At 38.4% G+C, this 72,089-nt stretch overlaps 1 protein-coding gene across 2 annotated transcripts; it reads left to right on the top strand.

Moving 5' to 3' along the window:
- The first annotated feature begins 25,143 nt into the window (after positions 1-25,143).
- Positions 25,144-56,130, top strand: TOP2A (DNA topoisomerase II alpha). Of its 2 annotated transcripts, none has more exons than XM_072646364.1 (35): positions 25,144-25,199; positions 33,282-33,437; positions 33,703-33,793; positions 34,183-34,246; positions 35,244-35,389; positions 35,642-35,739; positions 36,020-36,232; positions 36,452-36,625; positions 36,811-36,912; positions 37,657-37,794; positions 37,922-38,060; positions 38,656-38,813; positions 39,168-39,293; positions 40,135-40,245; positions 40,333-40,438; positions 40,669-40,778; positions 41,067-41,159; positions 41,620-41,734; positions 41,817-41,938; positions 42,551-42,699; positions 44,329-44,560; positions 44,776-44,910; positions 45,027-45,227; positions 45,485-45,680; positions 47,330-47,421; positions 47,532-47,702; positions 48,238-48,321; positions 49,466-49,657; positions 51,057-51,147; positions 52,137-52,292; positions 52,578-52,707; positions 53,099-53,157; positions 53,375-53,521; positions 54,416-54,630; positions 54,974-56,130. In XM_072646364.1, the coding sequence occupies exons 1-35, from the start codon at positions 25,149-25,151 to the stop codon at positions 55,109-55,111; spliced, it is 4,701 nt and encodes a 1,566-aa protein (XP_072502465.1). In that variant the 5' UTR covers positions 25,144-25,148; the 3' UTR covers positions 55,112-56,130. The 2 variants fall into 2 exon arrangements, with proteins under 2 accessions (XP_072502465.1, XP_072502466.1); XM_072646365.1 differs by lacking the exon at positions 25,144-25,199 and adding an exon at positions 31,114-31,293.
- The last annotated feature ends 15,959 nt before the right edge of the window (positions 56,131-72,089 follow it).

Raw genomic sequence — 72,089 nt, 5'->3', positions numbered from 1 at the left:
AAAAAAAAAAAAAAAAAAATGAAGTCCAACATCTTGCCCTCACCTCCTATGGGTGAAAAAATGCCAAATCACATTGTCCAGAGCATAGCTTGCCCTATCAGAGTTGAAGGCTTAAAAGTCTTCCCTGGGACTTAATCAAGATATGTAATATTAGAAGCTCTCTGAAATAGTGAATTGAGAGATGATCCCTGAAAAACTAAAATAAGGCTGCTAGGGGAAACACACGCCCAGGCCTCAGAGAGCTCCTAATCTGATAAAGAAGATATAATAACAGTTCATGTTTATATGGTATTTTAGTTGGTTACAAGATAACTTATATATTGTTGTCTCCTTTGATAGAGTCATCTTGGAATTCCACAAAACCTCCTAAGTGAAGTAGTGAAACTCTCTATAATATCTACCATTTGCTTGAACACTTTTCATTATAAGTAGCTCACTACCTACAGAAACAACCTGGTCTATCTTTGGCTGTGAGCACACTTATAAAGTAGATTAAGCAATACTTACAAAGCAACCTGGGAAAGTGTGTGAGCAACCTAGATAGAACTTGAGTCATAAATGATGAGAGGATAAAAGGAAAGTTAGATCAGAATGGAATTGCCACCTGGGCCCCTAATATCAGTGTCAACTTCCTTCTCCCAGCCTTTCTCAATAACCTTACAGAAGCCATAGATTAAATATCTTCAGGGTGCATGACGAGACACCTCACATGTCCTGCTTATTGGCCAGCACCTTCAAGTCCCTGTCCTCCAGGAGGCCTTTCAGGATTTCTCTGGCCTTTGGGAACCTGGGTCTGCAATATCTACCACAAACACTAGCCTTCCAATGTGGACATCATTATAGTGCATCATAATCCCTGCAGATACTAACCAAAAGTATCCCACATGATGAAAGATGCCCACCCAGGTAGTGCAAGGGTTTGCACAAAGATTCCTGGAGAGTAGGTACTAAAGAAACCAAAGTCTTTCCCAGCTTCAGCTGGTAGAGAGTTGTGGTCTTGCTTAATGACTCCAGTACATGAACAACCAGGGACAAAAAGAAGCGGTCAAAAAGAGGACCCTGGACTCTTAGGAGATCTTCCCCTCCCAGACTGATATTTTGTGACATTAAATTAGGCCATCTTTTGTGTCAATTCTTACCTAGCCCTTAGTCATTAAATGGATGTTGCCTCAGACAAACTGAAGCCTGGAAAAGACCTTAATTTAGAAAGGCCAAGGTCATCCACTGGGTCCCAGGCCATTGCCAGTCATCTTGACTTTTGTCTTTCCGTTGGATTTCCTAGACTCTGGAGGACAGTCAGGATGACAACTTTGCACAGCTTTGTCTCACTTAAATCCAATTCACTCACAAGTCAAAGAAACACCATAGTGATGTCATTGGTCCTCCTCAAGAATAAAGGACCAGAAACAACCACAATAAACAATAAGATCTAAGTCAGAAGGAAACCCATGGGCCAGTGGGCAGAAGAAGAAGGAGACACTTTCTGAATTTCCAGAGGTTCTACTCTCTCATCCATAGTGTGATAGTCCAGGTTGACTAACCAGGACAAGTTACTGGGCTTTCCAGCAGTCTGGCTAACTACTGCCTAGTTGTTGGGTTGATGTAATTCTCAATACTGGGTCTCATTCAGTTCCAGCTCCTTTTTGAACTCTTTTCCTTATCTTGGATGATTTGCATAGATAGAGTTTTCTCATTCTCATTTGCAGAGGCCAGCAAGGGAGGGGAGGCCTGAAAAGAATTGGGGAAAGCCTTGATTAAAGTTCTAGTTAAAGATTACTCCTGATTGGAGAAGACTTGGCAAGATACAGTATGCCTACCTATAAGATTTACTAAGTTGGTACCTAAGAGTCTTGAAGAAGAGATACATGTGCTTCTAGAAATACTAGTTGGGAGAGACCCTTGAAGACATAAGCAGCAGGCATATGGCGAAGTAAATTCTTCAACATGTCCCTAATTTTGAGCTGGCCTTCCTAGAAACTTTGGAACTAAAGGCTACCCTCTCCTTGTAAGAGTAACCAGATTCCTTACTGTCCATCACCAGCTTAGTTCCTTCTCACTAAACACAGTTACACAAAAGACCATCACAAATAGTGAATAGTGACTAAATCCATTTATTTTGAAAAAAACTGCAAACAGATATCAGAAATGTTATGCAGATTAAAGTATCTCACCAAATAAATGAGTGAATGAACTCTTTAGATGTGATTGGAATGAATGTTCAAACTAGAGCCCAGTATCACCCAAGTAGTTCTCTCTCCAATGTCTCTAGGAAGACAAATTGGAAATCATATATTGAGAAACTGACTTCCCTTACATGTTTACTACTTGCCTTTCCTTGTTTCTCTCCCAAAGTATCTCTAGAACCACACCCCGCTGACCAGATATGCTTCTATAAGAAGACAAAGGAGTCATATCTATCTAAACTCGTGCTGTATTCTTGCTGAGTATCCTTTCCATGCTATGACAAAGTAAGCTTCCCTTTGTTAACTGTTAGATGGTCTCATTTTGTGTCTCATTTTGTTCCAGTCCTGAACTTGAACTACCAGACCAGCCTGAATCAGGCCTGAGCCATACCACCAAGTAATAACAATAATTGGCATGTTATGAGAACCAGATGAGGTAATTAACACAGGTAAAGTGCTTTGCAAACTTTAAAGTATTTTATAAGTGCTAACTATTATTAGCTATTCTAATTTTACAAATAAGAAAATTGAGATGCAGAGACTAAAGTGATGCTGAAGGTTTTTTTGTTTTGTTTTGTTGGGGTTTAGAGGGGCTGGGTTTTTTGGTTTGGGTTTTTGGTTTTGACTTGGTGATTTTTCATTTTTTGTTTATTGTTGGGTTTGGGGGTTGGGTTGTTTTTTTGTTTTGGGGTTGTGTTTTTGTTTGGTTTTTTGGGTTTTGTATTTTTGTATCTCCAGTGCTTGCAGAGTGCCTGGTACGTAGTTAAAGCTTAATAAATGTTGACTGACCGACTGACTAGTAAGTGTCAGAACTGTGAGAATAAAGTCCAGGTTTACTGACCACAAATAGATACAAACACCTATATACACAAATGGATATAAACACAGCTTTGATCTTCAGGCCCCTTAGACCAACTCCCTGATTCCAGTTCTCTCTGTAGGAGAGGGGAAAGTAGGGGAGAAGCTGAAAAGCCAGCTTAAGACACTGCACTCACCAGTAGAGTCACTTCCCAGTGCCCCTGGGGGCCGTTTGAGGGCAGTAGGCTGGAGAACAAGGAGACCTTCCCTGCAAGGAGGCAAGAAAGGTACAATACCTGCCCTTCAATACCTGCCCCCTCCACCAAATACACCCAGGGCCAACTTACCAGCAAACACCATCAGCTACTCCCCTTCTCCACCCAAGCAAAGGACCCAAAGTTACTGAGAGGACAATCTTGGCCCTCACCTACTGTCTGGCCCCAAAATGCAGAAGGGACATCATTTTTGAAACTTGCCCAAGACACACAAATTCCTTGCAGGTTCTGATTGATGGCTCTTTGTTGGATTGGAGAAAGAGCAACATCTACCTAGCTTTGTGATCTGGAATCAAGGCAAGTTGAGTACCAAATGGAGAGTTCTCCTTATCCTTCCATTCTCACACTTCAATCCTTTCTTACAGGTTAACCCACCAGGGAAGAAAAAGGAGACACAATCATTTTGACCCATGCACTCTGTAGGGAGGGCTGCACCACTATGAGAAACCCCAGGAGGCAGAGTCAGTGGAGGAAGCTGAGGAGAATGGTACTCATGGTCTGGAGAAAGAAAGAGCTTAGGCCCAGCATATTAAAAGAGAGTAAGGATGGTGACCTTGGAGACCAGATCAAAAACCCACTACTTTCTCTAGCTGAGCTGATTCTCTGTTGTTGAGGAGGACGACCTCTTTTCTCTCTAGAGAGAGAACTACTGCAGAAAGTACTGGCAGAGGTAGAGCAGAGGGTATGTGGAAACTGAGGCTAGGGATCTTTTCAGAGATAGAGAAATGATTGATATATTAGGGCCTGGGAGAGTCTAGGACTGAAGAACTGTTGCATCTGGTCCCCACCCTAGTCTCCCACCTAGTAGAAATTCTTGGTCTAAAGCAACCACTACTCTGTTGAGATTCAAGGAGAGTAGGGCTAGCTTTCTGAGTACGTGGACAAGCCGGCATCATTACAAGAATACTGGGAAGATCCACTCCCCTGCCTCCCCCCAAAAAATATTCCCTGTGCCTTCTTTGTGTTATCCGATATTCTATCATTAGTGACTCATTCCTTTGGCTTAAAATGTAAAATGTCTTTGCTTTTGCATTTATGTACCCAGGGTTTAGCTCAGTATCTGACACACAACTGGTACTTAATAAATGCACTTCCATTCATTCATTCAAAAGCAATCACACTTTAAATCTGACAATCATTTTCACCTCAAATATGAATTAATTTGGTACAATGCCAAGAACACTGACTCTAGAGTCAGAAGAACTGTGTTCAGTTCCTACTGCTGGTGCTTGCTGCCTTGTACAAGACACATATTTCTGGGCCTGTTTAATTTTTATCATTAACATTTTCCCTATCACTTTCTTCTAGGTAATCAACAAAACATTAAGTCAAACCCTGATTTGTATGGTGTTTGTTTAGACATTTTTGACTCTTCGAGACTCCATTTGGGGTTTTATTGACAGAGATCCTGGAGTGGTTTGTCATTTCCTTCTCCGACTCATTTTACAGATGAGGAAACTGGGGCAAACAGGGTGAAGTGACTTGTCCAGAGTCACACAGCTAGTAAGGGTCAGAGGTTAGATTTGAACTCAACAAGATGAGTCTTCCTCACTTCAAGCCTTACAATCTATTCCACTTTGCCACCTATCTGCCAGAAAAGATACTGCAATGGTTTGTCATCATTTTACTTCTCTAGGGAATTAAGGCAAACATGAAGTGAATTGCCCAAGATCACACAGCTAGTAAGTGTCTGAGGTCAGATTTGAACTCAGAAATGATTCCAGGCCCAGCATTCTATCCACTGCTCCCCAATTCATACCATTTGCCAATTTCCCTGGTATAAATGCTCACACTGAAAAGTTAATAATTGACAAGGGAGTATGAGCTGGCTTCAGCACAGCCTGAGCTTCGCACCAGTGAAATTATATATCCTTGTAGTATTAAAATAAATATAGATGTAAAGCAGGACTCAAAGAAATAGATTACTGTCTGGAATCTTAAAGTCAGAAAGAACCCTAGGGGTCATTTAGTTCCACCTCTTACCCAACATATTACAATATCTGGAGAAATATCAAGTCTCTGTTTTAATGCTTTCTAAGACAGGGAATTCACTAGCTAGCAAAAGAGTCTATTTCATTTTTCAGATAGCTCTGTCTTTTAAAAGATTTTATGTTTCATTAATGCCATTTATTTTTTCCATCATAATCGTATTCAAATATAACCCTCTATTCCACACTCCTTCCCAGCATTTTATTATGACACCAAAAAAAAGTTAATAAAATCAACACGTCTTATAGCGTATCCAACATTCCACACTCATAATCGTTCCCACAGGGACATCTAGGTGACGCAGTGGATAGAGTACCAGGCCCTGCCTCAGCTTCCTGAATTCAAATCTGGCCTTAAGCAGATACTAGCTGTGTGATCCTGGACAAGTCACTTTACCTTGTTTGCCTCAGTTTCCTCATCTGTAAAATGAGCTGGAAAAGGAAATGGCAAATCACTCCAGTATCTTTGCCAAGAAAATCCCAAATAGAGTCATAAATAATCAGACATGACCACACAACAACAAGAAAATCTCCACCTCCCTACAAAAGAAGGAAAGTATATTTTCTCATCTCTTTTCCAGGGCCAAGACTGTAGTTTCACAGGGTACATTTATTGGATGTTTTTCATGAAAATTGTTGTAGTCATCATATGTACTATTTTCCCAGTTACTTTGCTTCAGTCCATAGAAGTTCTTCATTTAATCTTCATTATTGTTATTTATGTTACATTCACATAACACAATGCATTTAGTAATTTGCCCATCTACAGTTATCCATTTTGTTTCCAGTTCTTTGTTGCCAGAAAAAAAAAGTGTTGCTATGAAAATTATGGAATATATATGTATGTATGTATGTGTATGTGTATATATATATATATATATATATATGTGTATAATTTGTCTTTTGGTCTTTGACCTTCTTGGAATATATACATTCCAACAGTAAGATCTCTAAGTCAAAGAGTTTGAATAAGTTAGTCAATTTCTTCTTTTTCTTCTCCTTCCCCTCTTTCTCCTCCTCCTCCCCCTTCTTCATAATTCCAAGTTGGATCAATTCAAAATTCCACCAACAATGCATTAGTGTACCTGTCTTCTTACAGCTCTTACCACACTATTTCAGCTTTTTGTCATTTTTTGTCAATTTGCAAGATGTAACATGAACCTTCAGAAACTCACCATGACCCCCATTTGGGGTTTTCTTGGCAAAGATACTGTAATGATTTGCCACCATTTCCTTCTCCAGCTCATTGTACAGATGAGGAAACTGAGGCAAACAGGGTTAAGTGACTTGGCAAGGGTCATACAGCCAGTAAGAGCCTGAGGCCAAATTTGAACTTAGGAAAATGAGACTCCAGGCCCTGAATTCTATCCCCTGCACCACCTAGCTGCCCTGTTTTGATTTACATTTCTCTTAGTAGTAGTGACTTGGATCAGTCTTTTAGATGATAGCTATTAGTTGGTAATGTTCCTTTTGGGTACTGTTTATATACTTTGAGTACTTAACTATTGGGGATATAGAATACTTTCCCACTCTGGTTTCCTCCCTAGACTTGAGGAAGAGGCTAAATGCTTTATCCAACTTACTCTGAAGCTTTATAAGTCTAGTCAAAAGCCCTTCCAAGATATTTACAATGCTTTAGGGCTTAAGAGTAAGACTTTTGAAGACCTTGTATTCTATTATAAGAGAACTGAGTCTTTGACTGTCCCTTTGGAAAATTTACCAAGTCAATTTCCTCTCTAGATCTCATATTCCCCTTTTATAAAATGAGGAGTAAAGAAGAATATAAGAAGCATGGGAAGACTTATATGAACTGATCGAGAATGACATAAGCAAAACCAGGAAAACAACAGAGACAACAACTACAATATAAACAGAAAGGACAAAAACCAAAAACCAAAACCTTGAATACTGTGTAATTATATAGACCAAACTCATCTATAGAGAGGATATGGGCAAACACATCTTCCTTCCTCTTTGAAGAGGTGGACAACCAAAGGTGTAAATCTACTGTCAGACTCAATTTGATGTGTAGATTGGTTTTGCTGAATTGCATTTTTCACTTTCTTTTCTATGCTTTGTTATAAGGGTTGACTTGCTGGATAGAGAAGTGAGGAGGTATATATTCAGAAATGTAAACGATATTTACAATAATAGATATCAAAATTTAAAATTTAAGAAATACAAGTGAGCATTGAGACTAGCTGATTTCTTAAGTTCCCTGCCAGCTCTAACATCCCAGAAAAAGTGTTTGCTCTTCCATCCCAGCAGAAGAGTGCCAGCTGGCTGCTTAAAATGTTATGAGCAGTGTTTGCTACTGACCATTATGAAAAATATTAGACCATAAGCTCCTTGAGAACAGGGGCTGTCTTTTGCCTCCTTTTGTATCTCCAGCACTCAGCACGGTGTTTGACTCTTAAATGTTTATTGATTGAATGAAATTCCACAATTGCCCTTTCCTCTTGAGTAGAAGTGACTCATTTTCTTCCCTTTTCATTGGACTGTATTGCTCCAAGCTCCCCTTCTCTTTCCTCTACGATCAGCCAGGTGCCTCAGATCACACCAGCAGAGGACCCACCTATGTGTCCTGGTAGGGAATGATGATGAAATATATGGGAATGAGAGTCATGTAAGGGATTACCAAAAGAAGAAACCCCAGGATCTTTCTAATTATAGTGGAAAGATTCTGACTCTGAACTCCACATGATGATCCCTCTGTGCTTCCAGATAATCAGGTTTAAAAAAAACACCTTTCCAAATGGAGCATGAGGCTTATGCAACTAATTAGGGCCTGAAAAGCTTTGGGATCAGAGACCTCAAACCGTTACTATCTCTTTTTTCTCTTCCCTGGCATTAAGTACACATAGGATTTGTCTAAGAGGAAGGTCCTTGATTGGGGTGAGGGTAGAAGAGATTGAGGAAATAAGTTTGCCAGGCTGATGAGGAAGGAAGGAAGAAATAAAGCTTGATTTGCTCCCCTCCTTTGGTCCTATCCTTTTTGCTATACCACTTTCTCTCCCAGGACTCTTAGAAAACCTTCTGGAAAGAAGAAAGGAAGAGGGGTAAGTGGTCTTACAATGGGCACAGAAGAGAGAGGAGAACATGGGGTGGGAAATGGGTACAAATGCATAGAGTTGGGAACAAGGCATATGTATGAGGACCAAGGAAGAGTTCATTGGCTGTTGGTCAAGGTCCAGTCAGAGAAGCTTCAGCCAGATCCAAAGGCCAAACCAACCAACCAACAGGTTCAAGTGGTCCTTCTTGCTTACTCCATAATTAGACAGAGGCATGTTCCAAAGGATCCGCATTCAATTCTCATGCCAAGGTAGCCAGAAGGATATTGGGTAAATAGAGAATGAAGAGCCCCTAGAACTTCCTGTTTGAAGTAAATACATCTCAGAACTTTGTATCCCAAGCTCCCTGCTATTGCTTAGCCAAGAGACAGTCCCATAGTCTTGCCTGAGTATCTATGATAGACAGAGCGCAGGAGTGAGTACCGAGTACAGTGGTCAATGAGAGGTAGAGAGAGGAAACCTGAGTACTTCCGTTTTGAATAAACCAAAGATATTCAAATTTAAGGTGGAAAAAGATTAATGAAAGATCACAGATTTAGAGCTGGAGGAATCTTAGATATTATCCAGTTTAACCCCCTCATTTTCCAGATGACAGAACTGAGGCTGAGAAAGGTTGAGGGTCTTGTATTTAGCAGAAATAGTAGTAGTAATAAGTAGTAGGAGAGAGATTCAGATTGGAGTCTTCTAATTCCAAATCGAGTTCACTTTACACTAGATCAAGCCAAGATGTTTTTTCACTTGCCATTAGGTTCCTTTAAGTAATTAAGTTCCCTTGGTGCATGTAGAATAGGATTCAATTTGCAAGAATTAAATTTACATACAATTCTTCAAGAATCACCCCTACTAGCCTAACTAACTCATCTGAGGAAGTTGGGGAAACAGTCTTTGTCCTCAGAAAACTCCTCATCTGGGAGAAGACAGGCCACAAAGGCAGGAAAATGAAGACTTCAAAAGCTACCTCCAAGGTAGCTCATGAATAGGGTACAAGCTGAGTCCATACATGTATGGGAGCACCTGGGTGATGAACCCAATGGGAGATAGTTCTTTTGTTCTCCTTCTATTCTCTATTCTGGCAGCCTGGGACTTTCCTCTTCCTCCTCCTCCACCTCTATCCAGTAGCCTTGAAACACTCCCCTCCCTGGGGATGTGAGCAGTGTACAAAAGGTCAATTAGTAGTGCTGCTGGCAGTCTGAAGAAGCAGAACTGTATGAAACATTTCGAACTTTCCTTTTCTCCTTCAACCAGAAGTTGGAATCCCTGGTGAAAAGGAATGACTACACCGTGCCCATCATTAACCTCAAGGCAAACAGAGCCTATTGCCAGACCAGAATCACAGAATTTCAGCCTTGGAAGGCACCTCAGAGGCCATCCAGATTAATTTATGCTCTTAGAAAGAGTCCTCCCTCAACAATTTGGAAATATGCCCAAAGGGCTATAAAACTGTGACCTAGCAATACCACTACTAGGTCTTTATTCCAAAGAAATATAAGAGAAGAGAGAAGAATCTATATGGATAAAAATATTTAGCAGCTTTTTTTGTGGTGGCAAAGAATTCAATTTTGAAGGGATGCCTATCAATTGGGGAATGGCTGGACAAGTTATGATATATGCTGTGATGGAATATGTTGAGCTATAAGAATTGACTAACAGGATGGTTTCAGAAAAACCAGGAAAGACTGATATGAACTGATGCAAAATGAAGTAAGCAGAACTAAAAGAACATCGTACAAAGTATCAGCAATATTTTAACAATATCAACTGTGAAAGACATTCTGATAAGTATAGTGATCCAAGACAATTCCAAAGGACTCATAAAAATGCTTACCTACCTCCAGAGAAAGAACTAATGAACTCAGAATGCAGATCACTTTCTGTTTCTTGCTTTTTTTTTTTGCAGAATGGTTAATATGGACATATGTTTTGCATGATTTCACATGAATAATTGATATCACATAGCTTACCTTTTCAATAGGTGAGGGAGAGGTGGGGTGGAAAGAATATTAAACTCAAAATTTTTTTTAAATGAATGTTAAAAATTTTACATGTAATTATGAAATATTAAATGAAAAAATATATTTTAAAAATAAAACACAACATTGGACAAAAGACAGACAAATGGATGGATAGATAGATAGATAGACAGGTAAATAGATAGATAGATAGATAGACAGATGAAAAAAAGAGTTCTCCCTACAACATATTCAAAGAAACATGGACTAGTGGGTAGGAAACTGAACTAGGAGTCAGGAAGACCTAGGTCTAAATCCTACCTTAGACACTTACTTTGTGACCCTGGGCAGGTCACTTTCATTTCTGTGTCTCTGTTTCCTTATCACTGGACTCTAAGATCTTTTCTAACCCTAAAGGCATGATCCTATGATATCAAAAAAGTGGTCATCGCGCCTTTGTTGGAAGAAACTCCTGTGAGGAGGAACCCAGTACCTCCTAAGGCAGCCCATTCTCCATTCAGATAGCTCCAACAGTTAAGAAGTTTCTTCTAGCACTAAGTCTGTTTTTCCCCTTTGCCTCTTCTGTGTTTTGGAGCCAAACAGAACAAGTCTGTTCCCTCTTCCACATGTCTTCCCCTTAAAAAAACTGAAAAAAGCTCTCCTGTCTCCCCAGTGTTCTCTTCTCCAGAGAAGCATCAATCCCTTCAACCAGTCCTCACTGGCCTGACCTTAAGGGCCTCCACTATCTTAGTTTCCCTCATCTGAATGCGCTCTAATCCAGGCCCATTCAATCATTTATTAAGCACCCACTATCGGGAAGTAACTGCACTAGCTAGGAATACAAAATCAAGACAATCCCTTGCCCTCAAGAAGTTTACTTACTACTTGGGAAGCGGCTTGGGCACAGTTTCCATCATATAAATACATACATTATATGTGTGTGTATGTATATATATATATGCACACGTGTATATATATATATGTGTATATGTGTGTATGTGTGTGGGTTTATATATAACTATACACACACTTATATACACATACAGCAGCTAGAGAGAGCAGTAAATGAGTGCCAGGCCTGGAATCAGGAAGATTCATCTTCTTGAATTAAAATCTGGCCTCAAACGCTTCCTAGCTATGTGACCCTGGGCAAGTCACTTAACTCTGTTTGCCTCAGTTCCTCATCTGTGAAATGAACTGAAAAAGAAAATGGCCAAGAAAACTCCAAGTGGGATCATGGAGAGTCAGACACAACTGAAACATGACTTAACAACAATGATAGACACATATACATATGTGATAATTTGAGGGGGAAGAGAGAGCTATATTGGGAAAGGCTTCTGGTAGGAGGTGGCACACACACTGAACCTTGAAGCAAGGTGGAGAATCTAAGAGGAAGAAATGAAAAGATAATGCATTGATTCCAAGTATGGAGGACAGTTGGTACACGTCACAGCAGGGGGTGATGGAACACCAACTAATCAGTGGGTGAAAGGACTTTGGCCAGGTTCTTCAAGGAGTCCCCTGTCCTGCTGGAACCATTCTCTGTTCTAGGGACCCAAACCTAAGATCCAAAATTTTCACCTTTGTCCTATCCACCAGTGCTCATTCCTTCACCACCATGGACCAAACACACTCACTCAGCGTGCATTGCCTGTTAGTAGGTACTATGGGAGTTGAAGGTGAGGATACAGGTGAAAAAGAGAAAAAATAGTCCTGCCCTCAGGATGCTTCTGGTCTAACAGAAAAGACACCATCCTGCTACTGTCAGTGCGTTAGAGAACCTTCCTGTCAAAAAGGTCCCAGTTTGTGGAGGAATGCAAAAAAATAGAGAAGTCATGGTTCCCACCCTTGGAGAGATCCAATTTATTGGGACTTGATTGAACCATGGGTTTCCCCAGGTTTCCAAACTGCCAATTACCTGTTCTCTCTTTGTGATCATTTCAATTCCTATGAAATCAATTGGAAAAAATAAATTAAGATAACAGTATAAACTTCATCCACAAAAACTGAGGGCTTAATGAAACAGCCAGGTGAAGATAATCATCCCTAATAATCATCCTACTGAGTATCTTCAATTTATCCTGTGTATAACCTATTTGTATAATTATTTACATATTGTCTCCTCCATTAGACTATGAATTACTTGAAAACAGGGACAGTCTTTTGACTCTCTTTGTATCCTCAGCATTTGCAATGCATGGTACCTAGCAGGCACTTAACAAATTCTCCTGACTATAACACTTATCCATTAGAAGCCATCTGGTAGCAGATTCTGGTACAATCCTGGGAGCAGGAGTCAACAATAGTAATAACAATAATTTCCATTAATACAACCCTTTATCAAAGCACTTTACAAACATTTGATCTTCACCACAATGCCATAGTGAGAAGGCACTATGGATCATAGGATTATAGATGTAGAAATATATAGTATTAGTAATATATATGTAATGGCAGTGAGGTGGTACAGAGAATAGAGCTCTGGGACTGGAGTCAGGAACACTCGTCTTTCTGAGTTCAAATCTGACCTCAGACACTTACTTACTTGTGTGACCCTGAGCAAGTCACTTAACCCTGTTTGCCTCAGTTTCCTTATCTGTAAAATGATCTGGAGAGGGAAATGGCAAACTCCTCTAGTGTCTTTGCCAAGAAAACAAATGGGGTAGCAAAGGGAAGGACACAACTGAACAGACAGACATTGTGTGTGTATGTATATATGTGTGATGACACAGAAGCTCAGAGAGGTATCAAGGTCACATGGATAGAAAGTGGTTCAACTGTGACTCAAATCTAGTCCTAACTCCTAGTCAGTGCCCAAGAGGTAGATTTTGAACTGTGTTAAAGGAAGAATTGGTAGAGAGGAGAGGGGAAGGTACCTAAACTTACATGAACGAGCTATGGGAAAGCATAAAGGTAAGAATGGCAATTACTTGTACCCCTTTGGTTGCAGAGGAGAGTCTGTATTAAAGGTTAAATAGAAATGATCATAAATGCCTGTGGGCAACCCACAGTCTCTTCGCTCCCTCAAAGGATCCCCAAGTCTCTTTATTTAACCTAACTATTAACCTCTTCTTACAGTTCTCCTTTCCCAGAGTCAGTTGCTGGCCAGTACCTAGAATTCCCTATTTGAGGGAAATGCCACTCAAGTCCACGTGTCCCAAGCTCTCATCTATTCCTTCATGACCAAACTATCCTGTAGGATCCTCTCTGGTAGGTGTCACGAAGGAGAGATGTGGAGGAGAACTGGGGAGCTGAAAAATGAAAGGAGATGAGAGGCTTATTAAAGAACCTCTCTCCTGGATTTGAGGTTTAGAAGACAAGATTTGCCAACCCTAAAAACTCATTCTCTAACTTCATCATCAGCTTCCCAGATCCTCCAAAATTATGATTCTTCAGAGATTGTGTTGTTTCATGACTCACAGGTATAATAGCATCACTCAGAAAAAACTAGTATTTGAAAGCACTGGGAATTTCTCCCCATTCAATTCTCTGTCCACCTATAGTTCCCATCTGAGATACTTAGATAGCTAGACTTTCTTAATGGGCTATACATCTAATTGCAAGTTGTCCAGGCAACATCTACTCTTCATTCATCCACTTGTCTTTTCCTGTGTAGACCAGTAGGTTAATCTTTTTTGAGTAGCTATGAACATTACTGAAGAACTCTTATTTAGATTTCAGACATAGAAGGTAATAAGTAGACTTATCTTTAAATTTTAAAATAATTTAGCATTTATTAGGAACCTGATGTAAGACATCATTTACATAGTAATACTGTTTACATGGCTGTAAAGCCTATAGATAAAACAAGAGTTTGTTTGTTGTCCAGTTGTGTCTAACTCTTTGTGACCCCATTTGGGGTTTTCTTGGTAAAGATACTAGACTGATTTGCCCATTCCCTTCTCCTGCTCATTCTACAGATGAAGAAACTGAGGCAAACAGGGTGAAGTGACTTGCGTAGGGTCACACAGCCAGTAAGTGTCTGAGGCAAGATTTGAACTCATGAGTCTTCCTGACTTCAGCCTAGCTCTCTATTCATTGTACCACCTAACTGCCCCTTAAAATAGGAATAAGCTATGTCAAAGTAACATGGTTACTGCCCATATTTCCTTTGAAAAGCCAATGTTGAAAAGCTCATATGACATTGAAATTTACAAGTCACATGGAGTTGTACTGTGGGTGTTCTCTTGGAGGGTTCTCAGCTGAGATTCCTGCCAGACCACTCCAAGAACCATTCTTCTCTCTGGGGATGCATCTGGCTTCAAAGTCTTTGAATTTCAAGACCAGAGACCACTGTGACTGGTGCAATCTGGGTAAATGTCTTTGTTTGGTTATTGGGAAGTTAAATTATCATGGTCCCAAAGACAGTGGCAAATCCCATCAAATCTTCATGTTTTATGTCCATTCATTGACACAATTTGTGCCATAGTAGGCAGTTAATAAATGCTAGTCTATTGAACAATTTTTAAGGTAACACTGATCAGAGAGCTAAATAAACTCTGGGCAATAGGTCCCAAACAATCAAAATTGAGGGTAACTGTCCAGGTCGAAGTTCCCCATTAGTGAAACTAAATATTTTACTGTTACAAGTGCAGTAGAAAGAAAATGTATGTGATAAATTTTGAGAATTAAAAATCTTTTTAGCTTTTCTACTCAATATTGACAGGCATTGTATGTGGTAGGCATACACTTTGTAAAGCTTCCAGAGCTATACCTATTCACACCTAACCTAACACATCTCCCCTCCCACTCACCAGTTTTCTGTAACTTAGAAACTGGTTAATTAATTGATTAGCCAAAAAGAGAATGCAATGTGTATTTTGGCCACCAGAGGGTGCTGCCCTCAGGGAATCAGCCCAGTGGCTCCATTTGTCAGTGTGATGATGCAAGTTTTCTCAACACTACATTTTCTTCTTATGCTCACAAAAAGGTATTTTTATTCTAGAAAAGAAACTACTCTCCCACATCATCAATCTGATAGAGGTCATCTGACCTTAAGGGCCATGTGGCTGATACAGGTTCTATGTAGTTCTAAGAATATGACCTGAGATGTTCTCAAAAATTACCAAAACAAGAAAATCTCCCATGTCTTCCAAGCTCCCATACCCCTATTAGGGCCTCCCCTTCTTATTCACAGTCAACTGTAAATTATTCACAGAAATTAGTCAATTTAATTTTTAATGTCCATATGATTTATTGAGGCATAATAAAATAGGAAACCTTTTGTTTTACTTTTAACATTTATACATTTTATTTTTTAACATTTATTAATTTTTTTCATGTATTTAAAACATTATTCTGAGAAAAGGTCCATAGGTTTCACCAGACTTTCAAAGGGGTCCATGACACACACAAAAATTCTTCTAATAAAGCAATTATAAATTAAGGTAAACTACCCTCTAATCCATCCACTTTCCATTTTCTACATGTCTAGGAAATGAGGAAAATGATAAGAGCATGGATTATGTATTTCAAAACTCACTGAGATTGTCTCAGCAAGATCTTGGAAAACCAGGCCAGGGTAAGGGAAGAGGGTTGGGGAGAGGGAGGAGAGGATGGTATGGTCCACTGCTTGGTCCCACTGGATCTGTGGGGATTTCACAGCAGTTGTCAATCTCATCAGTTTTTTCTAATCCAATCTAGATTCTAATCTCCTATTCTCATCTTCAGATACTCACTGTAGCCCCCACAGCTAGGATCAGTCCCAGCTTTTCCTCCATTCCTCTCCACTCTGGCTTTAGCCTCATTCTTCTATGTGTCTAACCTCTCTGTTACTAGTCACATGAAGGAAAATTTCTCATGAAATGTCAGACAGGGCATCTTTTTCAGGGCATAGCCTACAAACACAGTATGAAGGACAGAGATATGATCACATTTAAAAAACAAAACCTTTTATCTAAAATTTTACTTTTTATTCCAAAATAAAGTCAAAATGGATACATGATTTAGATATAAAGGATAACATAAATAAATTAAGGGAGTGTAGAAAAAATTACCTGTCCAATCTATGGATAAAGGAAGAGTTTATGACTCAACAAGAGATAGGATCACAGGAAGTAAAATGGATAATTTGAGTTACATAAAATTTAAAAGTTTTTGCACAACAAAACCAATGCAACCAAAATTATAAGAAAAGCAGGAAACTGGGAGGGGAGGGGGGAACTTAACAGCAAGTTTCTCTGATAAAGGTCTCATTCCTCAAATATATTAACCAAGTCAAATTTATAAAAACAAGAGCCATTCATCAAATGCCAAATGGTTAAAGGATATGAAAAGGCAGTTCTCAGAAGAAGAAATCAAAGTCATCAATAGTCATATGAAAAAACGTTTTAAATCACTAATAATTAGATAAATATAAATTAAAACAACTCTAAGGTACCAGATTGACTAACATAACAGAAAAAGAAAATGACAAATGCTGAAGGGCATTCGGAAAGATAGGTACATTAATTTACTGCTGGCAGAGCTGTGAACTGGTCCAACCATTTTGGAAATCAATTCAGAACTAGGTCCAAAGGGCTATAAAACTGGGCATATCCTTTGACCCAGCAACACCTCTATTAGGTCTGTATCCCAAAGAGATCAAAGGAAAAATAAAAGGACCCATATGTACAAAAATATTTATAGCAGCACTTTGTTGTGGCAAAGAATTAGAAGTTAAGGGGATACCCATAAAATGAGTAGTGGCTGAACAAATTACAGTATATGATTGTGACAGAACACTAGTATGCTCGAAGAAATGACAAAGGGGATGGTTTCAGAAAAACCTGGAAAGACTTACATGAGCTGATGCAAAGTAAAGTGGACAGAACTAGAAGAACATTGTACGCTGTCAGCAATATTTTAATGATAATCAACTGTGAAAGACATAGATGCTATGATCAATAAAATGATCCACAATTCCAAAGGACTCATGATAAAAAATGCTATCCATTCCCTGAAAGAGAACTGATGAATTCTGAGGGCTGATTGAAGCATATATTTTTTTACTTTCTATTTCTTGCTTTTTTTTTTTTTTGCAACATGTCTAATGTGGAAATGTGTTTTGCATGACTTTATAAGTATAATGGGGAGGGGCTGCAGGAAGGGAGAGAATTTGAAACTAAAAACAAATATTTTTAATAAATAACATGCAATAAAAAAACACATGTATGAAAGACACCTGGTTGGATAATGCCTTAAAGGCTATATATTGTTCTGAGGATGCATCAATTTTTTTTTCTTTTTGGTAATCAAGTAATAAATACAACAGGATCTTGCAAAAGAAAAAAACACAACGAAACTCCTTCTCAGTCTCATCCTAGTCTCAAACTCAAACCCAGCATATGTGGAGATGGGGGGGTGGGCAGAAAGGGAAGGGAAATTTTTGGGGGGAGATAGAGAAATCTCACATCAATAACTTCACCTCTCATTTATCACATACATCAAACATTTTACATGATCAAGAACATTAAAAAGTAAAAGAATCAGGTGTTACATTATGAATGAAGTAATACAAATCAATCCCATATATTACATAAAATATATAATATAGGTACTGATATACTTAGCTTTGTAATGTCCATCTGTAATAGAAAAACACTAGAGACCTTTCCAATAAGATCAGGGGTAAAGCAAAGCTAGTCATTGTCACCCCTATTATTTGATATAGTTCTAGAAATATTAACTTAGATCAATATCTCAGACCATAAACCATAATAAATTCTAAATGAATACATGACCCACATATAAAACGTCATATCACAAACAAACTATAGGAACAGAGAAGGACATACTTTTTACAACTGTGAATAAGGAAAGAGTTCTTAACCAAAGGAGAGAAAGAAAGGCAAAATTAAATGGATAATTTTGATTGTTTAAAATTAAAACATTTCTACACAAACAAAAGTAAAACAGAATTAGAAGAGAAAATTCACCGGGAAGAAAAGTTATTGAGAAAAATTTTAAATAAAAGTCTGATATCTAAGATATATAAGAAATTGATACAAATACATAAGAACAAGAACCATATACCAGTAAGATAAATGGTCAAAGGATATGAACAGATAGTTTTCCAAAGAAGAAATACCAAATATTAATATCTATATAAAATCACTAATTAGAACTGTGCAAATTAAGAACTCTGAGGTTCTACCTCATACCCACCAGATTGGAAAATATGATTTAAAAAGAGAGGAAGAGAAATTATGCTTGTTAGAAGGCCTGTAGAAGGACAGACACATTAATAAACTCTTGGTAGAACTGCAAACTGGTCCAACCATCTAGAAAGCAATTTGGAACTATACCCAAAAAGTCACAAAACTATGCAAACCCCTTGACTCATTGATACCACTACTAGGCATATACCCCAAAAAAGAAAGAAAGAATGAAAAAACCCACACAAGCAAAGATATTCATACCAGCACTCTTTATTGTAACAAAGAGCTAGAAACAAAGCAAGTGACAATCAGTTGAAAAATGGCTTATCAAATTATGGTACATAGATGCAATAGAATATTATTGTGCTGTAAGAAATTACAAAAGACGTTACTTCAGAAAAAATGGTAGATGGATGTAATGATGCAGAGCAAAGTGAGGAGAAACAGGAGAACTATGTATACAATGATTACAGCAGTATGAAAGAAAGATTTAATCATTCTAATCAGTGCAATGACCAATCATGACTCCAAAAGACTAAGAGAGAATTATAATAATATGATTAGCATTTAAATAGCATTTTAGTGTTTGAAATAAAACATTTTATGTATGTTATCTCATTTGGATCCTCACAACAACCCTGTGAGTTAGATGCTATTATTATCTCCATTTTACAGATAATGTAATTGAGGCTATGAGAGGTTAAGTGACTTGCTCAGTCATACAGCTTGTGTTTGAGACAAAATTTGAATTTAGTTCTTCCTGATTCTAGGTCTATCTCTGCACTGCCTCGTTTGTCTGATGACTAAAGCATGCTCTCACTTTTTGGTGCAAAGGTGATGAACTCTGGGTACAGAAAAAGACGTACAACACAAATTTGTTTTGCCGTACTATACTTTTCTTTTTTAATAAGAGAAGGCTTTCATTTAGAAAGGGAGAAATGGGTATGCAATAATAGTGAGGCAGAAAAAGGATGAAATAATGAAAAAAGGGTCAATGAAACACTTCTAAAATACATAGAAGAGAGCAGAAGGTAGTTCATAAGGGGACATAGACAAGCAGAGCAATATTGGTACAACTGCATTAAATTTAATTTATTTTTTTTTATTATTTTTTAATGTTTAACAATCACTGCCATACAATTGAGATTTTATCCCCCCCACACCTACCCCCCACTACCCTCCTCCCTCCCCACAACTGCATACAATTCTGTATAGATTCTACATATGCTTTCCTATTGAGGATATTTTCACTATCGTCATGCTATGTAGTCAGACTAAAATAAATGAAAGAAATCGTATAACAATTCAGAACATGATACACAAACACATACACATACACAAACATGATCTGCTACATTTTGTGAGTGACTTCCACATTTCTTTCTCTGAGTGTGGAAGGCATTTTGCCTTGAGAACCACCTTTGGGATTTTTTTTTTTTATAAGAAGTTTTTGCGTTATTACAAAATTCCAAGTCTACCAGAAAAAACTCTCGCACACTGTGGTCGTTGCTGTGCACAAAGTTCTCCTGGTTCTGCTTCTTTCACTCAGCATCAGGTCATATAAGTCCTTCCAGGCCTCTCTGAAGTCTTCTTGTTCATCATTTCTTATGGCACAATAGTACTCCATTACATTCATATACCATAATTTATTCAGCCATTCCCCAATTGATGGACATCCCCTTGACTTCCAGTTTTTGGCAACTACATAGAGTGCTGCTATAAATATTTTTGTACATGTGGGACCCTTTCCCATTTTTATGATCTCTTGGGGATATAGTCCTAGTAGCGATATTGCTGGGTCAAAGGGTATGCTTAATTTATATTTTTAAAACAAACTATGTAATAGATTCATATGCAATCTTCTTTTTCTGGCCTTCTTTGTATCTAGAAAGGTTCATGTTTATAGATGATTTTATAGTTCATAGTAAAAAAAAAATTTAAGAGCTGAAAAAACCCCTGGGATTATGGACTAAAAACCAGAAAGAGTTATGACCACCCTGCCCCCTTTCAGGGAAATGGCCACATAGTAGCTACAATTCAAGAGAGGACCAACAGATGACAGCAGGGCAGTAAATGTAGTACAACAGAGAAAATAGCCCAGCAGAGGACACCAGCAACTTACAGCATGACATGCAGCTTGATGGCGTCACCAGACCAGGTGGTATCCAATGACACTGGGAAAACAAGTGTCAACATTAGAAGAGGTATTCCAACTAGCACACAATCCTAAAGACTGTATGTCCCTCTCAAATGTGTTCCATCAGTCAGTCAACAAGTTTATTAAGTATTGAATGTGCCAGGCACTGTGCTGAACTCTGGGAACACAAATAAAAACAAAAATAAAAACAGTTCTTGCCTTCAGAGTTTACATTCTAATAGAGAAAGATAACACATAAAAGGAAACTAACAATTTGGAAGGGGGATAGCAGAGAAAGAAGTCTAGAGGATCAGGAGCAGAGAGACCAGGGAAGAGTGAAGGCAGACCTGGGACTTACCTGACAATGGAGATTCTGAGAGGAATTGACCAATTAGAGGAAAGGGTTATGGGGGCAGAGGGATCTTTCAGGGTTAAAAGGACTACAGGGACATGGTGGAGAACAAAGATCAGAGATTCAGGTGGTTCCTCAACTCTGAATGTTCCCAAAGCGTGTGGCCTCTCCCAGGTATGGAACCAGCGGTATGGAAATCTGTGGGAGAGTATAGCCTCTATAATACCCAACAAAGTGAACATATATATGGTGGATGTGGGAAAAGGAGAAGAGGAGAGTTTTCTTGTAATTCATTGTGCTCTGCTATTTGATTAAATGTCTTTTCTTTGGACTAAAGGGTCTTCTCATTCAAATAAAAGGAACATCAGTGGGAGAACACAAGGAGAACCTGGTACTCAAGAGAGTGGACAGGAATGGAAGCTGTTTTCTTGATGAATCCAAGTTTCTATTAGAGCAAAAAGATGGAATTCAAGTCACTTGACCAGATAAACTATATCCTTGAGTCCTGGAAGAACTGTCCAGTATGATTGCTGAGCCACTATCATCGATAGCTGAAAGGTCATAGGAAATGACAGAAGTTGGAAAAGGAATATGTTGTCTTGATTTTCAAAAGAGGGCAAGAGAACAGAGTCTATACCCTATACAGAATCTATAAGTCAAGGAGTTTGACTTTGATTCCTGGAGACATTCTAGAACCAATCATTTAAAAAATGGTTGAAAAACATCTAGAAAAGGAAAACAAATGGTGATAGTGAAGTGGATAGAGCACTGGGCCTGGAGTTGGGAAGGTCTCAAACATTTACAAGCTGTTACCCTGGGTAAGTCACTTGGCCACTGTCTGCCTCCACTTCTCAACTGTAAAATGAGGGTGATAATAGCAATATCACAGGGTTATTGTGAAGATCACATGGCATATGCATGAAGCTCTTAGCACAATGCCTTGCATATAGTAGAGCAGTTAATAAAGGCTTATTCCCTTTCCCTTATAAAGAGCCAACGTGGCTTCCTCTAGAACAGGTTATGCCAAACTAACCTCATTTCCTTTTTTGACAGGATTACTAAAACAAGAGGGCAGTTAGGTGGTGCAGTGGATAGAGCACCAGTGCAGGAGTCAGGAGGACCTGAGTTCAAATCTTACCTCAGACACTTGACACTCACTAGCTGTGTGACCTTGGGAAAGTCACTTAACCCCAACTGCCTCATCCTGGGCCATCTCCAGTCATTCTGATGAATGGTCACTGAATTCAGATGGCTCTGGAGGAGAAGTGAGGCTGGTGACCCGCACAGATCTCTCTCACTCAAAAACAACAAAGTCAAATACAAGTCGTATCATCATTTCTCTACACACACTAAAATAAGAGATGAGAGGAATGCTGTGAATATAGTTTACCTTGATTTTAGCAAAGCTTTTGATCAAGTGTCCTCATACTATCCATGTGGCTATAGTGAAGAAATATGGATTAATGACAATACAATCAGATCTGTCCAGAACTGGTCAGATGATCCAACTCAAAAAGTAATTGCCAATGGTTCCATATGGATATGGCAAAGGTACTCCTTTGTATCTGGGCTTGGTGTTGTGTCATTGAACATTTTTGATGGTGCAATTCATTAAATTGGAAGAAGGCACAAAGCCAAGAAATATAGTTAATACACTGGGTGGCAGAAACAGAATTCCAAAGAAAAAACTCCATAGTGATAAATGTAAAGTCTCACATTGTACCATAAATCAATTTCACAAGTGGAAAATGGGGGAGGTATGTTTATTAAGAAAGTCGTTCTTTAAAAAAAAAAAAAAGTTCTGGACAATGAGTTCAATATGAGGTTATAGCGAAATATGGAAGACTTCTAAAAAGTTAAACTAATCTCAGGTTTCATTGACAGGGACAGAGCTTCCAGGAAAATAGGAAAGTGATAGTCCCACTGCACTCTACTCTTGTCAGACTTCATCTTGTTCTTTGTGACCCCATTTGGGATTTTCTTGGCAAAGATACTGGAGTGGGTTGCTTTTCCAGCTCATTTTATAAAGCAAGAAACTGATGCAAACAGAATTAAATGACTTGCCAGGATCACACAGCTAGTAAGTGTCTGAGATCAGATTTGAACTCAGAAAGATGAGTCTTCCCGTCTCTGGACCCAGTGCTCTATTTGTTGCACCTTCTAGCTACCCTTTGTCAGACTTCATCTAGAATACTATGTTCAGTTCTGGACACTATAATTTAAGAAGGACCTTGATAGGTTAGAAAATATCCAATGGAGGGAAGTCAGGATGGTGAAGGGCCTTCAGTATTTGTCATATGAAGACCAGTTAATGGAATTAGGAACGTTTAGCCTGGAGAAGAGAAGACTCAGTGGGGCATGATAAAAGTCTTCAGGTATTTGAAGGAGTTGTCATATAGAGAATCTAGTCTAGTTCTGTTGGGCCCCAGAGAGCAAGCAATGGAAGCTGTAAAGATTTAGCCTGTGATATCAGGGAAAACTTTGAGCAATTAGCATTGTCCAAAAAGGGAGTGCACTGCTTCCGGAAATGAAGGGTTCCTCCTGCTTGGAGATCTTCAAGCAAGAAATGCGATGAACAATTAATTATCTGAGGTGTTATGGTGGGGGATTCCTTTTGTGTATATGTTGAACTATATAGAGACCGAGGTACCTTTCAACTCTCAAGCTCTGTGATCCTATAAATATTATCTCGTCTAACTTCCGAGTCATTGCTCTGTTCTGTCTTCATTTCCCTACCTATTTGCCTGCTTCTTCTCGGTCTCCTTTACTCCTACACACACGGATACAAGCACAAGCACAAGATTTTTCCTCAAGACCTCTTCTCTTCTCTATATTCATTCAATCAGTGATCTCATTGGTTCTCATAGCTTGAGGTATCACCTCTATGCAGATGATTCTTCAATCAGCTGTAATCTCCTCTCCTGAATTCCAGTCCTTCTTAGCTCACTGTCTGTTGGACATCCCAAACCCATTATTACCAAAATAAAATTCATTATATTCCCATTCCTCTTCCAAACATCCCCATTTCTTTTGTAGGCATCACCATCCTTCCTATGACCCAGATTTTCAAAGTCAAAGTCATCCTTGATTCTTCCCCTCACCCCCCCCATATCCAATCAGTTGCTAAGTCTTGTTGATTTTACTCCTATAACATGTCCAGAATTAGTACCTCTTCTCTCCACTTTATTCAAACTCTCATCACCTCTCCTACCCTCTAGCAATAGCTTCCTAATTGTTCTCCCATCTTCCAGTCTTTTTCCCTCTCCAGCTCATTCTCCACACAAGTACAAATTAGCATTTCTAAAGTGCAAGTCTGACCAGGTGACTGCCCAAACATCTTCAGTGATGTTCTATCATCTCTAAGAAAAATACAAACTCCTTAGATTGGCATTTATAGTCCCTCAAAATCTGACTGCCACCTACATTATTTTACATATTCCTTTTTCAAGTACTCAACATTTCAGCCAAACTGAATGTATTGATTAGCCCTGAGTCATGTTGTCTTGAAAAGTCTCCCCTCCAAAAAACCAAAGCACTGTAAGACTACTCTATCTTCTCTGGAAGAAGCATCAGCAGATGACAGTTCCAGCAGATGTCAGTAGTAGCTTCGAAGAGAAAATGAACATTAGTTTGGGAAGAAGAGGAAAGGAGAGGCATTCCAAAAGAGATGCAACCTTTCTTCTCCTAGGAATATGCTTTTTCCAGAGGATATTCCCTTTCCTGCTGGCATGGAAGGCTAGCAGGGAGGAGTCGTGCTGACATGCTGAGAATGGTTCTACCACTTAATTTTCCCTTATTTACTTTTTATTTTATCATAACTAAATACTGTACCATCTAATTTATTTTTTGTGCCTGGTCTGTGGGTTGGATGGTTGTCATATTTGCAAAAGTGTCACCCAAAATACCCCATACTGAATCTGGGATAGTAAAGGGGTCAAAAATGTTTGGGACCTGTGGTATTCAGTAAATACTTAAGGAATAAAAGTGAATGAATGAATGATGAAATTGACTAGCCCACTTACAGGAAATCTTATCCACATGACACCTTAGCATAATTAATGTCATTAATTACACAAAGGAAATGGAATTAACTAGTCCCAAACTGTTGTACCACACTTTCTTTAAACTGGAATAGAGTTATGATGTGATCTTTCCCTGCCCCCACCCCAACTACCACTTTATGACATCAGAGAAGATACAGCCTCATAAGTGACATGCCATAGTTCCTTTCTCACATTCATCTCAAAGGAAGAGATGGTTTATAACTGCGGTGATTGGAAGAAGAGAAATCCTAATAAGGCTAAGGCAAGTGAATATGTTAGTCACTTATTTTTTAAAGATTCTTTTTTGAGGGTCTGATTGTTAGGAAGTAGTAAATCAAGAAAGGTAGAAGGACAAGGAAGAGTAATAGCAGCTTTACTCACACCCTTGCCGCTCCTTTCTTCTTGTTCCAATCAGATCTTCAATCAGATCAAATGTCACTTAAGGACTCGTAGTGGTAGTCACATCTCCCCAACTAGGTTGTGAACTCTATAAGAACCGAGAATTCTGCCGTATCTCTGCAGGAACTTCTTAGGTGCTTAATTATTTATTTATTGAATCTGCTTTAATAGAAGGGAGAGGTAGCAGGTTTGATTTTTTTAAATTTGGCTTTAAAATAATTCTATCATGCCTTTCCCTCCCCAGCACATGATGAAGAGGGAACATTGGGAGACTAATTTCCTTCAGTTTTACTCAATCCTAAGCAAAAAATTAGCATGGGAGAGGAGGGATACCACCTGAAAGCAAGGATGGTCTAAAGTTGAGCTGCTGTTGAAAAACACTAGGGAAGTTCGGAGAGTTGTGTTTGAAATCAACCCATTTTCTCATCTGTAAGAATGGTCTTAAATATCCAAAACTTCTTAACAGCCCAGGTCTCTTGGCTTTCCAGGTTTCACTATATCACATTGCCTTTTTGATTGCACATTTGATTGTGCAACATGGGAGACACTGGCACAGGACCTCTCAGTATGGCATGCCCACATCAGAAAAGGTGCTGTGTTCTATGAGCAAAGCAGAATTGAAACATCACAAAGTAAATGCAGGATGCGCAAATTTGGAGTAACCACCTCAAATGTTCACAAAGACTATCTGTGCCCAATCTGTGGTAGAGCTCGTATTGGTCTGATCAGACACAGCCAAACATGTTGAAACTTGACTTTATCATGGTGATGTCATTTTGGTCCTCTTCGAAAACAAAGGACAACAACCAACCAACTAACCATATCACATTGCCTGATACAGGGAGGGATGATAATAAAGGGTGAGCAAAGTGCTCATGGATCTTATAAAACCACCAGAATGAGTGTAGTGCAATCCTCTGTCAAATATTTCCCCTGACAAAAAATAAGGGTGAATAAACAGAAAGGCATTTGTTAAGATGGCAAATAAAGAATTTATTAAGCACTTCTATGCCAGGAACTGTGTTAAGCACTGAGAATACAAAGGGAAAAAAACAGTCCCCACTCTTTGCCCTCTTGGGGGGAAAAATGCAAGCATCTATGTGCAGATAAGACATATAAGGGACAGTGAACAAAGGAAAAGTATTTGAATTAAAAGGGATTAGAAAAGGCTTCCTATAAAGATGGGCTTTTTGCTGGGACTTGAAGGAAGCCAGGAAAGTCAGAAGGCAGAGAGGAGAAAGAAAAACTTTCTGAATAAAGGGGACAGGCAGTGAAAATGTCCAGAGTTAGGAGATGGAGAGATTTTCATTCAAGGAACAACAAGAAGATGAGTATGGTCGGATCAGAGCATAAGGTGTAAGAAGATTGAAAAGATAAACGGAGATAAATTGGGTTATGAAGAGCTTTGAATCACACATTTTATATTTGATCCTGGAGGTGATAGGAGACTAGAGGGGGATTGTTGGAGGGTGACATGATCAGACTTGAAATCACTTTGACATATAATTGACAGCTGAGAGATTTGTGGCAGGGACATTGATCAGTCCAAATCTGAGGTGATAAGGACCTGTTTCCAAGGTAGTGACAGTGTCAGAGGACAGAAGGAGGCACATGCTAGAGATGTCACAAATATAAAACTGATGGGTCTTGGCAAAGATTAGATGAGGGGGGAGGGAATGAAATAGAGTATTGGAGTTGGGAGGACTTGAGTTCAAATTTGACCTCAGATACTAACTCTGTAACCCTGGGCAAGTCACCTAACCCCAACTACCTCAAAAAAAGATGGTGAGAAGTTAAGATACCTGGAAAGTTAAGAAGCCTGGAAAACTAGGAAGATGGTAGTATCCTCAACAGTTTCAGGGAAATTAGGAATAGGGAAGGATTTGAGTTAAGATAATGAGTTCACTTTTGGACATGTTGAGTTTAAGATGTCTACTGGATATATGAGAGCAATGCCTATCCTCAAGGATCTTACATTCTAACGGGAAAAAAAACACCACACAAAAGGGAACTGAAAATTTGGGGAGGGAGAAAGGTGAAGAGAGAAGGTACCAGGAAGGTACATGGCCAGAGGTGGAAAAGTTGAGTAAGGGGTAGAGCTCATTGAGACTTGAGTGGTAATTGGCCCTGGGAAATTCCTCAAATGGAGGTTCTAGGAAGATACTCACTGAGGAGAAGAGGAAGCCTCTATTAATCCCTTACTATGTGCCAAGCATTGTACCTAGGCTGGGGAAATAGGAAAAAATAGAAAACTTGAGACAATCCCTGCCTTCAATTACACTCTAATTGTAGGAAACAGCACCAAAGAAAGCTTTCCCACCCCCACCCCAATCCCTCAGTGAGTATATTTTTCTAAGCATTGCTTTCGTAGGTCTCTCAAGACCTGTGAGCTCAGCCTGGGCTTTTACAACAGAATCAGTCAAGCAACCATTATTTATTAAGTACCAGCACGAACCAGTGTACCGTGCTTATGCTGAGAAAATGAAGACAAAAAAACTGCCCTCAGGAAGTGCACATTCTGATGGGAAAAGAGAGCATATAAATAGATATATGCAAGATCTATACAGTTAGATGAAAGGCAATTTCCGAGGGGAAAAAGCAGCTAAAAGGACCTTGAAAGATCTTCTGCAGAAAGTGTCTTCAAAGAAACCAGAGAAAGTAAGAGAGTAGAGCTAAAAAGACAGAGATGGGAGATGGAGCATTTGTTTGAGGAATACAAGTGCACCAATGCCCGCTCTAGGTGGTACAGTGGATATGATGCCATCCTTGGAGTGGTTCAAGGCACTTCCTAGCAATGTGACCCTGGGCAAGTCACTTAACCCTGTTTGTCTTTGTTTCCTCATCTGTCAAATGAGCTGGAGAAGGAAATGGCAAACTACTTCAGTATCTTTGCCAAGAAAACCCCAAATGGGTTGAATGAAGAGTCAGACACAACTGAAACCACTCAACAACTACTACTATGTGCCAAACACTGTATTAAGCATTTTACAAATTTTATCCCATTTGATCCTCACAAGAATCCTGGGAAACAGGTGCTATTATTATCCCCATTTTATTCATTTATTTTTGCTTTGTTTTTCATTTTTTATAGGCAAACTCAAATTATTTAACTATAAAATTCTTTTTTAACGTTCTTTTTTTATATAAAATTTTGAGTTCCAAATTTTCTCCCTCCCTGATACAGTAAGCAATTTGTATTATTCTCGAGTTTCCCAGTTGAAAAAAGAGAAGCAGACAAAGGTTAAGTGACTCGTCTCCAAGGTCACACAGCTAGGAAGTACCTGAGGTTAAATCTTCATTCAGGTTTTCCTGAGTACAGATCCAGGGTTCTATCCAGAGATGTACTTAGCTACCTTCCTGAAGGAAGAACAAAGTGTAAAAAGACTAGAAAGATAGCAACGACCCATGTGGTGAAGAGCTTTAAATGGCAAACTTTCTATTGGATCTTAAACACAATAAGGTGCCATTGAAGTTTATTGACTAGAGAGATAATATGGTCAGATTTATGATTTTGAAAAATTACTTTTGGAATAGATATGAGAAGAGAATCTAGGTCTAGGAGAAAAACATGTCCATGAGGTCAATCAAGAAGGACAAGGAATAAGAAAAGGCTGTTTATTAGATGTGGCAATGAGGAGATCAAGATTGCTGGTTAATTTTGGAAGAAACCGTTCCATATGAATAATAATGATTGTAGATTGTAGAGGTTTTGGGAGAGAAGAGATGAGAAGACAGGAAGTGGAGGCACCCAAGTGTAGAGGGCTTTCTCAAGTTTAATGGTGAAGAAGGGAGATGTACAGTTCAATAGCAGAAGTGGTCAGATCATGTAAGGGTTTTAGAAAGTTTGGGGAGACAAGCTTGTTTTGTGGTCCTTTGAAAAGGAGGTAGTAAAGAGGGAGAATGGGAAGACAGGGCAAATTTCTTAGAAATAGCCAGGGATTAGATCCAAGGTGTATCTCCTCTCCTCCCCCACACCTTTCTAGCCCCCATTTTTGTGTAGTCTTTCCTCATTAGAATGTAAGCTGCTTCAGATGAGAGACTACCTTTGAACTTGCTTTTAGTATTTCAGTATCCAGCTCTTGGCCAGGTATTAAATAACAATTTTGCTGTTCAGTTGTATCCAGCTCTTCCATGACACCATTTAGAGTTTTCTTGGCAGAGATACTGGAGTGATTTGCCATTTCCTTCTCTAGATCATTTTACAGATGAGGAAACTGAGGCAAACAGGGTTAAGTGACTTGTCCAGGGTTACACAGCTAGTAAGTGTCTGAGGCCTGATTCGAACTCAGGAAGTGGAAACTTCCTGACTCCAGAGGCTCTGAGTTCTATCCACTGCCCCACCTACATACCCCTAATAAATAACAATAGCTAGCATTTATATAGCATTCTAAGGTTTGCAAAAGCACTTTACAAATTATTATCTCAACCTTGAACCTTGAACCTCTTGGGAGATAAATACTATTTTTATTCACATAAGTCTCTCTCCTCTCCTCCCTCCCTCCCTCCTCCTCTGTTTCTCTCTCCCTTTGTCTCTCTCCTCTCTCTCCCTCTTTCTCTCTCCTCTGTCCCTCTCTTCTCTCTCTCTCCTCTCTCTCCCTCTTTCTCTCTCCTCTGTCCCTCTCTTCTCTCTCTCTCCTCTCTCTCCCTCTTTCTCTCTCCTCTGACCCTCTCTCCTCTCTCCATCTGTCTCTGTCTCTCTCCTCTCTCTCTCTCTCCCTCTTTCTCTCTCCTCTGTCCCTCTCTTCTCTCTCTCTCCCTCTCTCTCTCTCTCCTCTCTCTCCCTCTTTCTCTCTCTCCTCTGACCCTCTCTCCTCTCTCCGTCTGTCTCTGTCTTTCTCCTCTCTCTCCCCCTCTCTCTCCCAAAACTGACAGAGGATCTCAGCCATATTTCATTTAGAGAGATGGATGGATTTATATACAGATCTATATAGCTAATATCTACAGATAACTTTCTGTACAAGCCCAAAGTTGGGTAATAATCCTATTGTCCCACAGCATGCCTTACTTAGAGATTCTACTTCAGATCTTTTATACCCACAACCTCCTTCTGCCACTCTAACAGAAAAATGGTCCGTTTTCAGTTTAAATAGCTAGAGGAACCAAGCTCTGGGGAGCCGCGCCTTCCGGCGGGACCCCTGCTGCGCCGCACGCATCTCCAGGGATTCTGCGCTATAGCCGCTTTAATGTAAAATTACCGGGCAGTCATTTTGATTTTCACTCTGTGGAATATAAAGCACTGCGGAAATGTCACTAAGAGGACAACCGAAACACACAGAGCTTAGAAGGAAGACCGAGTGCGGAGCTGTGTTTGAATTTAAACCCTGCTTCCGCTGTGTGACCTCGGCTACGTCGCTCGGCTTCTCGGTGCCTGTTTCCTTCTGGGTCAATGAGAAGGCTGGACCGGGCGGTCCCTTTCCAGTTCTAGATCCCATAGGATCCTGGGCCGCGCTGTTAGGCCGGGGATCTAGAGATGCCGGTACCCGACCCCAGACTTCCGCCCAAACCCTCCTCCATTTTTTTCCCGAGCTCCTTCTGCCTCATTTCAAACGCCCGCCCAAAGGCTTTCTCTCAGCCTCCCCCCGGGCAAACCGCTGCTCCCTTCTGATTGGTACAGCCCCCCGCCTGTCTTCTCGACCCCGACTCCCATTGGTCCTTTTTGAAAAGTCCCCGGGCGCCTTCTCCGTCTATTCCAATAGGACTTCTCGGTTGCTCGGTCGGTCATCTGAGACCTCCGCGGTGATTGGCCTCTCGTGGGTGACGAAAGCAGGGCAGTGATTGGTCAGTCTGGCTCGGGCGGGCGGGGAAAGTGTAGTTTTGAAAGGAGCCCGCGTAACGGACCGTCGTCTTCGGCGGGTTGTGCGGTCGCTTGGGCTCCAGCGCTCGGTGTCGAGTCTCCTCAGTAGCTTTGGCCGCCTCCCCCCACAGCCCCCGGCATGGAGGATCTGTCGCCGCTGCAGGTGAGCACGGGAGGCCGGTGGGCGGCGACCGGCTCCGGGCCGGGTTAGTTAGTAAGTCCCGGCTGGCTTCGTTAACCCCAGGTTCCTGACAGGGGCCCTGGGAATAGGACCCCCAACCTCCGCCCCCGGCTCAGGCCTGGTTGGGGGCCCTCGGGTCGCCCCGAATCTCTTAAACCCCCGCTTAAAAGGTGAAGCGTCGGTTAAAAGGGGGCCTGGGAGCAGGGGGCCTGCCCCTGCGGGGTTCAGGGGCGCCGTGACGGGGACGAGCGCGCGGCCAAGGGCAGAGGGCGGGGAGACGGGATCGGTCCGTCCGTCCACAAACCTTTATGAGGGGCCGAAGTCAGGCCCGCTCTGGGAGATCTCAGTCTAAGGGAGCTGTCCAGTGATGACCGAGGAGGCCCTGGGAAGGCTTCCTATAGAAGACGCCTTTGGGTTCGTGCTACAAGTACCAGGGAGGCCCCCGGCTCGCGGTCCCTCCTCCCTGGGACCCCCTCTGGAGCGGAACCAGAACTCAGATTCAAACACACTCCCCCGCAGAGATCCCTGGTGCTTGTGGACGGCCCAGGGTGGTTCCGTGACTGGCCCCAAGGCCCGACTAAGAAGGGCTGAGTTTTGTTTCTAACCCAATCTCTCCTTTCTTCCCCACAGCACAGCACTGGGCTTTTTCCGCCTACATCAGCCAGCCCACCACCACCCCAAACCGCTTTTTCTGGCTCTTTATCCACTTTTGACGTGAACTGAGTTTGATACCCTTTTTATTCAGTCTTTAATATGGTTCTAACTAAATCAAGGGATTTAGGGACCAGGAAACCTTGAGTCCTGGCCTTTAGTGGCATTACGTATATTTTTCTTAAAGCAAAAAGAGAGCTCAACAAATAATACTGAAACCCTGCCTTCTTGGCACTCATGTACTGGTGTCCAAAAATAAATAGAAAAAAAATTGTGTACATATATCTATATATCTCTTATAAGCCTGTATACCCATTTGGCAGGGTCAAAAACTACCTCCACCAAGGCAAAACGAATCTTTTCTATGTAGGTGAACCCTACGGTGAGGGCTTGAATACATGTAAGGGTTAAGTGACTTACCCAGTGTACAGTAACTTCTAACAAATGACAGATTGGGTTTGCAAGAAGGTCTTCCTGACTTAAAGCCCAACAAATAGTCCACACAATCAGATGTGTGCATGAATATATTTGATGCGTTTATGCTTTAAACTCTCCAATGAATCATAAACAGTAGTATAGTTATTGCAGACCACCTGTATAGCATATAGACTTTTTCTGTAGGATTCCCAGGAACATGATTTGATTCTTAGTTTGAATATATCTGAAACCACATGAGAGTTATCTGTGTTATAGCAGGACTTTGCACATATATAATGCCCATACTCATACAGGTTTTCCTTTTTATAAGGTGAATGTCATTGTTTTCAAAGGAAAATGGATATAGGGCATAAGTTCTTATTAATTTTAGATACAGTCTTTGCAATCTCCTTATACTCAGAGTATAAGGATGTACACAACCTGAGCCATCTTCCTGACTGCTTTTTAAAGAGGCCTATTTACTGAATGGGCATTACCTCACTTTGAGTACCTTAAAAGGCTAAGGTCTCCCATTGCATCCTGGGCCATCTCCAGTTATCCTGACAAATATCTGATCACTGGATCCAGATGGCTCAGGAGGAGAAAGTGAGGCTGGTGACCTTGCACAGCCCTCCCATACTCAAAACAAAGTCAAGTCCAAGTCATGTCATTAATCTGATGTCATGGTCCTCTTTGAAAATGGAGGAATGCAGTACTCCGGGTGCTTTAGAAACTGTTCTGAAGGTTTTTAACTTACAGGATTCAGTGATCAAAGTATACCAATATTACATTCAACTTTGTAAACTGTACCCTCAACTACTAAAATATTATTTTGGACTTTTCTATTTTCCTTTCAAGACCATTACTTAAAAGCTTTTCCCATTTTTTTTTTAAATTTCTAGCCTGTAAATGAAAATCTCCAAGTTAATAAAATAAAGAAAAATGAGGACACAAAGAAAAGATTGTCTGTTGAGAGAATCTATCAAAAGAAAACCCAGTTGGAGCATATTTTGCTCCGCCCTGATACCTATATTGGCTCTGTGGAGGTTGTGACCCAGGTAAATAAAATTGATCGAGTACAGTTAGATGTTTGTTTTTCTGAGCTTTTGTTCTTTCTGCTATTTTTTTCTTCATCTTACCTGTACTTGCTATAATTAGCCAGATCTCAGAACTTTAGTCATAAAATGCTTTCAATTAAAGTATATTTTGTTAATTTTCAACTTAGAAAACCTGTAAAAAAAAATCTGTGATGACCAGTTTATTCATAAGACACAATTTAGAGAATAATAAACTGACCTTTAAAATGTCTTTACCTTGTTCTAGCAAATGTGGGTTTATGATGAAGAAGTTGGACTTAACTATAGAGATGTAACTTTTGTTCCTGGATTATACAAAATTTTTGATGAAATTTTAGGTAAGTAAATGATATAACCCAAATCCATTCCAACTAAAATTTTATATAGTAAAAGATTTCTAAACTCCAATTGTTGCTCACAAATAGTCTGTACAATCAAAAGTACATAGTATTTGACCTTGCTTTAAGCTTTCTAATATATATTTTTAAAAAATACAAAAATTTCAGTTATTCTAATAATAGTTTGTCTTTTATTTATTATTTCTGTATAAACAGTGAGAATTAGTGGGAAAGGTTGCTTAGCTGGGGCTCAAATGGAGATTTCTGACTCCAGAGCTAGTCTTTGTTGCCTATAATCTATGCTTTCTCAATTGAGTCGAATATAAGTGTATCTTTTTGAAAATGGATTTAAGTGTCTTATAAAAAGTATGTTTCTTTTACTCTTTCAGTAAATGCCGCAGACAACAAGCAAAGGGACCCAAAAATGAACTGTATTAAGGTCACAATAGATCCGTAAGTCTCTTTTGGTTAGCACAAATCCCTAGTATATTGAGACTAGAGCTTTTTCTTTTTCCCATCCCGTTCATGACAATCTAGCAGGTGGTGTTAATAGTCTGGTTTCCCAAATTAATAAATGATCCTCTCCAAAGTGGGGCTTACCCCAAATCAGATACAAAGGGCACTAGCCTACTGAGTTGTGGCAAAATCTACTTTTTATGTTTTTCCAGTAAGGAAAGGAGCTATAATGACCAATTGTGAACTTTGAAAAATTATCCTACCTTATAGTCTTTCCACAAATTTATATGAAATTCTCTTTTGTTCCCTACAATATTTATAATATAAAGAACAGCATTTGGTATCTAATTGCAACTAAAATATATTTTCTATTCTCTTAAAATTTTGCTTAGAATAATGCAATAGGAGCAACAAAAATTTCCATGTGATAGTATTATTAGTGGAAAGTAGCAATAGATTTGTTATTCTATTTATATCTCAATAGCTGTCCTTGGGTAGTGGGATAGGGAAAGGATATAAGGGGAAACTACCAGGAAGGATGCGTGCATGTAGGTGACCCCTTTTTTAAAACTACAAAATATTTTTCCAGGTTTGTCTTTTTTTCTTTCCATTTGGCATAGATCATATCCCCTTTCCCTGTTTACCTTAAAGTATGACAGTGTTACATATTTATGTAATATTTATCACTGTCAGCACAGGTGTTGGAAAGAGTTGAGTTTTTTGGTGCATTTTCCTGCCTGCCTAGCATTGAGAATGAATGCTCATATTTCACTTTTCTAAATAATTTACTGGGTTTTGTAAGAATGCAATTATGATATCCAATTCTAGGAGGGATATGAGAATATTCATTTAAATTAATAAAAATTTCAATCCATTAATATAAAACATTTATAGGAAATAACTCCTATAAAATATTCAAACTTAAAATACAAATATAAATATATGTTCAGCCTTTTATAATTTTAAATAAAAATTTACATTTCTTTTTCCCCAGGGAAAATAATACCATTAGTATCTGGAATAACGGGAAAGGTATTCCTGTTGTAGAGCATAAGGTTGAGAAGGTCTATGTGCCAGCTCTTATCTTTGGACAGCTCTTGACTTCCAGCAACTATGATGATGATGAGAAGAAGGTCACAGGTAAGATGAAAACCACTAAACTATGGCTAAAAATTATACCTTTGAAACTGTTATTTATCAGTCTTTGGAGGATTGGTTTAAGGAGGGAAGGATTTTTAACTAGTTAAAAATGTAATTTTGATACTATACCAGTTACTGTGCAGTTAAAATAGATGTATACACCTGTACAGGCTGTGAAGTCATTTAGTTGAGGAATGAGTATTGAGGGGAGTTAAAGTGCAATTTATGCCTATACTTGTCTTTTTAAAACAGGTGGTCGAAATGGATATGGAGCCAAACTATGCAATATATTCAGTACCAAATTTACTGTGGAAACTGCCTGTAAAGAATATAAGAAACTGTTCAAGCAGGTATGTGTTAGGCCCTGATTTTTATGACATATACAGCTTCAGATTACATCATTGTTCTTATTTTTAATGTTATGTAATTCAGAAACATTTAAACAGTTCCTGGGATTGTGTGAAATTAGATTCCTTAAAATGCTTCCTTATGTTTAATACATGCTGAAGCTCATACATCACTTTGGCATCTTTTTATCCTGATTTATTTATAAGGTGATTCTAAGGTGTTTTGTTTTTTTTTTACTAGTTTTACTAACTTTGGTTTTTTTTTTCCTATTAACTTCCACAGACCTGGATGGATAACATGGGGAAAGCAGGTGAAATGATTCTCAAGCCCTTTAGTGGAGAAGACTATACATGTATTACCTTCCAACCTGATCTGTCTAAATTTAAAATGACAAATCTAGACAAGGATATTGTTGCTTTGATGTCTAGAAGAGCATATGATATTGCTGGTTCCACCAAAGATGTCAAAGTCTTTCTCAATGGAAGTAGGCTGCCTGTGAGTTTTCTTTGTTTTTAAATATCTCTTCTTTCACCACTATCTAAGCACCTAAGTTATGTCCTTTTAAGTGTTAGAGTTTTTTATATTGACTTTTCCCAGAAGATTTTTTCATCTGTCACCCTGTATCAGTGGATTTTTAAGGAATCCTCATAATCATTCTATCCATCTTACCACTTTATAGGAAGAAACAAAGTGATTACTATTATGTTGGTACAGGTAAAAGGATTCCGTAGCTATGTGGATTTGTATGTGAAGGACAAATTGGATGAAACTGGCAACCCACTGAAAATTATCCATGAAGAAGTAAACAACAGGTGGGAAGTATGTTTAACTATGAGTGAAAAAGGCTTCCAGCAAATTAGCTTTGTCAACAGCATTGCCACTTCCAAGGTAATTTCTCACATTTAAATTGATCATTGATGAAACTTTTGTCAAAGCATTTTTGCTATTATCTATTTTAAAAATCAGTGTATGTTAATATCTGGACATTTTAGTGTTTACTAAGCTAAAAGTATAATAAAGAGTTTTTAGTGTGAGACAATTGGCTTCTATGTTTTACTGTTTTTTCTCCTTAGGGTGGCAGACATGTTGATTATGTAGCTGATCAGATTATAAGCAGACTTATTGATGTTGTGAAGAAAAAGAACAAAGGAGGTGTCGCAGTAAAAACACATCAGGTATGAACACTTGGTATTGCTGTGGGAAGGATGAGAAAATAGTACAAATAAATTTCCTCTCTTAAAGTCATATAATTGTGCTCGTGATAAAGATACTCAATATTTGCATAAACCCCAATACACACACACACACACACACACACACACACACACACACACACACATCCACATCCTGTGTGAGTTGTCCGTGTCCTCACCTAACTTTGTCACAAAGAGGTCCACTCAACGTGCAAGTGACTTGTTCTCAGTTTCTCCTCATATTATGAGAATATTAGTGGAGCATTCAGTCTGTTCACCTTTCTTCCTTTGTGTCATGACATCTTTTACTCATGTTTTCAAAATTCTGCATTCTCAATTACACTACCCTATGTCCTCTCTATTTTCTGGGTGGTATTAGATTTCACTTCTTTGGAAATTTGGGATCCTTATCTTGTAAACCTACAACACTGCCAGTAGAATATTGGCATTTGAAAGATGGGCCTTTGTTTCTAAGAGGTTAGAATCATTAAAGAAACATTTTCCTGAAGACAATTCAACTTATTTTCCTTCTCCAGTGTAGTTATAGATCCAGTGTGTCCATTTGTCCTGCATGTTTCAGATACATATACAATGGCCAAGCTCTTTAAAGTTTTCTTTCCAGTGCATACAGGGTGATAAATTGGGTTATAACCCAAACATACAAACATGTGCTTATTGTACTTTATAGTAATTGATGAATTCTTTATTGATTAAATTTTACTACAGGTGAAAAACCATATGTGGATTTTTGTGAATGCCTTAATTGAAAACCCGACCTTTGACTCCCAGACTAAGGAAAATATGACTCTGCAGGCCAAGAGCTTTGGTTCAAAATGTGAATTGAGTGAAAAATTCATCAAAGCTGTGAGTTGATACCATTACAGAGAGTCTAATATGTAACAGACCTTTTAATAACCGTATCTCAATTGCAAAGGTTACGTTTTATGTTACCTACTGTTTTAAAAATTCCTATGCATCTTTTGTATTTCAGGCAATTGGCTGTGGAATTGTAGAAAGCATACTAAATTGGGTGAAGTTTAAGGCCCAAGTCCAGTTGAATAAAAAGTGTTCAGCTGTTAAACACAATAGAATCAAAGGAATTCCTAAACTTGATGATGCTAATGATGCAGGTATACATTTGATAACATTAAATCATTTTGGAGCTTTAGTCTCATAGTTCAGCTCATGAATTATAACAGATTCTTGAGAATAGATCTTATTTTAGCAGTTAGTGTCTTATCACTAACTTAGAACTGAAATTTTGTAAGAATGACAAGGTTGAATGTTGAATATTAAGAGTTTCTTTAAATGGATTATATAGTAACCTGCTATCTAGCAGCAGGTGCTAGCCAATGTTCGTAAAAATTATTTGTAAAACAAAACAAAAAACTGCTATCCTTTAATGTAAAAGAAACACCTCAAAGGAGCTTTTGCACATAATGAGATGTGTAAGCATGGTTCTAGACTGTTTTGTTATAGCTAGCAAACAATAGCTCATCAATGAAAATTATTAGCTTTGTGAATAGCCGTCTTTTCATAGAACTGTCTTTAAGGTTTTAAAAAATTATCTGCTCCCCACCCCAAGCTATCTGATTAAATAATATTTTAATGATATCCTGTTATAAGTTGTAAAAGAGTACCAAATGTGTAGGCATATGATTAGGGAGGTTTACAACACTGCTGTCAGCTGCTGGAATTGATTTCTTGTGAAATTTGGCATTGTAGGCAGTAAGAACTCTACAGATTGTACACTGATCTTGACTGAGGGAGACTCAGCCAAAACTTTAGCTGTCTCTGGCCTTGGTGTGGTTGGGAGAGACAAGTATGGTGTTTTCCCCCTTCGAGGAAAAATACTCAATGTACGAGAAGCCTCGCACAAACAAGTAAGTGGGAATACCTTTAGGATCTAGGAACTCTATTATTCTAAGAACATTTATCATTGATTTAATATTTCTACTTTATATATTTCAAAATATGTTATAAATTATTATTGTTATAAATCAACTTAATAGTTATCCTCCTGGTTCATTAGTATCAAAAAACATTAATGTCCTAGCTATTGCTTTCATTACAAGGGAGGAAAAATCTTTGTAATAACTAAGCACAGACTGCTCACTTGAGAAATATTTTAGCCCAAAGAAAAAGTACTATGATAAAAATAATTTTAAAAGATGGTGAGACATAAAGCTGTAACTAAAATTAAAACAAATGTTTTTTGTCATTTGTGTCTTTTTCAGATCATGGAAAATGCTGAAATTAACAATATCATTAAGATTGTGGGTCTTCAATACAAGAAAAACTATGAAGATGCAGATTCATTGAAGAGTCTCCGTTACGGAAAAATCATGATTATGACCGATCAGGTTAAAGTCAATATAAAATATTTCAGATGATTAAGCTGAATGAGCCTCATTTCTAGCTGAAGTCATTGTCACCATTGTGATTAATGAGATTTTATTGAGGGTTTATAGAATGAAGCATTGTATTTCTACCCTTAAGTACCTTATGTGCACTATCTTAAATGTGTGTGAACTAGAAGGGTAGTGATTGAACCTTGATTTCAGTGACACACAGAATTGCCAGATGAACAACCTCCAGGTTGTTCCAGATGAACAATAGGGGCTAGCATTTTCTCTAAAACTTTAAAAACACTGAAAGGGTTAAATGACTTGCCTAGAGTCACAAAGCCACCATATACAAGAGGTCTGACTTAAACCTAGATCTTCCATGTATTTCAGACTGACACTCTACATCCACTACATTACCGTGCCTCTCATGGATTGAGACACCTTGGTCTAGAAAATGGCAAGAGAGGGAGGTTATTAGTAGGACAATTTAAATCTTTTTACTATAATCAAACTTTTCCTACTGTGTGCCAGGCAATTGTGCTAGGAATTGGAGGCGCAGAGATAAAAATAAGGTGACTCCTGTCCCTAAGGAGCTTACTTTCTATCCACGGGAAAAACACATACACATATAAGTAAATTTAAAATATACACTAAAACTTAATGTGATGATAAATATTTAGACTTTCAAACATTTCACATTAATTCTTTTGGGGTGAATTAGTGTTGGTATTTTAAGTGTTTTTATTTCTTTGAAATTGTTGACTATTCCAAAATATTTTTTGAAAAATATCTTTAAAGTAGATTTTACCTTAAATGGTTCCAAAGCATCTTTGTTTTGTTCTAACTTTTTTTTTAGGATCAAGATGGTTCTCACATCAAAGGCTTGTTGATTAATTTCATCCACCACAATTGGCCCTCTCTTCTGAAACATTGTTTTCTGGAGGAATTTATCACTCCTATTGTAAAGGTATATCCAGTTTCTAAGGTACCTCAACAAATTTTTATGCAACAACATATATTTTAAAGTCTTTACAATCCATTGTATTCACCGCAGGTTTCAAGAAATAAACAGGAGTTATCATTTTATAGCCTTCCTGAATTTGAAGAATGGAAAAGTTCTACGGAAAATCATAAAAAATGGAAAGTCAAGTATTACAAAGGTTTGTAATGAATCCTCTGATATAGTGCTCAGTAAACTGAGGATACAGAGCATTGTATTTGCTCCTTGTTATTTTATTCTAATTTTAAATTATCAAGTGTTACCTATTTTACACTTGAAGCAAAATATGCCTTAGAACATACACTTTGTGTGATATATTTTCCCCCAACATTCTTGTAAATCCTCTTCTAGAAGATTCAAAGATTAATCAGTACTCTGTTGGTTTTGTAGGTTTGGGCACCAGTACATCAAAAGAGGCTAAAGAATACTTTTCAGATATGTCCAGACATCGCATCCAATTCAAATATGCTGGCCCTGAAGATGATGCTGCGATCAGCCTGGTAAATTAGATGTATTGAGTGGGTTTCTAATTCTAAAAATCACCAAAGTTTCAAATTAGGTCAACTTAAACATTTCCTTGCTTATTTATAAGGATCTTTTTTCTTTTCCATTCTTCAAGAAAGAAGCAACCAAAATCCTAGAAATAAGCTTTTGATCTGCTTCAGAAAAAGATTATAACAGAATTATTACTGAAATTTTTTATAATTCATAGTATCATAGATTTAGAACTAGAAGAGACCTTAGAGGCCATCCAAACCAACTCCATCTTTTTATTTCTTAATTTATAGGCCTTTAGCAAAAAACAGATTGATGATCGAAAAGAATGGCTAACTCATTTCATGGAAGATAGAAGACAGAGGAAGTTACTTGGCCTCCCTGAGGTAAAATATCTTTAATCATGTCCTGTAAAGTTCATCATTTTCATTTTTGTCACTTTCATGGGTCTCAAATCAGTTAATTATAGCAACTTTGAGTCATTGAGCTGTTTGTTAGGTCAAACACTGCTCTGTGCGGGGAAATCAATTGTGATTTAGCTGAATGTATGAAGGTCATTGAAAGGACTGGGTTGAGAATAAGAGATTGCAAAGCAGCTACACATTATTATCCAGTGTCTGGTTGATTATTTTATCCTTAATACATACCATACACAAAGAGCGACTTTTTACTCATAGTAATTTTCTAATAGGTTACTTTGAAAGTGCAACATTATACTCTCCCACTTCATTCAGTATGCTCAAGAATAGTAGAAGAGGGTGTGAGGTTTTTGCTTTATTTTGTTTTGCTAAGTAGTTATTCTGTAGACTATCTTTGTTGAATATCATCGTCTTATTGATTCCTCAGGATTACTTATATGGGAAAGCTACTAAGCATCTAACATATAATGACTTCATAAATAAAGAACTAATCTTATTCTCAAACTCTGATAATGAGAGGTCCATCCCATCAATGGTAGATGGTAAGTTGATCTGCTTTACTATTAAATTAGCAAGAGAAATAGCTTGTTCATACTGACATTTACAATTCTTTTCATTTTGAAGGTTTGAAACCAGGTCAGAGAAAAGTCCTGTTCACGTGTTTCAAAAGAAATGACAAGCGAGAAGTGAAGGTTGCCCAATTAGCTGGTTCTGTAGCTGAGATGTCCTCATATCATCATGGTGAAGTAAGAACAGCCTCACAAAATGCTGCTTTTTGTTTCAAATTAACTTGTGTTCAATGGAAAGAAATACCTAATACTACATCTAGATTTTAATTGATTACTTCTTATCTCTTGTTGAGGCAGCATTAGACCTGACATAAAGTAGTTCACCGATGATGGTTTGTGACATTACTACATTGATGTCCTTGTTAATAAAAGTGATAACTTTGATAGATAGTATAGGAGTAATATAATTTCCTAAGAAAAACAATAATAGTATATAGCAGTGGTGTCAACCTCAGATAGAAATAGGGGCCACTAAACTGTAATGCTTATATGCTACATATTGACTTAGAAAACCATGTATTAACATTATGTCCTATTGTATTTTTATTTAGTTAAATCTTTCTCAATTCCATTTTAAGCGGATTTTGACCTGCTAGGCCTCATGTATACCTCTGTATACCTCTGGTATACAGAATATTGAGCCCATTTGCTAACATCTGAAAAACTCGACAGTAAATTTTGAATTATAAAAGTTTCACCTGTGATATTAATATAGCTCCTTTCTTTTACAGAAAAAAGACTTGTTAATTAAAAATTTGGATTGGTTTGTTTTGTTTTTTTTAATTTCAGATGTCACTAATGATGACCATTATTAACTTGGCTCAAAATTTTGTGGGCAGCAACAATCTCAACCTCTTGCAACCCATTGGTCAGTTTGGTACTAGGCTGCATGGTGGGAAAGATTCTGCTAGTCCTCGATACATCTTCACAATGCTCAGGTAAAGTCTGCTTTTGGATCAGTGGAACTTTAGTAACTTCAAGTGTCATGTTTTGTGAGTTAGAAATTCAGAAATCTTAATGAGTCATAACGTGTGGTTTGTGACTCAGATGCTTGAATAAACATGCCAAAAATGATTTCTTGAAAGTTTGGTACTCTGCAAATAGCAGGACATACTAGGGTTATTCTCTAAACAACAGAGAAAATTTAAAAATTGATTTTCAACCATTGAGTTCAGTACCATGGATTTTTCTACAACTTTGCTTCCTTTTAGTAGCCATGAGCTCCTTCTCAAACTCTATACTTTTACTGGTATATTCATCAGTTTTCCCCTGCTTTCTTGTTACAGCTACTTATTCACTCTGGAGCTCATAGATTGGACAATAGTAGATCTCAGCCCAAGAACTACTTAATGGTTATTTTTGCACCCTCTTGGCTCAGAGCAAATGTAAATAGTAACTTTCTCTTTTGACCAGCAACCCTAAGGGTCTTCCTTTCCCAGTTTGATTTTTATTATCAAAGGGGCCATCCCTTGACTCACTTCTTAAAGAGGCATATTCATGTGAATGGGTTTTACCTCACTCAAAGTGAGAACCTGAAAAGACCTTAGCTTAAAAGGGTCAGGGTCTCCCATTGCATCCTGGGCCATCTCCAGTTATCCTGATGAATATCTGGTCACTGGACCAGATGACTCTGGAGGGTGACCTTGCACAGCCCCTCCCTTAAATCAAAGTCAACTTCAAGTCATGTTATTATCTCCCTGGTGTCATGGGTCCTCTTCAAGAAAGAAGGACTAACATAGTTTTGATGGCTCAGTTTTGGTCAGTCCTGCATAATGTTTTAAAGTAGCACCTCTTACCAAATAAACTATGATTCTGGTTTTTTGGGTTTCATTTTTAAGTTTTATTGATGTGTTTTACACACATTTACAGATTATTCCCATTTCATGAGATATCTCTAACAATAAAACAGTTAAGTAAAACTAATAATACAATGGTTTCATCATTAAGTAAAACTAATAATACAGTGAAGCATATGCATCATTCCACATCTATAGCACCTCCCCAGCTATTTTTTTTAATTAACAGAAAGAATGTTTCCTCTATCTCCCACCCCTATCCCTTTGAAAAAAAGGGAAAAAAGGATAAATTTCTTATAACAAATATGCATAGTTAAGCAAAGCAAATCCCCTCAATGGCTGCATACAAAAACGTATTTCTCACTCCGTACTCCAAATTCATCACCTCTCTCTAATGGATAGCTTGTTTCACCATCTGTACTCTAGAATCCTGAATAGTCATTACATTGATCATAGTAGCCTCTTTTTTTATTATGTGTGTGTGTCCCTCATAATAAAACTTAAAACAAGGGTGTGCATTAGAAGCACCAGTAAAACACTGCAACATAGCCTGAGTTGGACAGCATATACAACATTCCATACCCATAGATTCCTGCTCTTATAAAGAGAGAAGGAGGTATATTTTCTAATTTCTTCTTTGGGGACAAGTTACCAAACTAATTACACAAATAAGGATAATTGCCAAAGATAAGACAAAATGTTCTTTTCTACAACAACTGAACAAAATCAGAATTTTTATAAAATGTCAATATTTGTCCATTTTCTCCCTAGCCCATTGGCTCGGTTGCTTTTCCCAGCAAAGGATGATCAGACTTTGAAGTTCTTATATGATGACAATCAACGTGTAGAGCCAGAATGGTACATTCCTATTATTCCCATGGTATTGATAAATGGTGCAGAAGGAATTGGAACTGGATGGTCCTGTAAGATCCCCAATTTTGATGTCCGAGAAGTTGTGAATAATATCAGACGTCTGATGGATGGAGAAGAACCTTTACCAATGGTAATGATTCTAGGTGATTTAGAATCTAATTCTAATTAATTTTTGCATTTTAATAATTTTAATTCATTTTCATTGGTCATTTAGTAAAAGTAATAAGCTAATTGATTATAAAATCAAAACTTTGAACTGTTTCCAAAATCTTTATTTTGGCCTTAAACCCTTGAGATGCAAACTAACCTGTTTGGGTTTTGGTTTTTCTTTTTCCTATTCTTTAGCTACCTAGCTACAAAAATTTCAAGGGTACTATTGATGAGCTGGCTCCAAATCAATATGTTATCAGTGGTGAGGTGTCTATTCTAAATTCAACGACCATTGAAATCTCTGAACTTCCAGTCAGAACTTGGACCCAGGTAAAATATTCTATGTGTTTTTAATAAAAATATGTGTTTTGATAAAAATAAATTAATTCTTATGACCTTTATTACTTGAATCATTTGACTTAACTAGGAATGGGTTCTTTTTCCAGGTATATAAAGAGCAGGTTCTAGAGCCTATGTTGAACGGCACTGACAAGACACCCCCTCTCATAACAGACTACAGGGAGTACCACACTGACACTACAGTGAAGTTCATAGTGAAGATGACTGAAGAAAAACTGGCCCAAGCAGAGCATGCAGGACTGCACAAAGTCTTCAAACTTCAGACTAATCTAACATGTAATTCCATGGTATGTCTGAAGAGAATTCACATAGCTTAGTATTTTGAAAGCTATATGGAGCCTATTATATGGATTCTGTTTATATTAGACTTGAAAGATATCGGTTAAGCAAAGCTACCTTAGCATACTACTGTATGTAAAATATGTATGTAAGCTATTTCTGTGATATTTAGGTTAAATCTCATTGAAACAGACGATATTCTATATAAATAACAATTACTTTAAAGTATTCTTTTCTTATTCCAATCTATATTTTCTCATTTAAGGTGCTTTTTGATCATGTTGGCTGTCTAAAGAAGTATGATACTGCACTGGATATCCTAAAAGACTTCTTTGATCTGAGGCTTAAATATTATGGACTGAGAAAAGAATGGCTTACTGGAATGCTTGGTGCAGAATCTGCCAAATTGAACAACCAGGCGCGGTTCATCCTAGAGAAGATAGAAGGGAAAATAGTCATTGGTATGTTACTGGAATAATAGGTACCATATTAAAATACAAGACAGTACTGTACATTCAAGGTTAATTTCCATTAGACATTTTTATAAGAAGTGTTGCCCAGATTGATGGCCAGATATCATGGATTGGCATCAAACCCAATCTTCCCTATTGATTGTGTTCATTTTGATAGTTTTTCTAGTATTGCTTTGACAGAAATAACTGAAAGTATATTACTTTTGTTATTGATTAAATCCTAAAATTTTTATGTGGATTTGCTAATCTATATGACTAGGACCAAAGTAATTGACATATGATTAAGTTCACATCAGTATAATAATTTACAGTTTATTAAGCACTTTATATACTTTCTTTTTTAATCTTCACAATATCCCCATAGTCTAAACAGTGTAACTATTATCCCCATTTTAAAGATAAAAAGCTGAATCTCAAAGTGGAAGTCACTTGTTGGTAAGGTTACAATCTCATTTGATCACAAAACCTTCTAAGGTAGGTGCTTTTGTTGTCCCCATTTTACAAATAGAGAAATGAAGCTAAGTGACTTGCACAGGGTCATAAGCTGATATCTTAAGGCAGGATTTTTAATTCCAGTCTTCCTGACCCAAGGTCAAAACATTATACATTCTACCACCTAACTTAAAGGTAGATGGACTAGTAATTAGCCTAATGGAGAGCATTAAAAATAAAAATACACAAGGATTAATGAAAATGTATACATGAAATGATGGGAACTGGCTGTGTGCCTAGGACAGAGGAAAGTATAGGGTAATTCAATGGAAATTCCCATAGGACAGGGTTCAAGTAACTAACCAGAGACTGGGGAGAGGTTCTTTCTGACACAAGAGAAAAGTATCACCAAGAGTTACCAAAGAGACTAAAATATTAGGCCTAAAGGGATAGGGAAGTATAGGAAGGACAAAAACATTTGAGTGATAACTCGAAGCTAAAATCAAGCTAATTGAGTTAGGTGAAATTACCATACTTAAAAATTATTCTGTATAGTTTTGTGCCCCAAGATTTTCTTACACTATTTTACACTAAGTAAAATAGTTTTACATTAAAAGAATAAAAGTACTTTGCCCAATACTGAAGTGCACATAGTAAAGGAGAAGTTAATAATAGTAGGGGTCCGGTGAAGTCTTTGGAAGACAATCTACCTAATAATGGGGTTGTGGCTCTTAGAGTTGACCTAAAAATAGCAGCCTATCTTCTGTTTGCCTGCCTCAATAAAAGATTTATAGGATATTCAGTTATGATTTCATTGCCCCCTTGTGGCAACTTGGATTTGCAAAAATGACTTCTCACACCAGCTTGTATAAGACTCATACTTGAATTTCTCTCTTTTTAGTAAATATTTTTAGAGGGGAGATGGGAGGAGGGACTTGTAATTTTATTGATGAAAAGAAATCCTAAAGAGGAGAGTTGCCTGGGCTGCTAGGATAGTGAAAAATTTGCTCCAGTGCTTTGCAGAGACAGGCCAGCTCTGTTGACTCTTCAGCTGCTGCACTGGAGTATAGATCATATCAGATTATTTACAATTTTTTATGTTAAACAATAGGGGAAAATTTATCCTATACCTAATACTTGTTTTTATTATGTATTGTATTAAGCTTATAATTGAGTATCATAATTTTTAAATTTTTTTTCTCTAGAAAATAAACCTAAGAAAGAGTTAATTAAGGTTCTGATCCAGAGGGGATATGATTCAGATCCTGTCAAGGCCTGGAAAGAAGCTCAGCAGAAGGTAATTTCTTAATCAGCTTCCTTTATCTTTTGTTTAAAAACTCAGAAGTATCACAATATCTGGGTGCTGGCATTTCCTGTGAAAGTTAACATTTTTAAATCCCTTTTTAGAGTCCAGAAGACAATGAAGAGGAAAATGAAGAAAGTGAAAATGAAAAAGAAACTGAAAAAAGTGGTTCTGCCACTGATTCTGGACCAACTTTTAATTATCTTCTTGATATGCCTCTCTGGTATTTGACCAAAGAGAAGAAAGATGAACTCTGTAGGCAGAGGGCTGAAAAAGTAGGTGTGCTTTTAATATTGGGTTTGGTTGTAATATACTTTAACTCTACAGTGTCCCAAAAATCTCAGCTCAATTTTTTTTTAAAAATTATTTTATTTATATATAATATTTTATGTTTATTATTTTTTAATTTAATGTTATTATTTTTTTTAATGTTTTACAATCACTGCCATAAAATTAAGATTTTATCCCTCCCACACCTACCCCTCACTACCCCCTTTACTCCCCACGACAGCGTACAATTCTGTATAGGTTCTACATATACTTTCCTATTGAATACGTTTTCACTATAGTCATGCTGTGTAGTTGAACTAAAATAAATGGAAGAAATCATATAACAAATCAAAACATAATACACAAAAACACACACAAACATGATCTGCTACATTCTGCGAATGACTTCCATATTTCTTTTTCTCTCAGCTCAATTTTGAGCCATCAGTAGTCTAAAACTGCTCTAAGGCTTTTAGGACACTCTCTATATGCTATTTTTGCAAGTTGGCCTATCTTTGATTTTTATCTGATATAATTTAGGAGCAAGAATTGGAGACCTTAAAACGAAAAAGTCCTTCAGATTTGTGGAGAGAGGATCTGGCTGCTTTTGTTGAAGAACTTGAGGTGTGTGGGTTGGTTTGGGTAAGGATGTCTGTGGGTGCTTTAAGTAGGAGTTGTATCATTTTCAAAAGCATTATAATTAGAGGTAGAAATAATATAAGAAATATAAAGATACATCCCAGGATATCAGAGTCCTATTGTGCAAAGAAATCATTAAATAATAATTCAAAATGGTCAAATGTACCAGAAAACATAAAACATGTACTTGGGACAAGAGTAGAGAACAGGATTTTGATTTAAAGTTTGGAAGTGATGGGGTTTCATGTGCCTACAACAGAATGGAAGGCAGGTAGATGATACAGTGAGTAAAGTGCTGGGCCTGAAATCAGGAAAACTCATCTTCCTAAGTTCAAATCTGACCTCAGACATTTAGTAGCTAGCTCTGTGACCCTAAGCAAATCACTTAACCCTGTCTGGCTCAGTTTCCTCATCTGTAAAACAACCTGGAGAAGGAAATGGCAAACCACTCCACGAGATCATGAAGAATCTGACACAAGTAAAATGACTGAACAACAAAAACACAGAATGGAGCCAGCACGAAGGTCTGGAATGAAGACAGTTACCAGCAGGCCTTTGCAAGATGAGCTATAGGACCTAAAGAAACCCATACTCTTTGCATTTATGAGGACTATCCAAGACACCCTCACCCTCAAAAAAGGATTAAATCCAATTTGCTTATAAGGTTAACTAGTCTTAGTGTAATTTCAGGGGTTCCCCTAGTCTTTTCTTTACATATACCCCACCACCACCAGCAAAAAAAAAAGAATCATACATGCTACTTACTGACCTAAAATTAAATAGCTGATCTAGACTAATTTCCTCAGTTTATAGAATAGGAAACAAATTCAAAGAACTTGAAAATACTTTTAGAGTATTGCAGATTTAGAGCTGAAAGAGACCTCAGAGGTCAACTAGTCCAAAACCCTTGCTTTCTAGATGAGGAAATTTGAAAGGTCAAGGATCACGTGTATAAGTCAAGTACCGTGATTCTCTCTATTGTCAGATTTATTGAGGTGTTGGTTTTGTTGAATTTTTTTTGTCCCTTTTCATTTGTTATAAGAGTTGGCCTACTGTATAGAGAAGCTTGTCTTTTAGGTATTAGACAATGTCTGTTACATAATATTTCTTTTTCATAACCTTTCTGTAGGTTGTTGAAGCTAAGGAAAAACGGGATGAACAAGTGGGTGTTGTTGGTAAAGGTAAAGCTGGTTCGAAACCAAAGGCAAAAAAAGGTCAATTGGCAGAAATTTTGCCTTCTCCTTGTGGCAGACGAGTCATCCCCCGAGTAACTGTAGAAATGAAAGCGGAAGCAGAAAAGAAAATCAGAAAGAAAATTAAGGTAATAAATACATTTGAAGAAATTGGGAGCATGGAATAAGAGCTGGCCTCAAAATTAGAAAAGGTTAGGTTCAAGTCCCACCTCCCAACATATGTTAGCCATGTGACCTTAGGAAAGTCATTTACCCTCAGTGCCCCCAGACAACCCTGAGACTGAGTTGCTGAACAGGTGCCAATCTGCATTGCTAGAAGGTGTTCTCTAAGAGTTTACCCATCCCAAAGAAATCACAGGTTTTAATCATCCCCACTTCCCCTCTTCCTCCCCAAAAAACATATGTGTGTGTTATCAATAGCTTTTCAAATGCTATTTTCTCTTCCAAACTCAGTAATTATGGTACTACTTGCTTTGGAGATAGCTAAGAATTGATCAGTATTATAGCATTCTTCATCCCTTAAGAAAGACTCATACAGGCATGCTTCACCAAGTGATAATTGATTTCAGGAATGCATGTGTTAAGCAAAATAACATAATAGAAAAAGTGAATTTCACAAGAACAATGTTATATAGAATTCATGTGACGCTACGGTGGGACTTACTGATGTATTCAAATATTGTGAAACAGCATTGGTTAAGGCAACCTTGTTATGGATATACCCACAAGTTTTTCCAAATTAGGCTTTCATTTGGTTTGAAAATCTTTACTTAACTGAAAAATATGAAAACATAATTTTTGGAGATAAAAGTAAAGCTTTTTAAAAAGTTATTAGCTATCAAAAAATTTCTTCCTAATAAGTTCCTTTGAGCAATAGCTAACATCCAGTGAAGATATCATTTCAACAAACGTTTGTTGAAGGCCTACTCTGTACAAGTAGGATCATATGTTTAGAGCAACTCTCAGATATTATATTCCATTTGTAGTTATGAGACTTCCCTTAATTTTTTGCTCCAGATTTTAAGGATGTACAAAATTATTGTGGGTTTATTTTGTAGGTTCATAGATTTTAGAACTGGAAAAGAAGCTTAGAGGCTATCTAGTTTAACTCTTTCATTTTACAGATGAGAGAAATGAAACCAAGAGAGGGGAAATGATCTGCCTCAGTTGCCCAGACAGTAAAGAGCACAGCTGGGATTTGACATTAGATTCTTTGACTCCCATTCTATTGCTCTTTGCCCGGTACCATTCTTGACCTCTAGGAACAAGCTATGGGAATGTACTTTGTTATTTTTTTTCCTAATTACATATTCTTGAATTTATCCTTTGTGTAATTTTCTCTTCCTACCCATAGACACTATTCTGTTAAATAATTTACTTTCAGGATATCGTATTTAACATTGAACAGGTATGATTCCTCTGCAGTATCATGCTAATAAGCCTTACTGAAATCACTCTGTGCCTACATATTGCCAGTGCTTAGCTTTATGGAGTTGACAGAACTTTTCTTTCTTTTTATATCTTTAGACCGAAAGTATTGAAGAAAGTTCTCAAGATGACAGTATAGAACCAGAAACTCTGAAACAAAGACTGAACAAAAAGGTTAAGACAGAACCAGGTAATTTAAAGGGAATAAATAATGCAATCTGAACATTAGTTACCTACCAGGCCATACCTAGTGAAGTGCACTGGAGCTTTTGGAGTTCATGCTACAAAGGGCTGTCTTCCTAGGCAATAATCACCTTACAATGATATCCTTTGGTCATTCAGGACTTTGGACTTTTTGGATGAGGCTATAGATAGACTTTATTAGTAGCATAACCATATGGCATTTTAAATTTACAAAATTTATTTGTCCAAAAAAAGATTAAAGTAGTTTTTCCATTATGTCAATAAATATTAGAAATTTCAAAGCACTATAAAAATGTAAATTCTTCTCTCTCGAGCACTTATTCAATTCCCAGAATAGAGTGGGCACCACAGGTAATACAAAAGAAGTATAACATGTCCTTACCCTAAACAGATTTATTGTCAGAAAAGTTAAGAATAGTATACACAGTTAGTATAAGGCTGTATGAGAAGGTGCTAAATTGAGTGACCTAAAATAAATGCTACAGTACTCTACAAAAGGAAGGCATTAAATGCTAAATGCTAATGATGTCCAAGAAAGATTAACGAAAAATGTGGGATTTGAGCTTTGCATTGGGGATACACCAATGAGAATTTGAGTACAATCTATACAAAATGAGTTAATTTAAAGTATTGAGTGTTTAGGTTTTGGGGAATAGTTAATTGGGAAATAAGTTTTGAGAGGTACCATAGGACTAGATTAAGGAAGGCGTTCAAGGCCTACCATTTAGGAAATTTGTCCTGGCAGCAGTATATGCTGTCTAGATTGGTATAAAAAGAGGTTAAACTGAAGTTACTGGAGTAGTTTCCTCAGTAATAAAGGTAGTAATCAAAATAAAGAGCAAGGCATATGAAGAGGAAGAACCAACAGATCTTGGTGACTAACAATATAGAAAATGAAGGGAAAAAATGATTCACATGTGTTTCTAAGGAATGAGTAAAGGTAATTAATTCTTTTCTACTTTTCTGCCCTTTAAGGTGTCAAACAAAAGAAGCAGACCAAATTGCCATTCAAACCAATCAAAAAAGAAAATAAGAAAAATCCTTGGTCTGATTCAGAATCTGATATGAGTTGTAATGAAAGTGACTTTCATGTCCCACCTAGAGAAGTTAAATTACGCAGAACAGCAGCAGGTAAGAAAAACTACCAAAAAAATAAAGGTGCTAGTGACTTTAAAGCTTTAGATGGGCAATGTGTTTGGCAGCACTGAAACGCAGGAATAGTCTTGTTATAGAGGAGTAACTACAAAAATTTTAGAAGAGAAAACTGGAGGAAGTTGAAATACTGTTGCATTAAAAATAAAGTCAGTGATCTTTTAACACTCTTAGGTTTTTTTTAATTGCATTCTTTGTAGAATGCATGTCTAAATATTGTCGAAATGTTACTCATTTTGACTTTTTGTTTCGGTTTTATGACAGCAAATACCAAATACACAGTTGACTTAGATTCAGACAGCGATATTTCAGATTCCAAAGAGGAATTTCAAGATGAAGATGAGGATTTTATCCCATCAGATGAAAGTTCATCTCAGGTTAAAAGTGCACCAAAGTGAGTATATGAGCTCATTTGAATGTTCCCACTTTGTGTTAATGTCTCTGGAAGATTGTGGCTAATACAGACATACTCCATTTAACATTGCCCCAGCCAACTTCATGCAGTTATGTCATTAATGCATCATAGCAAAAATATCAATCCTACTAACACATCTTTTACCAATTGCCCAGGCTGCATATCAAATGGTCAGTGATCAGCCCAGTCAAGTTAGAGTTCAAACCATCTTATTAATCACGTGAAGTTCATTGCCCTCCTATAACATTTTGCTTAATATCATATTTTCACATATCAAATTAATAATGTTAGCTGAGGTATTAATAACATACAGAACATATAATGTAAGTAATAAGATAGATACTAATTGCTAAAAACAATTTTATTCTAGAGCAACTAAAGGAAAAGCTACTAGCAAAGAAGAGGTACCACAGAAAAGTTCTTCATCAAGTATGTGTGTGTATATACATATGTATATAAATTATTGAAATGTTTGCCTTATGCTAAAAAAAAACTTTAAAAACTAGGTAAATTTAGCTGATCTGGTTTTATTCCCTTTGGTAAATAATATAAGTTAAGAATTCTGCCTATGTGTATTATGCTGGTATTTAGAGAATTAAAATTAATAGAACTCTCAGTTCACTCAAAATATTTCTGTCTTATCAAGATGAAGTTCAGGACCTGGAACCTGAGAATACTAAGGATATGGCTCTGGCTTCTTCAAGCTCTTCTGCTTTCGATTTTCCAGCTGAAATTGAGACTACAGATCCAGCCCCCCAAAAAAGTGCCGCAGGGAAAAAAACTGCAGCAAAGAGTGAGTCTAAATATTTTAAATAAATCATGCTGAGGATACCTAGTAAGTTAGCCACCACTACCATAAGTCAGTTTTTTAAATCATGCCCAGAATTCATATAGGCTGTCTACTGGAATGAAGTCTTTCAGAAGTAGCAACCATTGTTTTTTATCATAATGTAAAAAATAATTTGTCACTTTGTCATTTTATTGTGTTAAGCTAGGAATCAGATGATGGAAAAAGTACTGGATGTAGAGTCTTTAACAAGTCTTTTCACTTGAGCCCCATTTTTCTTATCTATAAAATCAAGCACAGCCTATCGTTTTGAGAGAAATACTTTGTAAAGACCTTAGAGATCTGCAAAAATTCGAGTTTTGTTATTGTGTGTTTCTAATCATTTACATATTGCCGTAACATTTCCAGAACACTTGTTATACACTATCCTGTTTGATCTTTAAAACAATCTTAATGTTATTGCCCATTTTACAGAGGGAAGAACTGAGTTTGGAACAGAGTAAATAATTTGTCCAACCACCAATAAAGCCAATATTTTAACCCAGGTCTTTTGACTTCCAGTCCAGTGCTTTTTACACTAGAAGACAGGCATATGTTAAAATCCACAAACATTTAACCATCTAATTGGTATAAAGGGAGCAAGAATAGCAAATTGGCCCAAATAAGGGCTTTAATGTAAATTATTATATACTTGTGACATTTGAGAAAACAAGTAAAAAAAATTAAAGATAGTTGGGTTCTCTAGTGTTTTCCAGTCAAGCTTTGTTGCAATGGCTTTTCTTAGGTTGAAATAAAGAGTACTCGATACATTACTTGGAAAACTAGGACAAACAAAAACTAGTTTATAGAGTGAAGAACAACATCCAAACACATTCTGAATCCAAGTGTTGTCTCTTTCAGGTCAGTCTTCCACTTCTACTGCCATAACAAAGAAAAAGGCAGCACCAAAAACAAGCAAAAAGACTGTTGCCCCCAAAGTGTCTCCAGACTCGGTCTCTGAAGCCTCTGAAAAGATTGTGCCGGCCAAAAGCAAGAAACCTCGCAAAAGGAAACCTAACTCTGATGACTCTGATTCCGATTTTGGAAAAAGCATATCAACAGCCAAGGCAGGGAAGGTGGGTCTTTTAAAGTACACATGGGCCCTAATTTGGTACTGGGTGGCTTGAGGTTTAAAAGGGAATTGTAACCATAAAAGCTTCTGGCATTTATCACTTTAATTTGAGCCTTACAATCCTGTGAGATATTTTGCCTTTAAACTCTCATCTGCCCTTGACTTTGAACATAGCTGTATGTATTGAAGAGCACAAAATGTTGGTGCTGGCCTTTTGCTGCCCACAAATTCAGTGTTATAATGTCTAACAAATTAGAGCCTCTTAAATTGTGATGTACTCATTATTATAGTTATACAATGTAGTTCCCTCATTAACTTCAAGTTCTGTAAACTCTTTTTACTTTAAGAAATCCAAGAAGGTGGACGATGACTTCCAGAGTGAGTCAAATTCAAGCTGGGCTCCTGTGGCACCCCGGGCAAGACCTGGCCGAGCAAAGAAGCCTATTAAATACCTGGAAGAATCAGATGAAGATGATATGTTTTAAAATGAGGAATTATTTTTAATCTTAATGATATCAAAAATTGCTTTTGAAGTCATTTCTCCTGGAACCCTTTAGTTTCTTTCTCTGAGAATAAGTCTAGCTCTTGGAGTATTTTCAGTCAAAAGCTGCTGAAATATTTTGCCACATTAGAATTTTTAGTAGCAGTAAAGCTCAAGTACTCCTGACTTTTAGCATTTCCTTCTTCTAAGAACTCAATACTGTATAATTGAGCAGTCCATCAACATTCTTTCATCACCACCTTTGTGTTTTAAGTCCTCCTGTTTATTTTCTCGTTTTAAATCTGATTATAGTTTTGAACTTTGTATGTAGATTGTCTCTCTTGGTCCTTTAGTTTGTTGAGTATTTAGGTCAGATAAGAATTATCAGTCATGTAAAGTAGTAGTAAATTTTCCTGTCACTGACCTATACAATGTGAGAGAGAGATGTACTTTGACTTCCAAAGTATAGATTTAGTGAGACTGGAATAATTTGTTCATTCAGTGTTATCTTGTTAGTTTTAAGAGGTGGGCAATGTTTTACCAAATGACTCTTTGATTTTATAGATCTTCTAGCCAAAATATTCCTCTTTCCAATGTACTTATATGAATTTATGTCTACACACCTCTAACATGTCAGTATAGTGAAGAAAAATTAGGGTCGTAGAGATAGCGCATTTTGTACAAAACTATTGATTGGCCAAAATTTGCACATTGCAACCCTATAATAGAAATAGATATTGACTGCCTCAGTATCAGATTTTTCTAGGATAAAGTTCCAAGGTGGCATGGGCATTTATTTTGGAGGGCAGTTGGATGTTAGTGTCCCAGTAACAAAGGTAGATTTGATGACATTTGAATTTCCTTAAGCTTTTGAAACCCTTTAGCATGCTGTATATGTGTCACATCTGTTTATATGATCTGTGAGTGGTGTTCTTTAAGTGTATTTGTAAATATTTGCTATGTTTTCTATGTAGTTGGATTTTCTATGTAGTTGAATTAAAATAATTTTTGTACTTAAAAAAATGATCATTGTGTTTCATCCATTACCATATATTCTCAGGGAGCTACATCTATCAGAAAAGGACAGATGTCCTTTGAAAAATGATGTCAAAGTATCTGTCCTTTGTAGGCATTTGTTAATGGCACTCTCAACGGAAGGAGAGGTGCTGCCCCCCAAAAAAGTGTCTTCCCCAACATTATGGGCAATTTTCTTTAAAAAAAAAAAGCTACACTCTGGGGCAGCCTGGTATAGTGGACTTGTCAGTCAGGAGATCCATTTGGTTTGTGTCATGGCTTCTGTTAACACCAACGTGGTGTCTACAGCAGCCACTATGGATATACAGGTGTATTTACAGGGGAAATCTGCAAAATAAAAACTTCCTCAAAGATGAAAGCAAGCTATTTATTCAGATACCAGAAAGCCAATTCCACCATGGTAACAACTAAGTTTGTACATACTACCAAGAAAGGGAGCATCGCCATCCCCAAACCTTTCCTCCATGAAGCCTCCCCTAGGCAAAATTCCAGCCTCTCTCACCCTCACTAGCTGTTCTGCCTTGCTTTCTCCCAGCTCCGCCCTTCCTAGTCCTCCCACCATTGCCTCCATGTGACTCAGGCTGTGGGCTGGTCAAGGCTGCAAGCAGGTCACATAGGCCTATTGAAGGGCAGGGAGATCTTCAAATTTCCTTACCATTACAGCTTACCATATACTTGGTATGGGAGAGGCACTTAATAAATATTGAATTGACTACTTGTTAGGTGACTGGGCAATTCACTGAACTCAGTTCTTCACTTTTCTTTCCTCTGTAGAAGGAGGGGAAGGAGGAGCCGGTATTTTCTGCCTAGTTCTTACAACACACTGCACTCACATGTGTGTGCACACACACCAGTAACCTGGAAAGGCACCAAATCAAATGCGCAAAGCATTGTGAATTCTGATCAAGAAAAAGTCACCATGAATCATTTTTCCAGCCTCAAGCAGTGTAGAAATAGAGGTCTGCAATCACGGGTGGGAGCTAGCCAGGAGAGCCCTGTAGTGAGCAGCCAAACACCCAGTAGGAGGACCGAACACTTGGTCAGAACTTCCAAAGGACGCCTGTACTAGCACAGGGCACAGGAGCAGATGCCACTTAACAGCTCTATTGACCATTTATATGGTTCCAAGACAGAGAAGAATGGTCACAGTAATGAGGTAGTAGGGGTCCCTACTTTGTAAGAAGCTAGGAACAAGTCCCAGAAACATTGCTATGTGATTCTGAGCTCAAGAGTAAAGCTGAGACTCGGTTCTAACCTTTATTCCCACACTTAAACCTGCAGTGAAATAGATCAGAGCAAGAGACTAAAACCAATGAGGAGCCAGTCACTGTGAACGCAGAACCTCCCAGCAGGCTAACAGTGATTAATACTAGCAACAGTCTACAAAAAAACCATGCACACCCAAACCAGGTCAAAACTTACTGAGTGCGGACTAGGGGAGTGGTAGACAGACCTCTCCCTGGATCACATCACTTTAGGGAGCCCTGAAATCAGACCAAGCTGTGAAAGCAGCACTACATAAAAGAAGTTCAAGCCTTACATCCACCAAGAAATGAATAGAGGCCAACACTAACAAAATCCAAAGTAAAAAAAAAAAGGGAGGGGGAGGCGCTGGAAAATGTGCAAACAACAAAAAATTAACCTTAGCCATAAACAGTGAACTCAAGACAAAAATGCAAAAGAAGACTGACTTGAAAACATCTATTAAGCAAAGCCTCAAAGAAAAATATGGGTTAGACATAAGTCAAATAAGAATTACTAAAACCAAAAGTTTTAAGAGCAAAATTTTTTTTAAAAATAAAGATAACTAAAGGATAAATTGGCAGAAAACAATGAGAGCTATGCGAGAAAATTTTGAAAAGAACATCCATAAAACGGGGATAATGATAACTACCTCAAGGTTATTGTGAGGAAAGCACTTTGTAGATAAATATGAGCTTATGAATTATCTTTAGTAAAAGATAGCAGACACTAACCCCTTAATATGAATTACTTCCCATTACTTAATATTCTGGACTGAGGAAATACAAGTTTTTAGATGAACATAAGAATTAATTTTAGAGTGGTAGTAAGAGGAGGGGATTTTTTTTCAATTGTGGATTGGAATGGATGGCCTCTGATTTTACTTGCAACCCTGATTCTGTGATCCTGATCAGGCAATAAACTCTATTTGCCTTACGGTCAATGATGTGAAGTCCAATTCTTCCCTCTCCATTTCTTTAATGGTGGTGTAGGGGTAAAAGTGAAACCAGGGCAAAGTTGGGTTGCTAAGCCAATAGCTCTTTGGGGTAAAATCCCATTAAATGGTCTATAGAGAATACAGTTCAATAAGCATTTGCTAATTGCTTACTATGTGCAAGGCATTGTACTAAGCACTGGGAAGGCAAACAAAATTAATTGGCCCTAGCTCTCAAAGAGTTTATATTCTACTGAATAATATAAGATTTACACTAATAAATAAACACAATATGAGGAAAGAGCACCTAACAACTTGAGGGATGAAGAAAGGTTCCCATTGGAGGTGATAACTGGACAAAACCTTGAAGAACCCAGGGTTCCTGAGGCATAGGTGAGCAGAGAGTGTATTCAAGGCACTCTGCTTCAGGAAAGTAGGCAGACAGGATATTTCAAGTAATTTAACTTAATTTCACTAGGCTGTAGAATGCATGAAGGAAAGTAATGGGAAGACTGGAAAGATATTGTGAAAGACATCAAATGCCATTGGTGAGGAGTTTGTATCTTAACCGAGAAGCAATCGGGAACCATTGAAAATCCTCAAGAATTGGAGTGATAGAATCAGATCTGTGCTTTGGGAGATTTTTGGCAATTGTATAAAGGATGGATTGGACCAAGCAAAGATCAGAAGCAGAGAGCCATTAAGGCTATCACAATAGGCTAAATGTATTGGAATTTTATTATGAGTACTGGTAGAAGTTCATTTATCAAGTGCCTTTTCCATGCATCACAGAAAATATTGCTTAAGACAGTTCTCAGCATCAAGGTCTTCATATGCCATTAGACAAACTGGAATGGACTTGCAGAGGAAGAAGATCACAGGTTTTAAGCCTGTAGGCCTAAAGCTGACACTGACATCTTTGGGCAAATTAAAAGTGAAAAGTCTTAAAATCTAGTAGGGGAATGGAGAAGGGTGTCAAACACATCACCTGTCTTTCTTCCTAATTCCTAGATCTGCCCAAGGTGTCTTGATAAGGGATGATTTGAAAGACTGAGTTGAAGGTAAAGAATGACATTGAAGGGTCTCAGCTTTTTAATAGCAAGCTCAAAGCTCCATTCTCTTTTTCCTAACCTTCCCATCTATAATGCAAGCAGCCCATGATTAAGCTATCTTATTACATTAATATCCGCAGAAGCAGGAAAGTAGAATGAAAAAGGCCAAAGGCCTGAATCCCTCTTGAATAGCCTAAGGCTCAGACTTCACATCCATCTGAACAATTTTCCTCGGTTCAAATGAGGTTGATAGCTCTACTTTGTATTCAGAAGAATGATTTCCCTACAGTGATACTTCTGCATTTAAAGAAAATGTCTAGTCGGGGTTTCAAGATGAAGTTGTCTCTGAGACTCTCTTCATTTTCTTCTTTTTTTTTCCTTTTTCAAGTGATTTACTAATGATTTTTTTTTTACATCACTCTAACTTCCCAATGATGTCTGTCTGTCTGTCTGTCTCTCAATATATATATATATACTCTACATACTTATATATACCTATATATCTATAACTATATATCTATATATAGGTATATATATATATATATATATATATATAGAGAGAGAGAGAGAGAGAGAGAGAGAGAGAGAGAGAGAGAGAGAGAGAGAGAGAGAGAGAGAGAGAGAGAGAGAGAGAACTCTCACTTATAACAAGAACAATCAAGCAAAAGAAATCCCTACATTGGCTCTGCCTGAAAACGTACGCCTTGTTCCTCCTCTTCCTCACGACCTCTGCACTAAGAGGCAGACTTTACAAGCATCAAGTCTTGTGAAGTCAGGATTGGTCACTGCATTGCTCAGAATTCCAAAGTCTTTCCATGATCTTTTTTTTTCTTTTACATTATTGTAGTAATCATATAAATTGTTCTCCTGAGTTTACTTATTTCAACCTGCATCTGTTCAAACGTGTTAAGGTGTCATAATGGTCTGTTACATTCATTCAAACGTCATGACTTGTTCAGCCATTCTTCTAGTCCAGGGGTGGAGAACCTACAGCCTCAAGGCCATATGTGGCCCTCTAGGTCCTCAAGGGTGGCCCTTTGAATCCAAATTTTTTTGATTCAAAGGGCCGCACTAGGGGGACACATGTGGCCTGGACACCACAGGTTCCCCACCCTTGCTCGATGGGCACCCGCTTTCCTTCCAGTTTTGTGCTACAAAAGATGCTGATGTAAATAATTTTGTAAATACGTAACCTTTCCCTCTGTCTTTGACCTCCTTGGGGTGGCACTGCTGTGGTATGTGGTATAAATAGGTTAGTGGGTTTTTTTAGTTCAGTTGCAAATTGTTTTCCAGGATAATCAGATTAATTCACAGATCCACTAACATTAGCACACCTGTCTTCCCATAGCATTTCTAACATTGACCATTTTTGTGTTTTATCTTCTTTGCCGCTCTGATTGATATTTGAGGGAAAACCTTAGCATTGTAAAACAATTTACATTTGTTTTGTAAAATTTGCATTTTCTTAATTGGTGATGTCCAGGGCATTCTTTAATAGTTTCATTTTCTTCTTTTGAAAATTGCCTGTATGAGAAAAAGCAGTTCTTGAAAGAATTACCAGCTGTTAGCAACCATACAAAAGAATGCTCCAAATCACTAATCTGACCCCACTTTCATCATTTGAAAAGCAATTTGGAATTATTCAAAGTGACTAAAATGTCTCTACCCTTTGACCTAAATATTCCCCCACTAGGCATATCTTCAAGGAAGTCAGTGACAAAAATAAAGGCCCCATATATACCAAAGTATCTATAGGCACACTTTTTTTGTGGTAGCAACTAACTGGAAACAAGATAGATGCTCAGTTGATTAAGATATGGTTAAGCATATGAAGTACTTAAATATAATAGAGTATCATTTTGCCATGAGAAATGATGAATATGAAGAATTCAGAAACATAAGAAGATTTATATGAACTGATGCATTTGAATAGATTTTTTACCTATGCATGATTTTGTAACATGATGAATTGGTCACTTGGAAAATCTTGGTTCACTGAGATATGCAGATCTTTTAAATGTTGGCACATTTCAATATGCAATCAGAGAAAATCCCATTTGTTACTCTCACCATCAATCTCATTAGAAGAGTTGTTAAGTCTTGGGAAGCTGTCAAGCTTACAATGACGGATACAAATTTTCCAAAATTCCCATTTTTCCTCGAAAGGTCCAATTTTCTCATTGGCAACAAATAGCATCAGTTGTTTTTCCTTGAAATGACCCACTCGCTTCATTCATTTTTTAGAAAATATCTGCCAAATATCCTTCCAAATAGCCTTAATTTGTCAGTTCTTTCAAGTAAAATTGGTGTTCCATTTTTAGGGAGAAAAACAGTTTGGCTCATAATTCAGTCACATGACTGTTTTTCCTATTGATGATAATCATACTTTGGTAGAGAGCTAGAGGACATTACATGTTTTGTTGTTTTTCAGTTGTTTCAGTCATGTCCGACTCTTCATGATCCCATTTGGAGTTTTCTCAGCAAAGATACTGAAGTGGTTTGCCATTTCCTTCTCCAGTTCATTTTACAGATGAGGAAACTGACTCAATCAGGGTTAAGTGACTTTCCCAGGGTCACACAGCTAGGAAGTGTCTGAGGTCACATTTGAACTCAGGTCTTCCTGACTCTAGACCCAAAGCTCTTAACCTCTGTGTCTGCATACATCATCACAGAGAATATTAAAAAACACATACTCAGAGTAACAGCTTTAAAAAATTAGTCTTTATTGCTTCATTAAGAACATTCTTAAATGAAACTAGCATTTTTATTTTTACTGTGAGTATGTCATGAAAAACGCATGACCACAAGCATGTTTTGGTGCCACCACTCCCTCCATTTGTGCTGTGCTGGTGGTTTTACCCACCATGGTTTCTGTGCCATCAAAGCGAATGTCCACAGAGTTGTAGCATAAACTGTGAGATTCAAAAGGTTATTCAACACTTTGAGTATTTCAGCATCACTTGTGTTTGTTGCCAAATACATAAAGGAATATGATTTTCAACACTTAGCTGGTGTTGGTGCTAACGCTGGATGAATACAAGCAAAACAGCAAGTGTAGCAGTGTTGCAGTGGATAGAGGGACAGGTCTGGAGTCAGGAAGACCTGAGTTCAAATCCAACCTCAGATACTTCCTAGCTATGTGACCCAGAGAAAGTCACTTAACCCTGTTTGCCTCAGTTTCCTCATCTGTAAAATGAGCTGGAGGAGGAAATGGCAAACCACTCTAGTGTCTCTGCCAAGAAAACCCCAAATGGGGTCATGACGACTGGGACACAATTGAACAGAAACAATAAAGGCAGAAATACAATTATGTGTAAGATATTAACTCAGTCTTCATATTGCAGCTAAATCTTTAATTCACAGGTCATGCAGCCTCTGGAAAATTCCACCGTGTGATCAGGAGATAATGAGAGTGAAAAAAGGCAAATGAAGTCTTATGGTTATTAGTAAAGATAGTATTTACCTTATGGAGCCCCTGAAGGGGTCCCAGAGACTCTCAGGAGTTCACAGACCACACATAGTAGGTAGACTGTGCTAGACTGTGCTAGTCTGGGAAACCGGAAGACCTGTGTTCAAATTCTGCCAGATATGTATGATCTTTGTGACTCATTTCAAGTGCCAGCTTCTATGTGAAACCTTTCCTAAGCCTCCCCCTCTTCCTCAATTATATAGACACATACACACATATAGAGTTGCATGTATGCATATATCATGTGTATATGTATGTATATAAGCAGGAGCTTTTACAAAAGAATATTTACTTCAAAAGATATAGTCATAAATATACCAACTTACCCTCCCCAACATGTGGGAGGCATAATTCTCTTTCCCATTTCAGTCTCTGAGGAGGGAAAAAGGATTAATCACAGCTTAGCTCAGTTCCATAGGACACAATCCCACTTCCAAGTCCAATACAGCCTTCAGGCTCAGGGCTGAGATCCAGGCACCCTGGTTTCCTATAGTTTCCATGAGGGCAGATGGGCTGCACCACCCTGCCTACAATTCTGGCTCCAAGGTCACCATGGCTTGACCTCCCACGTAGTATGGGGATCATTCCTGGTCATCTGAAGTTGAGGATAAACACCACATACCTGCGGGCCCATTTCTAGAAGCTGAGATGAAAAAGAGTAGGGGAAGAAAGTCTGTTCATGGCTTCCACGCTGTGTCCAAGAACTAAGACTCACAGGAAAGAATACAGCCAAAAACATGGCAGAGGGTAACTGGGACCAAGGGGGCAAAGGCAGCCAATCAAGTGCAGCCACCCTCACCTGCATGGTAGATCCAGTGGGTTCCATGCTAGACAAGATAGGCATGCTCAAGGGTCAGCCTGGGTATGCACGTATATGGGGTGTATGTGTATATGTATATATATATACATTACATTATAGTATATGTGTATATATCATATAGACACCTACTATATATACTATACTATAGACATGGTAGTGTAGTAGGTATTGTATATGTAGATATAGTAGGTATGTGTGTATATATGCATATATATGCAATATTCTATATTCTATATACCATATGTAATACAGTAGGTATTGTATAGATAGGTATGGTAGATATTATAGTACACACATGTAAATATGCGTATATATAAACATACGGTATATAAGCTATATATATAGTCACAAAATATGGTAATATAGTATAGTAGGTATTATAGTATGTGTATGTATATATTTACATATATTTACATATATACATACACATACTATAATACCATCTCTACCTACTTATCTACCTATATATTACCTATTATACTATATTATCACACTACCATTACCATATAATGCTACTATACCTACTATAATAAAATATGAGTAAACGTATACACGTATATATGTATATGTGTATATCTGGCATACACATCCTGTATATAGAGTGTGTATATGTAAATATATGTGTAATTTACATATAATTTCTATATGATGGTACGTGTGTGTGTGCATTCATGTGTACCATTCTCCCCCACTTGAATATAAGTCCTTGAGGACACAGACTGTTTGCTTGCCTATCCCCAGTGCTTAAGACAGTAACTACCATGTAGTTAGCTCCTAATTAAATGCTTGTTGACCAGCTACTTGACCCTAAACAAGTCCTTTGACCTCTCAGCAGAGCAAGGGCTGTTTCACATCGGGAGAATGAGCTGCCTTCCTGGCATTCCCCTACATGAGTGAATCTCAGAACCACACCAGAACCAGGACTTGGCCGTTGCTGCTGCAGGGGCCTATATGGGGCCTCGGGGTGCTCAACTTTGAGACAGTTGTGTGGAGTGCACCTCCAGCCTTGGAGGACTTTGAGGGCAAGAAAAAAAGGGAGACCAGAGCGGGGAGCAGGGTGAGGAGCCCAGTGCCGCTGGTTAAGTTTCAGGTGACTATTAACAAGGACATTAAGGTATCAATACCTGCTACTAAGAAAGGTCCCCAAACCACAGATCCCAAGGCCCCTTGGGCGATGGTTGTGAGCAGTATGGAAAGCTCCCACATCCACAGAACACAAACGTCCTTCGAGTCGAGATCCCTCCAGATCACAGTCCTCCAGAAGCTTTAACTGATGCTGTCAGTAATCGGGTCACTGAGCTCTCCTCCTTGGAAGAGCAGCCCCCAAGTACTATCAAGGACAAGTCAAAGAACAGGATAATTTGTAAGAAGGGCACCTGGGAATTTGTCTTCCCTCGAAGTTTCCACAGGATTGTGGCAAGCACAGAATCTCTTCTTAATGAGAAGGGGCAGGGGGAAGAGAAGGAGATAACACTTAATACAGCACTTCATGCTACGCTGACAGGTGCTAAGCACCTTACAAATATATCATTTCATCTTCACAACAACTCTCTGGGGAAGGGGCTGTTATTATGCCCATTTTACAGATGAGGAAACTGAGGTAGACAGGGGAAGTGATTTTTCCAGAGTCACAAAGCCAGTGAGTGTCTGAGGTTGTATTTGAAATCTGGTGTCCCTGACTCAATGCCCAGTGCTCTATCCCTAGCTGTCTTAAAAATAATCATTACTGATAACAACTAGCACTTAGGTAATATTTTAAAGTTTATTTACAAAGCACTTTACATATATAACCTTGCTTAGTCCTGTGAGGTAGATGCCATCCCCATTTTTACAAATGGGGAAACTGAAGTTGAGATTAAAGGATTGGCTCAGGATCTCCAGCATTCTCTCCACTGTGCCTTCCAGCTGCCTTCCTCCTCCCATGCCAACCACTCGTCAAGAAAAGTAGAACTAGGGGAAAACCACTTCCTTCTTTCTCTTGAGAGAACCAGTCCTTCCTTCTATAACTTCCTTATAAAATAGATTCCTTAAAAGTCAGTTGAGTAACTAGAGAGGAAACAGCACCAGGCATCTGCAAGTTACCATTCTCGCTCTCTGCTAGAAATCCTGTAGGTCTTTTTAAGGTGGGATCAGCTGAGAAGTGTCACTGTGGACCCAGACAGTAGCTAGGACAGAGCCTCTGCCCAACTGAAGTGTGGAGCTATTAAGGAAGGAGGGGAACATCATGCGAAGGAGTGAGGGGTGGGTGGGGCTCAACTGCCAGGACAACCTGACTCCCTTCTTTCCTAGGGTTCTTCTTCCTAGCTTCTAACCACCACATATAAAAGGCTGGTTGTTTTATATTTGCCTTTGTAACCCTAGGGCAGGGGTGGGGAACCTATGGCCTCGAGACCACTATAGACCTCTGGGTCCTCAAGGGCGCCCCTTTGATGGAATCCAAATTTCACAAACAAAAGTTTGGATTCCATCAAAGGGCTTCACTTGAGGACCTAGAGGGCCTGGTGTGTGGCTGGTCTAGGGCAATGCCTAACATAGAGTAGAAGAGTTTATTAAATGTTTATTTAAATGATTGTCTCAAACTTCTGCAAGTAGGAGGAGTTGTCATAACATCAGAGAAAGGTATGACCTGAAAGGGAGATACAACTGATAGTTAATGGAGAAGGGCCTTGGTGGGTCATTGTTTGCTAGTCAATGTCAAGGGATTTAGAGAAAAGCCCCCCATTCCCACTCCAGGATGCTAGGTTGCTCCCCTGAAGAAAATTTTCTAGAGAACATGGATAAGAGTCACACAAGATAGAGAAGTGGATGGGCTGCAATTTACACCAATGGGGAAGTACTCATGGTGACAGAATCACAGATTTATCTGGGTACAGTTGGTTATTGTCTTTCATTCTCAGAAGAGGACCAAGATAACATCATTATGTTGGGGTCAAAGGTACTGTGGCTGATCAGATCAACACAAGCTCAGGAGGCTCTACCACAAGTCGGACACAAATAGTCCATAAGAACATTTGGAATGGAGAAGGCTCTAAATTTGCATATTTCATGTTTTTTTGGGGCTACAGCAATTCTGCTTTGTTCACAGAGCACAGCACTTCCTCTGATGTGGGCAGTTGCCTGTTAGGGCATCTAGATGGTACAGCAAATAGAGCATCGGGCCTGCAGTCAGGAGGACTTATCTTCAGGAGATCAGTTCAAATCTGGCGTCACATACTAGTTGTATGACCCTGGGCAAGTCACTTACTTAACCTTGGTTGCCTCAGTTTCCTCATCTGTAAAATGAGCTGGAAGAGGAAATGGCCAACCACTCCAGTATCTTTGTCAAAAAAAAAACCTCAAATGGGGTCACAAAGAGTTGCACACGACTGGACAACAACTTTTTGCCTAAAGTTCTTCTCCAAAACTCTCACCTCTCTGGGCCTGAGTTTCACCAGTTGTAAAATGCTAAAAGTCCCTTTCAGTTCTGACATGGAATGATGTTATTCAACATTTCTGCACTCTATTAACTACACTCAGCCCAGCTCTCAAATTGAAGAACAAAATATGTTCCTTTCTCCAAGGGCAGCTACGATAGAGAGCTAGGTCCAGTGTCAGAAAGATCTGAATTCAAATCCAGTCTCAGACACTTCCTAGCTATGTAATCCTGAGCAAGTCATTTAACATCTAGCTACCTCATTTTCCTCAATTGTAAAATGGCAAAATATAAAAAATAATGATAATATACTGAACTAATAGCATCTGCCTCCAATGTTTGGCACCCAGTAGGCACTTAATAAATGTTCGTTTTCTTCCTGAAGGCTTATCCTTGGACGTGGGTTCTGTCTTAGGGTTTTTAACTTGGAATCTGTGACTTGTTTTCTTTTATATTTTGATAACTGTATTTCAAGATAATCGCTTTCCTTTGTATTCCTATGTATTTTTTGATGTGAATTTAAAAACATTGTTCTGAGAAGGGGTCCACAGGCTTCACCAGACTGCCCAAGAGGTCCATAACACACAAGCACTAATTAGACAGACGTTATGTTTCAGTCCAAGACAAACACTTAGGACTGAAAATTGGAAAGAAGCAGAGGATCATAGACTTAGAACTGAAAAAGACCTCAGAGGTCATCTAGTCCACTCCCCCGCCTCATTCAACAGATGCAGAAGATGAGGCCCAGAGAGGGGAAATGACAAAAGAGATTGCGCAACGTTCTTCTGAAATCTTCAGGAGTTCAGTTCGGGGAATTCAGGTTGGCATTCTGCCAAGTACATACTTCATAAAGTAGTGATGGTGAAGCATAAAAAACATTGAATTTTGACCCAAAAGATGTACCCCAAGGCCAAGTTCTGCTATAGTCAGGTAACTTCACATCTCTGGTCACGCTTCTGGGGCAATTGCACTAGATCAGTGGCGTCAAACTGAAATAGAAATGGGGCCACTAAAGTGTACATGAGGATATCTGCAGGCACGTATGGATTTAGAAAACCACATATTAATATGAACTATTTTTATTGCATTTTTGGTTTTGTTAAATATTTCAGAATTATATTTTAATATGGCTTCAGAAATACCTGAATGTGACCTGTGATCAGCATTTTAAAATACACAGTCTCTAAATTTCCTTCTAGCTCTAAATCTGTGAGGCAGCCAGGTGGCTCAGTGGATAGAGCACCACCTGGAGTCAGGAAGACCTGAGTTCAAACTATGACCTCAGATTTACTAGCTGTGAGACCCTGGCCAATTCACTTATCCTTGTTTGTCTCAGTTTCCTCATCTGTAAAAGGGGAAAATAATAGCACCTGTCACCCAGGATTGTTGTGAAGATAAAATAAAGACAATATTTGTAAAGCACCTGCCTTCTGCATGGAAGGCATTAAGTCCTTCAAACAATCCTTTTCTTTCTTTTAGAAAAGCAAAATTGTCTATACTCCTTGATTCCAATTCCTCACCACTTACATTTTTTCCCAAAAAAGTGATATTTATTCAAAGTAAAACAAATGGGGGGAGATGACAAAGGGGCCCATCCATTTTTGTCCTCCTCTCCTTCCAGTTCCCCTCCTTCTTCCACCACCCCAGGGAGCAGGTGGTTGTTGTTCAGCAACTTTTCAAGACCTAATTCAGGGTTTTCTTGGCAAAGATACTGGAGTGGTTTGTCATTTCCTTCTCCAGCTCATTTTACAGATGATGATTAAGTGACTTGCCCAGGGTCACACAGTTAGTAAGTATCAGAGGCTAGATTTGAATTCATTAAGATGAGTCTTTCCAATTCCAGGTCCATTTACTGTATCACCTAGCTTCCCAAGGAGGACAGAGCTCTGGGTAAAATCAGGTGAGGAAGCTCCTGAGATGAAATCAGCCACATCATTTCAATGGAGGCATTATAGAAGGTCTCATTATTTTGAAGGGTCTTCATGTACTCTTCTGTCACCATATTGACTCTTCTGTCACCATATTGACAGTCACACTCTTAAAAACCAAAGCACCCCCATGGCCAATTCTGTGAATATAATTCTCCCAGTTGATGGAAAGACATTAATTAATAACCAAAGATACTGATCACACATCAGTGCCTCTAAACAGTAGGTCAATGGTAATAAGCATCCAACTGGAACTTCTCCCATGATTACATCATATTCCTTTCAGTCAATGTCTCTACACATTGTATAGCCAGTAAAATGGACATGAAATCTCTTGGTCAGCCAGTCTACTGATCGAGAAAGAAAATAGCTTGGATAATAGCATTTCATCCACATTTACATAAAACTGACAAGATCCTTTCAATGTCAGCTCCTCCTTCTTGACTGGACTCCTGATAGCATTCCCCATAAAATTCGGGGTCACTTCCAGGCCATCTGAGGACATGGTGACCAAGAGGAGAACCACGTGAGTATCGCCCACTGAGTTTCTGGAGTATTTCATAAGTCTGGTCCTAAAACTATGGTTTAACATTTCATCAGCTTCATCCAGGACTAACATCTTGATACATTTAGGAGATGTCATTGTTTATCCTTTGTTTTCAAAGAAAAATGACATCACAGGGTTATGTCTTGACTCCTGTGTAAATTGGATTTAATGAGACAGAGTTGCACGAACTCACCAACCTCACTCTTACAGAGTCATCAAAGTCCAGTGGCAAGACAGAAATCAGGATGACCAGCAATGGCCCAGATTGCAGTGGATGGCCTTGGCGTCTTCAATGTCTGACCAAACTCTAAGTGCCTGCTTCAAGGCCATTGGAACAAATTGTTCTCATCCATGCATTCCACCAAGGGAAATCTTCATATGCTTGGGATAGACACTCTGCTAATTCACCAAAGTGTTTGTGACCCATCAGTTACCCTAAGATTAGTTTAACCTGTCTGCCAAGATGGTTTACTGCGGTGTGGCTGCTGTGCTTCTTGGATCCACAAATGAGAGTGAAGTGACAGGTGGACATCAAAGGTGCATGAACAGCCCTTTAAAGAGCTCAATAAGCCCCTCATGCCAGAGGTGTTGGTCCTCCTTGAACGTACATCTCATTCAAGGTGGCACAGTGGATAGAGCACCAGGCCTGGAGTCAGGAATACCTGAATTCAAATCCAGCCTTAGACACTCACTAGCTGTGTGACCCTAGGCAAGTCATTTAACCCTGTTTGCCTCTATTTAAGAGATAGGATTACTGGTTAAAGATATGGTGTGGGGTACCTAAAATGATGTGGGAAGCTTCCATTTGCAACTTCTGAACCTCTGCCTAAACATCTATTTGTTCCTCTAAAGCAGGTCCAGTGCTGTCACTTCTATTTTGGAGTCTTCATGGACCTCTGAGTCCAGTTCAATCTGTTGGAAAATGGAAATGGCAAAGGTTATCCATCATCCCTGGTTCCAGCATGGCCTTGGGCAATAACATTAGAACCCTTGGTATAAGGAAGCGCTGTATATTTCTGGGTGGCAAGTGGCTTCTCCAAACCACATATACCACAAAGGAGAGATTCTGAAACAGTTCATATCATATCATGAAAGATATCCACAATCCACAAATTACTGCTGATGGTACCATCAGGGTCCATCCCATCGGGGCCATTGACTACCCAACATGATCCTGGTGACTTAGGGTCCCTCCACTCACTTCTCACACCCTTCTAATCTGGCTTCTGTTCACTCCAATCAGACTGAAACTGTCCTTTCCAAGGTTACCAACAATTTGTAATGCCTTAATCCAATATCCATTTCTTTGTTCTCATTCTATTTGCACTCTCTTCAGGTGCTAACACCTCGCTCCTCTCTCATTCCCTAGATTTCACTCCCCTACTCAATAAACCTCAATGGTTCCCTTTTACCTAGCATCAAATATAGACTCCTCTGGCATTCAAAGCTCTTTACTCCCTTATATCTTCCCTTTCTAATATTCTTAACTGTTACTTTTCTCAACTCATTCTACCTGAATTCTTGGAGCTATATGGGCCTACATGCAGCTTCTTACACACAGCCACTCCCCGGAATGCTTTTGTACTGGTGGCCGTGGTCTGGGATTAGCTGACTTTAGGGTGAACTGACCCTCACCCTAACAAGATGTCATCCAGCCTCTGCTTAGAGAACCACCGCCTCCTACAGGTGGCTCCCTCCAGTTTGGGACGGCTTGAATTTTTAGGAAACTTTTCTTGCCATCAAGCCTAAATGTGCCTCTTTGCAATTTCTACCAGTTGCTTTAGGTTCCTCCCTCTAGGATCAAATAGAAGATGTGAAGGAAAAGCATTCCAGACTGGGGGGCCAGGGAACGCAAAGGGATGGAGATAGGAGCTGGATCATGTGTGCAATTTTTTATTTAAAAAAAGAAAAATTATTCTTAATTCACAGCTATACAGAAACAGGTCACGGGCAGAATTTGGCCTGTAAGGGGTAGTGTGCTGACCTCTGCTTTAGAGTATAGGATAGACTATTATTTGGCTGCTGAGATCCCTTCCAATGCCTAACTTCTGTGACTCTGTATCTCTCCCCCTCTCTCTCTGTTTCTGCTACATCTGGTCCCCATCTCTCACATCCTCCCTTCCTTTTTTCCAGGAAAACAGAAAGGAAAAAATAAAGCTATTTAAACAGCCCCAGATTTGGAAAAGGGAGGGAACAGAAGAGAAATAATACCAGATCTCATTTTGAACTAAGACCCTCTTTTTTTCTATCAGTCCTCTCTCCTATAGACATCCCTCTGAGACTGTGGTATTAAATTCAAATTAAAACAGGGGCACTGCCATTCCTAAAGATCCCTATGGGCCATATATGGGTAGCTATGTGGTACACTGGATAGAGGGTCGGACCTGGAGTCAGAAAGACTTGAGTTCAAATCCAGCCTCAGACACTTTCTACCAGCGTGACACTGGACAAGTCACTTTACCCTTTTTGCCTCAGTTTCTTCACTTGCAAAATGAACTAGAGAAGGAAATGGCAAACTGCTCCATTATCTTTGTCAAGAAAAC

The sequence above is a fragment of the Notamacropus eugenii genome, chromosome 2 (genome assembly GCF_028372415.1).
Source record: "Notamacropus eugenii isolate mMacEug1 chromosome 2, mMacEug1.pri_v2, whole genome shotgun sequence".
NCBI classification, from domain to species: Eukaryota; Metazoa; Chordata; class Mammalia; order Diprotodontia; family Macropodidae; genus Notamacropus; species Notamacropus eugenii.
Note: the sequence above shows the minus strand (reverse complement) of the source record. Positions and strands in the feature narration are given on the sequence as shown.

Bases quoted from the DNA above. Each gene is read 5' to 3' on its own strand.
- TOP2A (XM_072646364.1), top strand. From the start codon at position 25,149: ATGGTTTATAACTGCGGTGATTGGAAGAAGAGAAATCCTAATAAGGCT. The intron at 33,794-34,182 runs GTAAGTAAATGA...TTACTCTTTCAG, and splicing joins AATTTTTGATGAAATTTTAG to TAAATGCCGCAGACAACAAG. The intron at 54,631-54,973 runs GTGGGTCTTTTA...TTTTACTTTAAG, and splicing joins CAACAGCCAAGGCAGGGAAG to AAATCCAAGAAGGTGGACGA.